The following is a 66,095-nucleotide window of genomic DNA, read 5'->3' as shown; positions in this document are numbered from 1 at the left end:
GAGTATCAAGATTAATTTAATATATATCAGAAAGAGCTGGTTATTCAGATCTTGTTTTCATGAGGATACAAAAATGGTATAAGGAAAATGTATTGACGTTTATGGGGGGCATTCTGAACAAAATTTAGATTTGCCACAGGACAGATGCAAGTGGTGGAGGCTGATCAATGTTAAACGCCTCTGAAACAAAGCACAATTTAGGAAGAAATTAATCAACAAGCAAACCACCAGAGTTCATACCAGAATGAGATGCTCTGAACACTGTTAACAGAACTGCAGGGTAATTAAATGTCCTTTGCCAAAGTTAAAGAAAAGCTTGCATTTACCGGGTCACTCGTGTCTGCTGGGCCTCTTGATGTGTTCAAGTGCTCAGTGATGTCCTTCAGGTCTTGTGCCATGCGCTTCAACTGAGCATCAATGTTTTCAGCCAGTTTGTAGCTGCAGAACACAAGGCAACCAAGATCAGAACATTTTAAGTGACCTTTGAAAATCTGCTCCCAGTCACACCAACTATGGGCAATCACAATTAGCCTCCATGTCTTGCAGCCAAGACATAGGAGCAGCACCCTGAGAGGCTCCACCACATGCATGAAGAGACTCCTAAACCCCTCTCAACAGATACATGGAGACAGACAAGCAATAAATAGTGTGAAGGGCTTCCTGGAAAGCTTTGTCAGAACTGAATTAGCCTGCAGTCTTTATAATTCATTCTCTCCTGAACCAAACACTACCTTTAATTACTCTGCTATGATGCATCGCTTAAGGCTTATGAGGATGCCAGTGCCACACCTAGTGTGTTCTGCTCTCATCACTTCTATCACTACAGAATCAGTAATTTTCAGAAATCATCCAAAAATTAGTAAGCTCTTCCCAGACAGCTGATTAGACCAACATCCAAAGAGCTTTTCATGCTGACTCGAGGGCTTCCACTCACAATTCCCATTTCTAATGAGTAAAATCTAAGTTGTCATGCACAAAACAGGGTTAAATATCTGAGAGCAGCCATTGAAGGTTCAATACTGTCCTGCATCCCAACTCCACTTCCTGCTGACTGGTCATGACCCCAGGAGTCTGCTCACACACATCCCAAGCAGGTTTCTGCCTTACGTCCTCTCCCGCTCTTCATCCGCGTGCTGCAAGTAGATGGTCCCACTCTGCTCCTTCACAGACTCCTCCAGAGGAGTCAACAAGTCCTCAAGCTCCTTCTGCTGTGACAGAATGAAGTCGAGTTCCTGATCCAGTCTGAAAAGAGGAAATGCCAATTTTAATAAACCCTACAGGTTATAAACATTCTAGAGCTGTCATACAACCAGGCACAACAAAAAAACCCCAACAAAATCATCTCAGGTGTTCATAGTTTCTTACCTCTTCTGATCAACCTTCACCTTCTCTACTTCTCTGTGTAATGAAGTTATCTGGAAATAGAAGACACTTCATTAGACCTTGTAAACTCAAAAGACAACTCCCCAAAGAGGAGGAGTGGGAGCGAGAAAGCAGCACCACACAACAGACAGTTACGTACAGATTTACAGACCAAAGATGGACTAAGGGAGGCTCAGCTTGGAATGCTCCCCCTAAAAGAATTTGTCATCAAAGTTCTGTGACTCAGCCAAGCCACAGAACAGATTCCCAAGCTCCAATGCATCAAGAATAGAACACACAGAGATTTGTGAAAAACAGCCAGACAGAATTCACATCTCTTTTTCTCACAAGTCTAAAGTGCCACGCACTGGTTTGTTGCCTCTGTAACACTGAAGGCCTTAGAGGATCTCAGCAAGCAAAATCAGGTTACACTGGACATGTCCTCACCTTCTCTCCATTCTCTATCAGCATCCGATCCCAGGCATTCACTTGTGTCGCTTGATGGAGGAAGTGTTTCTCTTGGTCTTCCAGTTCCAGGCTCCACTTGTTTATCAAACTCTCCAGCTGGGCATAAGTCATCACTGGAGGTGTGCTGAGAGGGAGTGAGGGGCAGGACAGAACACAAGGTCAGAAAAGAGAAGGGAAGCACGACAACACTCCTTTCTCCTTCCTCCATCAGCACTGCAGCAGCTCTCGCCCCGGTCAGGAAATACTGGTAACAAAACACTCACCTGGTTGTGGTGGTTGTGGTTGTGGCAGCTGTGGAGGTCACAGCTCCAATGGCACCAGTTGTAGTTAATGGCTTCAGATTCAAAGGAAAGCCAGAAGCAGAAGTAGTACCTGGGAAGAAGAGATTCAAGTCAAGTAACAGAAGAGGATACATCTGGTAGGTAACAAACTGCAGCAGCTCCAGAAGGCCCCTCTGGAAAAAAAAAAGCAAACCCCACATCTGTCAAAAAGAGAATGAAAACATCACTTGCCCACACCACTCTCAATCTCCTCATGTTCTACTACCAGACCTAATAACTACCAGCACACCCAGTTACACTTCTGCATCTTTGCAGGAGATGAGACTTCTATGTTCCCAAAACAAGATGGAATAGGAGGATCAAAGAAAGGACTGTGTTCTTTTCAGTTACTGGAGGACTTTTCAAGTCAGAACTGCTGTGCTGCTACTCTTTCTTCTTTTCAGCTACTTTCAGCATCTCATTCCTACCAGTGGCAGTGCTTGTTGTGGCAGCTGTTGTTCCAGGAACTTTTAATCCAAACCCAAGTGTCCCCAGACCGGCAGTCCCAGTGGAACCAGTGGAAGTGGCACCAACTGTAAACAGAAAACAACATTAAGAGGTTGGAAAAGATCTGCCCTGCCCGCTCACGCCTCTCACCCCAGCAGCAGCAGCAGAGCCCACAGGTGCCACCAGCCCTGCTGCTCATTTATTCACCCAGTAAATAAAACCTGGATAAAGGCTGTGTGGAGTGACTCACGTGAGAGGCCCGTGGTGGTGGACGACGTCGCGGCCGAAGAACTGGCGACGGACGAGAACAACGTGGGCCCTGTCGGAGCCAGCGCAGGGGTGGTGCTGGTGGAGGCCGTTGTAGCAGCTGTGGATGTTACTGCAAAGAGAAAAAGCTCCACCTTGGACAAGCACAGCACACGGAGCTCCCACCCAATGCAGGACCCTCCCGCTGAGAAGGCGACACAAACTGCCTGACTGCACCAGGTTCTTAGGGATGTCAGGATTTTACCGGCTTTTCCTCTTACTCTGCCTCAACACTCTCTGCTCTTTCCCAGGGAACCCCTTATGCCTGTGGCTCCCTTCCACTATGCTCCCACAAGTACAGAACAGAATGTGGCATGTGGGATGCAATCAAAAACACAGGACACCACATCCAATGGCTCTGTGAGCTGTCACGGATCTCCACTGCCAGAGCAAACCTACAGCAACAAATGCTTCTACAGCCCCTTCCCAGACTCCAGCCTAGAAAAATATCCCCAGAAGGACAGCAGACTCACAAACTCTTAAGGAAATATTTCCTCCTACCTCCCAGCTTGGTTCCAAAGGTCAGGGTGGGTGCCTGGGTGGTACTTGTGGTCAGTGTTGCTGTGGGTGCACTCGTAGCTGCTGTTGAAGTCAATGACCCAAAGGTTAGACCTGGAACAAGTAAAAGCAAAAGGAAAAGATGAACTTTTTCCTACAGGACACTGAGCTTTGGGCAGACTCTGCAGGAGGGGGCAGGTTCCTGCCCTCAGGGAGGTGAACCACCGTCTGGCACTGTCAGCCAGACTCATCCTGCAGCCCCTGCTCCCCTCCACTCCCAGCCCTTTCCCTCTGCACCAGCAAATCACCCAAAATACATTTAAACACTGCTTCCCAGGCAGCTGGCACTTCTACACACACTGCCAGAATTATTCAGCCTCACTCTCCAAACCCAAAGGCTAAAGAGCCATTGTTGCCCACCCCTGCAGACCTTGGACAGGCCTGTCAGACACAGCACTGACTCCAGCCCCTGCTCCAATCCAGAGGCTGCAGAACCTCCTCTCCCTCCCCAGCTGCCGCCCCCATCCCAGCGCTCACTCACCTGTGGGCTGCCCCCCGAGGCTGAAGGTGGTGGCAGCTGCCGGGGTGGCAGCTCCCAGGGGGGCCGTGGTGGTGGCAGCAGCTGCAGGGCTCGTGCCAAAGGTCAGCCCTGTGGACGTAGCCTGTGGGGCTGGGGTGCCAATGTTAAACCCGGCTGTTCCCGCCTGGGTCGTGGTGCCACTGGAGAAGGTGAACCCTCCCGTCGTCCCAGTCTGAGCCGTGCTGGTGCTGCTGGTGCCAGCAGTGCCAAAGGCAAAGCCAGATGGGGCTGCTGCTGCTTGACTGGAGGGCGTGCTGGTTGCCACAGAGCCACCGAATGCAAAGCCCCCCGTGATTCCAGGAGCCTGAGTTGCAGTGCTGGTCCCAAAGTTTACTTTCGGTGTGCTTGCCCTAGAGAGGGAAAGAAAAGAAGCCAACCTGCTTGAGACACACATCCAGTCGAGTACTCAGTCACCTTTCTCACAGACCATTTGCTGACAGCAGAAACCACCTCACAAAGAGATGCACACCTGGCCAGGTTTGTGTTCTGATTCCGACAGGAGACTGTATCCAACTCCTGCCACCTGCCATCCTCCCTTAGGGCTCTTTAGACTGACTCTCCCTTCACTACCTCCACCCACCCGGACACCACAGAACATTTATGGCAGCGAAAGAGAAGTTGCTCCTTCTCGCACTTCTCAGTCACTCCCTCTACACAAGGCTGGGGTTTTTTCTGCTCACTTTTACTGCTCGTCCCCATCTGAGCTCCCTTCCCACTGATCCCATCTGGCAAAGCTTCGACAGCAGCAGTTCTGAAGAGCCACTCCAGAGCTCACAGCCTTTCCTAAGGACAAAACGCTCCCAACTGGCCCAGGAATCATTCTGGGCGCTCCAGATTTGGGTCAGAAAGGACAAGACTTTTTATGCTTGCGGGCAAAGCTTTATCATATCTCTGTCCGGGCGTCTCTACCCCAGTCACAGAGGGAAGCGTGGAGCAGCTCATGCCCAGCGCCCACCCGGAAACATCAGCGGGGACGAGTCACGGGGCTCGCTGAGCACTTTCCCAATAACACCCTACAGGGAGCTGGGAATTCCCGGGCACCAGAGCCAGGGGCTCGCTCCCTCGGGAACCCGTCTCCAAGCCCCCCCGAAGCCCCGAGCAGGACACCCCCGTCGCGCCCCCCCGGTCTCACCCCAGCGGGAACGCGGCGGCGGCGGGGGCGGCGGCGGGGGCGGTGGTGGCCGGGCCGAAGCTGAAGCCGGGGCCGGGCTGCGTGGGCCTGCTGAAGGAGAAGAGCCCGGTGGGCTGGCCGCCGCCCGCCGCCGGGGCCGCGGTGCCGAAGCTGAATCCGCCCGAGGCGGCGGGCGCGGGGGCGGAGAAGGAGAAGCCGCTCGTGGTCGTGGTGGCGGCGGCGGCCGCTTTGGGCGCGCCCAGGCTGAAGGCGCCGCCCGGCGCGGCCGCCCCGAAGTTGAACTGGCTCATGGCGCGGCGGGAGAGGCGGAGAGGGAGAGAGGGAACGAGGGAATGAGGAAAAGAGAGAAAGAAGGAAACAGGGAAAGCGCGACCCGCGGACTCCGGGCGCGCTCCCGCCGCGCGCCGCGATGGCGTCACCGCGCCCGGTGCGCGCCCGCCTCCGCCCGCCCCCGCGCTTTTTCCCGCCCTCATCGGCTATTGGTTCGTCCTGCCGCCACTCGTGATTCCGCGGCTGCGATTGGCTCGCGGGGCGGCGGGGGGGCGGGGCGTTGCTGTGGGGACGGGGACGCGCGTGAGGGGGCTCGTTGCTGTCTGGGCAGGAATCCTTAAAGCAGGGCATTTAAATTAAGAACATGCTTCGCTTGCTTTGCTAGCTTCCTGACCTCTTTTTTTTTTTTTCTTTCCCCTGATGCCTTTAAAATAACAGCCTTTGAATGTCGAGGAAAAGAGCTTTCCTGGAGGGTTGGATGGGTGTAAGTTAAATGTGCTCGATGAATTACAGTCCAATGGCAAAACTGTTAATAAAATACAGTTTCTTGTTGAGGGCTCCTGACCTGTTGGAGAATAAAAAAGCTTTAGTTCCTTACTGAAAATTGTGGCTCAGATGCCAAGTAGAAAGAAAGAACAGGTAGAGCTGGGGCTAAGAACAATTATCTGGATGTTACTGAAGGGAAATTCTTTTCTCCAATCAACGAATTCCAGGGTGCAACGGGTTCATGCAGCTGGATTGTGGTTATGTGTTGAAGCTCAGCATTTCACAAAGATAGATAAGATAGCCTTTATCATAAACTAGAGAGGAAATCAGTTGGCTCTGAAGGCTGATAAGTAAGTTTTTACAGCCTAGAAACTAGATAATAAAGGCACTTTTCAACAGAGGAGGGAACTAATACCGGACTGCCTCTAAAGATCATTTCTCAAGTTTGCAATATTGTCTGAGGGTGGAAACCTAAGAATATGTTGGGCAGTTCAGTGAAAACACCTGCGCGATACTTGTGGCTGCCAGAAAAGTAACAGTTACATTTCTGCTTTAAACCTGTATATGCTGGATTTTTATCTCACTCTTCGGGACATCACTGCAAACGTACAGTGATGCCCAGAGGGAACTTTTCCTGTAGAGTGTTTCCATGTAACTCCTGACTGTGGCAGTTCCTTCCCTTGGAAGCAGCTGTTACGAGTGATCTGTGCTGGCACACACGGGTTACGCGGCATTTCTGTGCTGGAGGTGTCGCCAAGATCAAGTTGGCCTGCACCTCACACCAAAACAACCTCCACTGAGAAAAAAAGACAGGTTATTGTTACAGAGGACTCTTCTGAGGGCAACAGAAGGCCCAACATGCCAACCAGTTTGTAAGGTCCCCAAGGAATCTGCTGTTGAAGGTACTGGGGTCCGTGAATGCTGGTCACTTTTTAAGAGCCACCTCTTCAGACCATGGAGCAGGCAATTCCAAAGCATCAGAAGTCAAGGAAGGCCACCTTGGATAAGCAGGGATCTTCTTCTAGAACTCTGGTGGAAGAGGAAAGTGTGTGGACATTGGAAGCAAGGACAGGTGGCACAGGAAGACCAGAGAGGTGCTGTTCATCATCGTAAGGATAAAATTCCTGTGGACAAAGCTCAATTAGCATTTAAGCTGGCCAGTAAAGGACAGCAAAAAGGACTTTTTAAAACATCTTGACAGCAAAAGGGTGATCAGAGATAACATTGGTCCATACTTGACAAGGTTGGTCACCTCACTAATGGGGGCATAGTCAAAACAGAGATGTTTAATGCCTTCTTTGCCTCTGTCTTCAACACCAGTGATAGGCCCTGGGACCCCCAGAGCTCTGTGCTGGAAAACTGTCGCTGGAGGGATAATAAACTCCCAACCAAACCTGAACTTGTCTGAGACTTTGCTGCTCCAGCTGGATGCACATGAATCAATGGGGCACGATGGGATTCATCCCAGGGTACTGAAAAAGCTGGCTGATGTCATCATGGGACCTCTCTCCATTATTTTTCAAGTCTTGGGAGTCTGGAGTTCCACATGACTGGAGGCTGGAAAATGTCCCAGTTTTCAAGGAGGGTAGGAAGGAAGACCCTGGTAATTACAGGCCTGTCAGTCTCACTTCAGCGCCTGGTAAAATGATGGAGGGTTATTTTTCTGGGCATTATTGAAAAGCACTTGAAAGACAACACAGTCTTTTAGCTTCCAGCAAGGAAGCAGGTTTCTGGCTGAGGGAATTTCTCTGGATAAGTCTCACATTCTCATTAAGTTTGGGGATGGGAAGGGGGAGTTTGAGACACAATTTATTTGTTTCTCTTTTTTATTTGTTCACGTATTTCCAACTGCTCTTTCCCCCTCGAGAAACCCTTGCTGCCCATGTCCTGAGAGAACGAGGTGACCTGCTCCCACACGGTGGCACTGCTGGCCTGGCTGTGTCCCTGCTGCCTGCCAGGGAAGGGTCTGCAGTGAGGCTGCTGGGCTCTCCTGAGAACAGGCCAGTGGACCTTGGCATCTCTCTCTCTGTGCCCTCTGCACCCGATCTGGGTGACCTTCTGCTCCTCCTTGCCAGATCTTGGGGAAGGAGAAGGGCGCTGGGTTACACCAGCGTTGAAAACATTGTGTGATGAGAACAGTCCTGCTCACCCCTCGCTGGCTCAGGGCACTTATTCTCAAAGATGCTTCTCTCATCATGATGGTGGGGCCAAACACCTCCTGTTTTCCCTGCCTTGGCTCAGACCCCTCTTGTTTCTCTTCACTGCTGCCATGCTGAACTACTCTTTCCAAACATAAGCTCTCCACAGCACCTCCAACAAGCTCCATCAACATCTTTACCTTCCAACCCTGTTCATCTCTCCCAGCATCCCTGCTTTTTTCTATGCTTTTCCTTGTGCCCACATTCCTCATCCCGTTTAAGGACTCTGGGAATCCATCCGAGGGCCTGGGCCGTAACACAGACCTGCAGATGGACTGGCCTTTCCCTTCCTGAAGTCAGGCTTTGAATTGTGTTACAAATGGGTCAGGTATCCTCTGCTTTCTTCACCTGTGCTCTTGGTCATCATTCTGGCAGGGCAGGGGGCTCTCCTTACCCTCCTCTGGCCTTACAGGACCAGCATGGCTCTTCTGTGGCCAAACTGGAGTCTTCTTGTGACTGACACAATGCCTGGCTGGGGCTAGAGCGCCGTGGTGCCGAGGTTTGGGATTTGGGCCCCTTCACTCTGTGAGGCAGCCTGGCATCCATTGGTCTGATCAGCCCACGCAGCAGCTAAACTGGGTCCCTGCCTGTGTTTTCCTCTTGAGCGTGTCTGTCTGTTTGTTAAATAATGTAGCGACACGAGGTCCCTTGAACTCAATTTATCTTCCTGTGTAGCTATGGGAACGGCCCGTGGTGTGGTGACGCTGGGGCTTGCAGTGAGATCTGCTGCAAGGCTCTGGGTTAGCCTGGCTGAGCCCAGCTCCTTCCAGCAGGTGCTGTCCTGCCTGGCAGCTCTGCCTTTAGGCTTATTTTCTTAGACTTCTCTTTAGCCAGCAGAGTGACTCTCCTTTTAATCTGGAAAACGCTGAGGACTATGGGGGGGTTTGGAGGAAGACAAGGGCTTTGAGAGCAGCCAGACGTGAAAAGGGGAGCAGTTACACTCAAAGGATGCTGCAACTCCCTGTGCTGCCTGCAGTATGTGGTTCATGGGAAGAAGCTAAGGACAAGTGCAAGTAGTTCAATATTGTTCAAGCCTGGACTTATTTCCAGCTCAGAAGCATCTTGAGTCAAACCTGATTTCTCACAGGTGACTTGCTCAAAGGAGTCGGGGAGAACCTGCCCTTACAGTCACACATTCCCTGTCCTTCCTGACGCACATTCCCTCTTCCAGGTCATGGGCATGGAGGAGAAGGTGTGTGGGTGGCCAGCTCAGCATTGCTCCTTTGGCTCAAACACTTCATTTTACCTGGAAAAGCACAAGATCATGAGACAGAAACTAGTGGCTTAGGTGGTATCACCAAACATGTGTAGAATATGTTGCCTGAGAGTCAGAGTTGAGCAACACAGTGATGTGAACAGAGAGTGCCCCATGCTGCATGGGGAGGACTTTGCCACATCATTTCTGCCACGGCTGCACTTGCACGTGTCACTGCAGAAGTGACTTTCACGGTTGCTGGTGGAGGTAGAAAGGATGTGTCTCTACAACTGTGTTTTTTCTGCAGTCTGTAGGTGCTGTCTCTGTGTCTACCATTTTTGATGTCCTGCCTGGTTGAATCCTGTTTCATTTTCAGCTCATGTTTCTAGATCTCAGAGCTGTTTCTGTGACCTCTCTTGACATTTTCAGATTGTGTGGTTTAGTGTGTTTTCAGGACAGTGCTGCAGGTGTTAGGACTTGAGCTTGAAGGCAGCTCCCTTACCTCCCTCCATTCATGGTTTTCATTCATGTTTGTTTTTTTGCTTTTGACATCTCTCCAGCTGGTCCTCAAACCAGAGGCCTACACCCCCACCTTATTTAGTTTTCAATAGAGCTGTTGAAGAGATTGAATCTGTACCAGGACATCACAGTGAGACGAAGTGTTCCTTAATTCCTATATGTTTGCATTAGTTTTTATGGTTGCATGAAATACGATTTCTGAAGTACAAAATAGCCAGTGATCTCGGGGAGCAGCCATGCTTCTGATCGTTCTAGGAAGTTTCATCCCAAAAGCCAGTCATCCTTTGAAGCATCTACCCTGGGTAGGTGAAGAGACAGACCTTTATTTTCTCCTCCAAAGCTGCTTCTAAAGCAGGAAGTGTCCACACCTCCTTCAGACTTGGCCTCAATGTTTTTCACGGCACATATGTGTTGAGCCAGTAATCTTAGCTGCTGCTCCTCCCCCTCTTTGCACCTTGTTTATTCCCTAATAGCTATTCTAGTTAGCTATTCTAGCTAGTTATAGCTATAATATAGCTATTCTAGCGGTAACTATAATAGCTAGTTATCTATTCTAACTAGGTCTGGTTTCTGAACTTTATCCCTAGTATACTTTACCTTACTTTTCTAGGTTATTCACAGATAACACTAATGTTTTTCATGGCATGTGCAGAGCCCTTGAGCTAGAACCTGTCTCCGTGAGGGAGCTGTGGCACAGCCTGTACAACTCAGAGCTCCTCCTGGTTTATTCCTGCCACCCAGGGAAAGGAGAATATATTTGTGTGATTGTCATGGTTTAACCCCAGCTGGCAACTCAGCCCCACACGGCCCCTCACTCTCTCCCCACCTGAGTGGGATGGAAGAGAGAATTGGAAAAGTAAGAGTGAGAAAACTTGTGGGTAGAGATAAAGACAGTTTAATAAGTAAAGCAAAAGCTGTGCATGCAAGCAAAGCAAACCCAGGAATTCATCCACTGCTTCCCATGGGCAGGCAGGTCCTCTGCCATTCCCAGGAAAGAAGGCCTCCAAGGTGTAGCAGTGACTTGAAGACAAACCCCATCACTCCAAGTGCCTCCCATTCCCTCTCCCCCAGCTCCATGTGCTGAACATGATCCTGTATGTCTTGGGTATCTCTTGGGTCAGTTGGGGTCAGCTGTCCTGGCTGTGCCCCCTCCCAGCTCCTTGTGCCCCAATGGCCCCCTCGCTGGTGAGGTGGGGTGAAGAGCAGAAAAGGGCTTGGCTTTGGGTAAGCCCTGCTCAGTGATAACTAAAACATCCCTGGGTTATCCACCCTGTTTCCAGCACAAAGCCAAAACCCACCCCCACACCAGCCACTGTGAAGAAAATTAACTCTGCCCCAGCCAAACCCAGCACAGTGATGTACAGAAAACAGGCACTCAGACATTGGTGACAGGAAGGGGCTTTGCTGAATAAGGAGGTGTGAGCAAAGGGCAGCTTTGATGCAAGCATCCATCAGCACAGATCCAAGAACCTATGGAAGCATTCAACAGCCTGTGAACAGCTAGCAGCCTTCATATTCTCACCTCTCTGTGTCTGACATCACCAGCAAGACAAAAATATATGCTCCTTACAGCAATACATGGGTCTTTTGGCATTTCTTGTGCTGATTTGTTTTCCTCAGTGTGAGGAAATAACATAAAGCAGTTCCGTGATGGAGCATTTACTAAATGGATGTAGCTTGGCAAACTGCAGCTATTAATTTTCCTTAGATAAGCTGGTATCAGAGTACCTGGTTTCGAAACCTGGCACTCCTCTCCTGCATCTTTCCAAGCTCTCTCAACACTGCCTGTGCCAGAAGGTTGCTGCCAGAGTAGTTTGGGGGGGATTAAGTTGTGTAGTGGAGATAAACACTTATTGCAGGTGAGGAGGTCAGAAAAGCATCTTCAGAGATAAGGCTGTTTGGCAAAGCTTTCTCCTCCCAGAGCTCTCTGTGTCCACCCTGCCAGTACCATGCTGTGCCCCATGAAGTCCTGGGGCTGTAGCCAGCAGCCCTGGCAAGACTCGGTGGGGAACCCAGCCTGTCCTGCCCTTGGTCCCAGCATTGTGTGAAGGGTGTGCAGGACCAGGCAGTGGTGCAAGGAGCCAGGGAAGAGGAACGCTGTGTTTCCCCTCAGCTCATGCTGCCAAAGGCAGTGTGGTTCTCTTCATTCCACTGGTGAGCTGGAAGCTTTAGTCCTGCATTTTGTGGGCAGCCTCTCTCTGCTTTGCAAAGACCTCCCATGGGAAAGGGCAGCTGCACTCAGGGACAGCTGAGGATAAACTTGTCTCTTCACATAAGACTGGGCTGCCTTTACACTGTGTTTTGCTCTGGTTGTTTCCTTTTATTGCCCATGAGGCTTTTACTCAGTACTGAAGTTGGGTGGATTAGCTGCATCTGCCTGTGACCTGTGTGGTAAAACTTACCTATTTTCAGTTGCAGAATTACAAGGCGCAAATCAGCCCACATCAACCTTATGTGGGGCCCTAATCACTCCAGCTCATCTGGGAGATGGGATGTTTCAGCTTTGGGAAGGAGGCCACAACTCACAGCAAGACCCTTGTTGGTGAGCAGGCCCTGGGGTGTCAGCTACAGGGACAGGTCTGCCTGGGGAGGTGGATGTTTAATGTGTGTTAGCAGGCTCCTGGCAGCCCCCTGGGCTGGGCTGGGGGGGCTTTGTGCTGGGACCCACTTTCCCCTTCCAGGGGCTTTGCTTTGCAGCAGGAGGGGTCCTTCCCTCGCCGAGGATGTCCCTGGTCTCGAAGCGCCTGCTCTCCTTGCCTTGAAAACAAGGAGTGGATTGTTTTTGCCCCCGAAGTCTCTTCCCTGCCGCCTCCCCCGGGCAGTCTGTGCCTGCACGGAGGTGGAGCGAGCAGCCTTGCACTGGCCAGCAGCCAGGCCTGGGGTGAAACACCCTGCCAGTTCACAGCCTGGAAACACCACGAAAATAAAGGGTGTTTGGGAAGAGCAGAGGGCTGATAAGAAGGCATTCAGTCATGGTGGGGATCAGGGGCTCCCTGGGCTTTGTGAGATGTGTGCCTGGCTTCTGCGGCAGCTGGGGGAAAGCTAAAGGCAAGGAGCCCAGCCTTCATCCCTGTAAAAGTGTACTGGAGTAGCTCAAATGGCACAGGAGCATGATGGCTGAAGACCCAGCCTGCCCTTAGCTCTGTAATGCCTGCAGACTCCCTGGGCTTTTCTACCCCTTGAGAAATACTAAAGGCTGGGATTGTGTCCACCTCCTCAAAGGAAAGGGCTAAAACTTTGGGTAACGAAAATGCATCTCTTGGAGCAAACTTAGGAGCACCTGCCAGGTAGTGCTGGTGGTGTGGGACTTTGCTCCAGTGACCTGAGAAACCTAGAGAGATAGCTTTTCTTGGAAAATGAGTTCAAGGCAATCACGCTATTTGTGACGTGGGTCTTGTCCTGCTTTCAGCCTTTTTTAGCAGGCTGGACATCCCAGAAATACAGGGTGTTGCAAGTTCTGTGAAAAAAGGCACCTGCCTTGAGAAAAGATTAGTTTGCCTGTGTGGGAAAAGCTTCATCAAAGCACACCCCTAAATCCTGAGCTGAGCTAAGAGGCAACCCCAGAGCTGGTCAAGCCCCCTGGTTTCTCTGCTTAGGGGGTGACTTGTTTCTTCCAGATTCCTTGTTCTCAGCAGAGAGCTTGGAGGAGCTCAGCTGTGTTTGGGGTCTGAGTGTCTTCTAGGTACGACCTTGGGTTAGCATCTGCCAAAATCTTGGTGCCTCCCAGTGTACCTGAAGCATGGAGATGACAGGCTGGCAGATTGGATTTCTTGAGGTGACTCTGTAGACTGGCTGTTGAGGTTGAAGCAACATTTATCCATGTAAAGGTGTTTGAGATCATCTGGTCTTCCTCTGTTCTGTCCAGCGTGGTGCTGTGTAACCCTCAGTTGGCTCTGGAGCTGCCTCAGGTGCAGGACAATTTCTCTGCACTTCTCTAGGCCAGTTCTTCAAGGCAGATCTTAGCTAGAGATGGAGTCCATTTTCACCAATACTTCTGTAAAATCCCTGGAAGAGCTTATGTTTATATAATTATAAAAGTGTGTCTTGCTCATAAAACTTATTTTGCTCCCTGAATTGGTGTAGGTTCTACTACAAAGCCTGCTCTCGCTTCTACATTGCATGTACTTGAGGTTTGCTAAGATCACTAACAGGAAGCTCCTGCAGTAGAGCTTAGATTAAAATTATGGAACAATCTGATTGTGATGTTAATATAATGCCTGGAAGATCAAACCTCTGTGTCCTCTTCATGGCTATCAGGTTTTCTGAGATAAACACCTTTTATAACCCTTCTGATAGATTTCTGAGCTGCTGTTCAAAGAGGAAGTTGCTTTCCAGCAATCCCCTTTGATGCACCCAAAGGCCTCTGTCCCCTGCACTGCCATGGAGTTCATTCTGACCTGTTTCCCTCATATCTTCCTTTAAAGACCAAAAGATCCTTTAACACTTCTTTAAACAGGTGTCTTCCAGGAGGCTGTGAAAAACCATGAGCTTTTCCTCTGACTGAAGGTGTTTTCCGAAGAGGAGCTCGTTCCTCAGCACCCCTTACCTCCATTGCAACATCTCCCATTAAGACCAGAAGAGCCAGGCACTGACAGTCTCATGGCAGTGTGCTGCCTGCTCCGACTCCATACGGGGCCATCCCATGGATTCAGGAGGGCAGGAAGCCTTTGGAGGTAAAATGTGAGTGCAATTGCCAGCCGAGCATCGCAGGTGCCCTGAGGTGAAACTGTGAGGCTGTTTTTCGGGCTAGAGTGTGACCATCGGCAGGGATATCAAGTGGGGCCTGGGGCAGGGCTGGGGCATGGCTAGGGCAGGGAGTGCATCTCCCATTCCCACTGGTGCGTGACTTGAGCCCAGCCTGGGATTCAGGATTTGAAGCAGCCTCTTTCCATAGTGCATCCTCTGCTGCTCCTGAAAAGGCTGCTGTAAGGCCATGGGCAGTTTCCCACACCAGCCCTGGCTTGCTGAAGGAGCAGGAGGCTCTGGCATGGCGTGGGAGGCAGCTGGGAGTGTGCTGCAGCTGGGGACAGGGTGGAGGAATGTGCAGGCCCTTTCCAAGTGCCTTGGCCCATCAGGAACTTGGCCTGAATTTTCTTCCCCCTCCCGCCTCTCCTATCTGAGCAATTCCTGTGGGCTGTGGGCAGAGACAGTCTCTCCCAGCACCTGGTCTGATACTCCTCAGAGGGCTTGCACATATTCTTTGTTGCTGCTTCAGGTCAGCTATGCCAGCCAGAAACAAGAAGCAGGTTAGGGGTGTCAGAGGGAGCTGTGCTCTGCTTGCCTGGAGGGCTCCAGGGAGGCAGGAGATGTGTGATCCTGATGGGTCTGGAACAAACCTGTGCCCTTCCAGCCCTGGGCATCCCTTCCCAGTGCTCTGCATGAGAAGAGGCTCCATTTGCACGGGGCAGTGGCCAGGCTCTGCTGGGCCAGGGGTGCTTGGGGGGAGCACCTGGTGGGCAAGGGATTGGTGATGGGCTGTGTCGTTCCCTCTTCAGGAGTCGTGACTTTTTGCATGTTCCTCGTGACCAGCTGATGAGGTCGTAGGCCCTGACCTAGAATTGGAGTGTGCTGGGCATTTATAATGCCTCCAATTGCTTTTGAAGATAAGGGCACATTAGTATTTTATTGCCCCCTTTCTTCATCCAGGGCATCATCCAGAGCGAGAAGAAGAGAGGGGAAGGACTCGCTTCCTTATGGCAGGGGATTAGTCACTGCAGTCTGGCCTCTGGTGAGGGGCTGCAAGGCTCCCCACTCCACTGCACCATCCTACAAGGGGAGGGCTCCAGCCTGGGGTCTTGGCACAGCCCTTCCCCATCCAGCCCTCTTCCCACCCCAGCTTTCCCCCTGGCTGCCCCTTCCCCTTGCATCCTGCCTGTGTCCTGAGGTGGGCTGTGCTCCTCTGTGGCTTTCCTGCAGGAAATCCTGGAGCACCCTCAGCTTTTCCCACTGAGCTGGTGAGGGGCAAGAGGCAATCTGAGGGGCTGGCTCTGTGCTGTGCTGCCTGGCTCAGAGCTGGTTCCCAGGGCAGCCTGGGCTCCTGTCCTCTCTGGCCCTGGGCTGGGCCACATCCAGTGTGCCCTCGAGGACCTGGTTTATCGATAATGGGGAATGTGGCTATTGCATGAGGCAGAGATAACCACTGCCACTGCATCCCTGCACGCCTCGTCCTCCCCTTCCCTTCCCCATCCTCCGCTCCTGCTGCTTAAAGAAGTGGAAAATCCTTGTCAACCTGCCTTGCCCTGCAGCCAAGGTTCACATCTTTGAGTGCATTCACATTGAAGGCCAGGAAAGCCAGAGGGGAGAGACGTTCCTCTCCCTGAGCCCACCCATGCTTAATGCAGGGGCTCCCCCTCGGTGGGGCCGGCAGCACCGGGACCTGGGGAAAGGCTCATCCCAGTTTCAGTGTGAGGAGCTCTTCAGCTGCTCTCCTGCTGTGCCACAGCTGGAGTTGGCACGCTGCACCCATGGAACAGGGGTCTGGCGTTGCACAGTTGAGGAAGAAGCCTGAGGAGCTGTTGGGGACGTTGGGGCCCATTGCCCCAACCGAACCGTGGGTGTTTCTGTACCTGAGCTCTGAGCTCTGCCTGCCTTTGCCTGTGCCTTTCTCCTTCAGGGAAAGCTGTGCAAGTCCTTTGAAACCAGAAATCTTCCCTTCTGCTGCTTGAATTGAAATGTTAATAAAGCCCACCACCAATCAAACTATGAACTGAGCATTTCAAATGCCCCTTTGTTTAATTAGCGCAGCCTCTCCCTGCAGACACCGCCAGACTGGGGTGGGAGGCGAGGGCCAAGGACACAGTGCCCAGGAATTCCTCCTCCTCAAAGTGTGACCCCTCATATCAAATATTTTCTTGCCTCCTCCCTGCATGAGCTGCCCAGAAACAAAACATTTATGGATGAAGGACCCTTAGAACTTGCAGCATCTCCTGGGGGGGCTGCAGCTGGCAGGTTAAGCCCCTTGCATGCCCCAGAGCTCTCTTTTCCTCAGGGCAGCAATAAATAACCCTTCGTAATGGAAATGGGGTGACTGGCCTTTGCCTTGAGATCCAGCCTGGTCTCTTCTAGTGAGCATCACTGGGTCCCTGTGTGGCTCCTTGCTCACTGAGGAGGGGAGAAAGCGTGACCCCTTGTTATCAGGAGTGTGCTAACCCCACAGCAAACATGATTTCACTGGTGCAAGGGTAACGGTGGTGACGTTTCCGTGGGGAACATGGTCCCTTCCTCTCTGGGACCTAATCTAAATTGCTTTATGAGAGGTCAGTAGGTAGAGTAAAACTTGTCCCTGGAGGACAGGGAGCCAGGGCAAAGGGGTCCCTTCTGTGGCATGGCAGAGCAGGGGGTTCTCTTGCATCTGGTAGGGGTACATCAGATGTGTTAAAATGTACTTGGTCCTTGGTGGGCTGTGGGGCTGGGCTTCCTGCACCTCCTCTCTCCTGCCATGCCCTGGCACGTGCCCAGCATCCCCCAGTGCCACTGGCAGCCTGTGTGACCTGTTATGCTGCTGCTCCTGTGTGGGGCTGCAGCTACACAGTGTTGTCCCACCACTGCCAAAGGGTTGTGTGGAGCAGCCTTGGCTCCTGCCTGCCCACCCTTTGCGGCTTTCTGATGTCTCACTGGTGGCATTTTCCCTCCAAAAACAGCCCCCGGAAGGACCTCAGGGCTCAGGACCTGCCTGTGAGACCCCTCTGCAGCTGTGTTGGGGTGTTCAGCCTCCACCATGGCCAGCAGCTGCTTCTGGTGCTTGGGACCATGACTGCCTGGGTGCCAGTGCTCATCTCCATCCTGGGATGGAGATGTGGGAATGCCAGGGCTCTCCCCACCTCCTGTGGACTTCGATGTGCCACATGTTTCCAGGAGCAGGGAATCCCCCTGTGGGCACCCCAGTCGCAGTGACATCTGCACCCTTAGGAGCAAGAAGGGGTGGGGGGAAGGTGTTGCCTGCCATTAGCCCTTATGGAGCTCTGCTTGCCCCTGCTGGCACCCTCACAGCAGTGGCACATGGCAACCTGTCAGCACGGTGCCCAGGGACAAACTGTGCAGGGGAGTGACCCTCCTCCCTCCCCACAGTGCTCCCACCTGCCCGGCTTCCTGGGGGGCAAATCCATGAGGTGTGGGGTGGGGGGAGGCAGCCAGAGCAAGGGCCAGAAGCTCCAGGTGGGCAAGCATAGCCCCCACAGTCCACCCTGCCAGGGGAGCTGCCAGAGGAAAGCTCAGATACAGTCTGGCTAGAAAGACAAATTTATTGCGACATCGGTTTGCAACCAGCACTCAACCCCCCCAGCAGTGACTCCATGATGCCCTTGACCCTGCTGTGATGCCTCCATGGCCAGGGGGCTGGTCCCTGGGGCCACAAGCCCACCCCTCCCATACAGATAGGTTCATTGGGGCTGCAGGCTGGGGTCCTGCTGTGCCAGGGGCTGCCTGTGGGCTGGCAGCATGGAGCAGGAAACAGAAGCTGGATTCAGGGTCCTTCAAAAACATAAGCCACCAGCTGGGATCTCTAAGCAGTCACAAGGCTCTCAGGATCCCCAGGGAGAGAGTAGGGTCGACCCCCCCCAGCACGTGAGAGGGCTGAGCACGGGTGATGCCGCCGTGTCCTCTCCTCTTACCGCGCTCCCTCGGTGCCAACCCAGGGGAGAGGTGCCAGCCTGGTTCCCATCTGCAGCCACTACACATATCCCGTCAGGTTGTAGGAGTTGACCTCACTCTTGGGCTTCTGCACCTGGTTGACAGAGGGTTGGGGGCTCTTGCTCACCAGCAGCTGAGGCTGGTAGGTGTAGGTGGCTGCTGGGTCCCGGGCAGGGCAGGAGGTGCAGAGGATGAAGCCACCGACGAGGGAGAGGAGGGAGGAGATGATGCCCAGGTAAAGAGCCTCCCCGAGTTCGAACTTCATGCTGTCGGGGAGCACGGGGTTGCGGAAATCCCGCAGCACCACGTGGATGTTCCACACCAGCGGGATGAAGCAGAGCAGCCCCCCGAGGATGAAGACCACGCCACCCGCCACAGCCACCCGGTCCTTGCCCGGTGAGCCCTGGTTGAAGACAGTGCACCTCATGCCCACGATGGTGAGGAGGCAGGCGAGGGAGGACACGGCGCAGGAGCTCACCATCAGGGCTTGGGCTGCCTGGATGTCGGCCGGCAGGTTGAGCAGGGAGCTGTAGATGTCACACTGGGTGATGCCCGTGCTGTACGTGGCGCACTCCATCCACAGCCCCTTGGTGAAGCTCACGGCTGTCACAATGCTGGAGCCGATGTAGGAGCTGGTCTTCCAGCTGGGCAGCAGCGTGGCTGTCAGCGTGCCGATGTAGCCCAGGAAGGCCACAGTGTAGCCCAGCAGCTGCAGCCCCATGGACACCATGGTGGGGGCCAGCTGTCACCTACCCAGGGCTCGCGGCTTCTCGCCCAGTTCCCTCCTGTGTGCTCACGTTCCCATGGCCCTGCGAGGAGCTCCGCTCGCAGCGCTGCAGCTCCACCCCGCTCCTGGGGCTGCTGGTTTTGTGCAGGGTGGGAGCTGCGGGGAGTTACCTGCAGGAGTGGAGAGCAATCCCTCACAGATTAACGATTGACCCAAGCCCGTGGAGGAGCGCCAAGCGCCCTTTCACCTCCGCTATCTCCTCAGCCAGGCTTCAGAGGCAGAGCAGCGCTGCCCAGGAAGGACGCCAAAGCCCTCCCCTGCGCTGACGCCACGGGCAGGGATGGAGAGCCAGCTGCTGGTGGGGGGAAAGTGCCCACACTCTTCCTGGAGGTCCCTTGTCTCCTGTGATGTCCCAAGCCGAGGAAGCCAAACACTATTATTTGGGACTTCAGGTGGTGGCCCTGAGGCTTTCCCAGCAGAGGAAGAGGGATGGCACCTCCTCCCCATCTGCAGGGGCTCACCCAAGGCATCTGCAGTCACCCACAACCCACCCCAAGCTGCTGAGGCTCCACTGGGACAATGGGATGTGCCCATCTGAGGTTGAACCATGGATATCAGCCTTTCCATGCTGCTGGGGACAATGATGGAGAGGGATGCATATGACAGTGACACCTGCATCCCTGGGATAGCCTGGAGGTCCGCGGAGGGCAGAATCACATCACGGCAAAGCAGGCTGCCATTGCCTCGGGGATGCTTCCAGGAAGCACCCCAGCTGAGCAGAGTGACCTGTCCCATGGAGGGGTGAGCACAACGGGGTGCAGCTCCCGCTGGGTTTTTTCTGCCTGTGCCACCTCCTGCCCACCGCCCTGCATGCGGGTGTGGGGGTTGGCGGAGGTGGTGGAGCGAGTTGGTTTGTTTTCCCTCTGCTTTGTTTCAAAATTCCTCCTCCTGTGGTGCCTTGCGAAACCGGACTGAGCCCACACTGCCCTGGCACCACCGCGGCCAGTGGCCTCCCTGTCACCCCGGGAACGCTCCTGGCTGAGCGTGCTGCCACCCCCCAGGGCCTCCGCTCTGCTCCCCGTCCCCCCGCTGCCACTTCAAATGCTTGGCACCAAAGTCTCCCAACTTTCTACCCCCTCTCCTGTGCACTAACCAAGCCCTCCTGTGCCGTCCCAGGGGTGTTGCTGGAAAAGAAATGCCTGGGGTGCCCAGGGTGCTGGCAGAAAGGCCCGGGAGGGCTGTGCCGGGGCTCTGCGGTACTTACGGAGGAGCTGGAGGAGCAGTGCGGGACCAAGGGCGGCTGCAGCCGGGGGTCACCCGGGACTGGAGGCGGCTGGTCGGGGCAGGGTGAGCAGCCGGGGGGGATCAGGGGCTGCGAGTTGTTTAGCTACAGCTTTGCAAAATCCACCTGCAAATCTCCGCCTGGATCAGAGGCTTATTGCAGATCGGAATTAAACCCTTTTGGCGTCGGGAAGGATTGGGGAGCTGGGATGCCTTGTTTTGCTTGTTGTTTGTGAATTATCAGGGTAGGTTTTGAGTAATTGGCTCGGGACTGACGCTTGCTGTCACGCTTCTGGCCAGCCTTAGTGGCTGGCAGGTGACTGTGTGCCACCATCTGTGTGCCCGCTCTGGGCTGGGCTGCCTGTGTGGGGTTGGAGGGGCAGTGAAACACCAGCAGGTTCAACTCCCTGTGCCTCAGAGTAAGCCTGGGCTGTTGGTTCACTCTGCCTGGCCCTGCTTGTCCTCCGCGGGGTTTGTTGTTGTAAGACTACTGGCCCAAATGAGGAGCAAATGGAGAAGGTAATGAGGGCTGTGCTGGCCCCGTGCCCCCTCCTGCTCACCGGCTGCCACAGATGGAGAGAGGCAGGGAGGGCCCCTGGTGACAAATTGTGCTCAGAGCCAAGCAGGGTCCGGCCGGCGTTTGGACAGGGGTGTTTGGATGCTGATAGCAGAGCTACAGCGGGGACCATTTGCTATTTTCTTTCCTTGACCCAAACTGAAACACTCCCGGGAGCAGGAGGTGACCTGTCTGTCAGTGGCACTTTGCCTCGACCGCTTGGGCAGGAGCAGTGGGCAGGGAGGGGATGGGGGGCAGTGCTGGGGGGCATCAGACTTGCACCCTCGTATCAAGAAGTTTTTCTGTGCCTCCCAGTGTTGTCTCAAAATGCCAAAGGAGAGGGCAGGAAGAACAGGCAAGTGTGTGCCTTCCCCAGCATGGGGAAATGGGACCTGGCAGCTCCTTGGGACAATGGGCCATGGATGCCTGAGCAAGACCACTGCCCTGCCTCTGCCTGGGGTCCAGCCCTGCCACCTGTCTTCCCTCCCTGTCCTCCTTTGATTATCCCATCACAGAGCCTCCTGGTTGCTCTGTGCTTGCCTCCGGTGCAGCCCATCCAACTGTCCTCATCATGCCCATTTTACTGTCCCCATCACAAGCCCCCCACACTGTCCCCATGGCAGGCCCACCATGCAGTCCCATCCCATGCCCATTGCACTGTCCCCATCTCATGCCCATCATGCTGCCCCAACGCTCTCCATCCCTTCCCCCTCCGTTGTGTAAATGGCTACAAAGAACACTTAATCATCCTTGTTAATTGTCTCTGCCCTCCCCTGTTCCCCCCCTGGGGATTTTCTCACAAACGGTGTCTAACTTTTCCCTTGTGTGTTTTGCTTTTCCACCAGAGATCGCAGCCCCTCCGCCCCCAGCTCCCCCCCAGCCCTCTGTTTACACAACTGGGACAAATTTCACACCGCAGGGACTGCTGTCCCCACACCCCCAAGTCCTTTGCTCCCCTGCCCCAAAGAATTTGTGAGTCACCGCCAAGGCAGGGCTATAAATGTGTCCCCACCGAGGGTCTGCAGCGTCAGAAGGGACAGTGTCGCCTGTCACCATGCAAGCTGCTGCCTGTTGCCTGCCTCCCCACGGGCTCCGGGTGCCTGTGGCCACTGCTTGCCCAGCTCTGGGGCTGGAGCAAGGGGGAAGGTACTGCGCTGCCCGGGGGGAGGGAGGGATGGGGAAGGCTCCAGCTGGGTTCGGGCGAAGGCTGCGCTGGTGGGGACCCCTCTGATCGCGGCGGGCACGGGTGGGACAGAGGGTGCTGGCACCCGGGCAGGGGCTGATCGGGTGGGTGGGAGACTCTGGGGTGGTGGTGGGAAGGGCAAGGCAAAGGGGAGCGGGCCAGGGTGGGCGGCTGTCGCGCTGAACCTGCTGTCTCACCCAGACCCCTTCCTCTCTGGAGACCGTGGCTGCCCCGAGCCCAGGAGGGACCCGGGAGGCGGCGGGAGCAGACGGACCATGTGAGTTTGACACTTCCCTACTGTGTCTGTCCCCGTGTCCCACAGGTTGGGGTCCCTGTTGGGCAGAAAACCAGCCTCTCTCCCCGGAGTCCTTTCCCCCAGAGTCCCTCGCCGCCGGCATTGTTGCACTGTGGTGGTACCGTGCCCACCTCTCCTGGTGCATCACCCCGGTGCCCCACGCCGGGGCAGGGACAGGCTGATCCCCGGGGGGGGGGGCACGGCCAGCACAACCCCCCCAGCAGCCTGAAAGGGCCGGCTGTTTCCAGCCCGGGCGGGCATTCCTCAGGGGGTTAGCGGGATGCCTGGGCACGAGCTTCTGAGCACGGGGGGGAGATTACCCTGGCACAAAGCCTGCCTCGGGGCGGGGGGAGGGAGATGCCAGCTTCCTTTGCGGGAATGTGAGCGCCCCAACTCAGGGGGGATCTGCCGGGTCTGCTGGAGGGGAGAGCGCAGCCCCTGGTGCCAGCTGGGTAGGGGGGGAGCAGGAGCCCCCGGACAGGGACCACCCGGCTGTGTCTCCTCAGGCTCAGACTCGGGACGCAGTGAGGGACGACGGCCCCGACAAAGCGCTGTCTTTCTTCCGGCACCCGGTCAGGTATGAGCCCCGACACGGTGCCCCGGGGGGCGTGGGGCCGGCGGCGGGCGAGGGGCTCACCCCGGCTCTTCCCGCACAGGCTCCTCTGGCCCAAGTCCAAGGCCTTTGACCACCTGTACGGCGTCGGGGAGAAGCTGCTGGAGAACTTCCCGGTGCAGGCCACCCTCTGCTTTTATGAGGACTCGGGCAGCGAGGAGGAGGAGGAGGAAGAAGAAGAGGAGGAGGAGGAAGAAGAAGAGGAGGAGGAGGCAGGGGATGTGACAGCGGGTCTCTTGCCGCAGGCTGGCAGCGCCGGCCCCGGCAAGCCGTTGTGAGACCGCAGGCAGGGGCAGGCGGACCCTGCTGCGAGCGGAGCGGGCACAGACCCCGCCCGGGGTTCTCCGCCCGCCCCCGGGGCCGCGCCTGGGCTGTGCGGGGACCGCACCACGGCGCGGGACTACAACTCCCAGCGGCCACCGCGGCACCACCCGGCAGCCGCAGCGCGCCCTCATTGGCTGTCGGTACGAGCCGGGCCGGGGCAAGAGCGCGTGGCCCCGCCCACTGCCCACCTCGCACTCCTATCGCAGGAGGGAGGCGGGGCGCGCGCTCCGCGGAGCGGTGCGATTGGTCGAGGGGCGGTGAGGGGCGTGTTGGGGGCGTGGTCTCCTCTCCCCTCCCTGCCCGCCGGCGGGAGGGAGCGGCTGCGGCGCGCGCGGGGCCGCCATGAGGTACCGGCGGGTCTGGGGGGCGGCGGCGGGCACCGGGCACCGGGCACCGGGCAGGGCCACCGGGGATGGGGCGGCAGGGAACGGGCTGAGGCTGGCCGGGGGTCTCTGGGCGCTCGGGGAAGAGCAGAGCGGCGGAGCCGCGGGGAGATGTGTCGGTGGGGCGGGGGGTGTGTGGTGGGGCAGGGGCTCGGCCGGGGCTGGAAAGCCCCCGAGCAGGTGAGCTGGGGGTCCCTGTTGTGGGGTGACAGGTGAGCTGGGGGTACCCGCCGTGGGGCGGCCCTGGAAGCCGAGGGCGGTGGGAGTGATTTGGAGCTGGGTTTGGGCACGGAGGGGCCGGGGCGGAGGCTGCCGGGGCAGCCGGCGCGGGGAGCGCGGTGGGGTCTGGAGGCTGTTTTGGGAGGACGAGGCTTCCCGTGGGGATCCCACGGTCCCTGTCTGGTGTAGCCTCTTCTCACGGTGGATCCTGGCACGGAAAAACCCCCAGTGCTGGATCCAGCTGAGCCGCTGGCACCGCGGCTACGTGATGCCGGCAGAGTCAGCATCCTCCCTGCGCGGCGCGGCACGGGGGGCTGTGGGTCCCCCTGCCCTGGACCTGTGCCCCCCCAGCCTGTCGAGGAGATGCCATCCCCCAGCGTGGACCCCCCAGGCCCGCTCGGGGGTCGGCACCACGCGTTGCACCGTGTTTTCCCGGCACGATTTCCTCCTCTGGCGTCGGTGACGGGAGCGGGGGCGGAGATGGGGGAGCCTGGGGGAGACACAAATGTGCGACTGCAGCATCCTCACTCCCATGGCTGCATCCCTCGCGCCTCCTCACGGTTGCCTTGGCAACCTCCTATCGATGGGGTATTTATAGAGGATGGGAAGCCGGAGGGGGGGACCGGGAATGGGTGGGCGTCTGCTGGGTCAGCCTCCAGCTTCAGGCTTCTCTCAGCCTGCGTGGCTGTGTGGGGGCGGGAGGGATGCTGCTCCCCTTGGCGTCAGCGCGTGTGGTGCTCCAGCTTTTCCTGCTCGCAGGAGCCGGGGGAGGTGGTTGAGGAATTTGCACGTGGAAATAAAAATAAGTGTCTGGGATGTGTGCCCTTCTCACCGGCATCGCTCGTGCTTCTGGGCTTGTGTGGACCTGCCTTATTGTTTGCACTTGGAATAAAGCACCCCTGTGCTCTGACACTGGGAGCATTGACACAGATGCTTGGAAAAAAACGGAAAGACTGTAAATTAAATGAAACGACGTTAAATTTGTTGCCTGATGAATGATGTGGGTTATGTAGCTGGGGATCCTGACAGATCCGGTCTTGAATATCCTCATTTCTGTGTCTCTGTTCTCCTGCCCATCAAAGAGGGGGAATGCCCATAACAACGAGTGCTTGTGTGGGAACTGTGGCAAGTTCTCTGTGCTGTCCCTTCTTTTATCCTGGGGGTTTGGGTCTCTTTTTAAAAACTGATGACAATAAAAGCGGGTCAGGTGGTCCCTGCTCAGAGCTGACACATCCTGCCAGGGAATGCATGGATCCAGGGGTCTGTGGGGGGATCCATGGATCTGGAGGGCAGTGGGAGAATGCATGGATCTGGAGGCCTCTCACATCCTCCAGGAGGGCTCAGAGAAGCAGAGCTGGGCTGGGGGGCATAGGAGGCAGCAGACCCCTCCTGTGTAGTTCTGATGCTCTCCTGCTTTCCCTCATTCTTGCTTCAACTCCAGACTGAGGTTTGCAATCTGAGCTTTGCAAACTGTTGGGAGGAAGCTGCTTTCTCCCTCTGGAGACAGGTCCAGGCTTGCCTGCCCTCTTGCCACTTATGGTGTAGGAACCTTGGAAACCACGGGAAACCTGATGTTGGCAGAGAGAGGTGCTCCCTTTACTGGAAGGTGGCTGTTGTGACGTGTGGTGCTGCCTGCTGTGATGGTGTGTGGCACCAGCCCTTCTGTGTGTCTGGGTGCCTGATTTTTATGTGGGAGGAGAGCTGTGTTTCCAGCCCTGCTGACCCCGTGGATGGCTCTGTGCTGTCCCTGGCCTCACTCCAGCTGAGCTAACCCAAGGGCTTTTGGAATAACTGAGTATCTGAAGTCCTGGACCTGAGACCAGCATGTGGTTTAGTTCCTGCTGTTTCTAACAGTGTTAGATCACTGTAGGAGCTGGGAGTCCTGTCCCTCTGTCTCCTGACAGAGTGGTGGCTTTGCCACAGCAAGATGTCACACGAAGTGAGAGTTAGCCCAGGGTTGTCTGATCCATGGGGAATTGAGCACAGGGAGAAGGCAAAGCACGAAAAACAAGTAGATGACACTCCTCCTGCAGGCAGAGAGGAGTATCCTCTCCTTCTGCAGGGCTTTGCTTCACTCTTGCGGGGTTTTGTTTACTATAGTTTTGCTCTTTAAGCACAAAAGGTGCTTTTCCAGCTGGAGAGCTGCTGTCCTGGGTGTGCAGGGAGCTCTGTCACTCTTGCTGCTGCCCTTACAGAGGCCCAGCAACCTTCAGGAGATGCATGTCCTTTTCTTTCCTGCTGTGTAGTCAGCTTTATGGCAGTGGAGCAAACTGTGTGGCCCCATTTATTGCAGATTGTGGGTAGGAGTTGCAGAAGTGAGAACTGGCATGGCTGTGACATTGCTGTAAAACAGGATGACTGCTTTACCTGTATCCATCAATCTCTTGTGGAAGGGAAGAGCACCAGGCTGTTCCCAACAGCTTCTGACACGGCAGGTCATCGTGTCTGCTGATGAGAAATGTGGTCTCTCCTTCACCCAGTTCTTCCCTTCCTACTTTGCACTGGGCTGCTTGGGCAGGGCCAGTGGGCTGGGCCCTGGTCCTCCCTGGGCTCCCAGCACTCCAGGGGCTGAGGGTCCCTGAGCCCCTCCAGCCATGCAGTGAGTGGGGAGGCAGCTGGAGTCCTTGGCTCTCTGCAGGGGCACTGCTTAGCTGGGATCTGTCCTGGGTCCACCGGTCAGCACCCTGCTTTCTGCATGAATCTGACTCTGGGTGATGGAGGTCTTGGGCTCTAGGGGGTGATTTAATCTGTCCTGTTTTCTTCTCTGCAGGTAGGCAGGAGCCCCCCGTGGCCGAGTGAGGCAGCATGGCAAGTAAGTGCTCCCCAGGCAAGATGGAGAGGTGGCAGTGGTGCTGGAGAGGAGAAGGGGGATGTTTGGCAGCCATCTCTCACGGGAGGGGGTGCCTGTGCTTTTTTTTGGGGTGTTATCCTCTATGGGGAGCTGATGCCATCAGCTGTTACCCCTGGATGAGGTCCGAGGTCCGGCCTGACTTGTGCTTCTCTCTCCCCTCTGCAAGGTGGGAGTCGAGAGGAGGTGCTGAAGGTCTGACCTCTCTGGGACTGCCCAGAGGCCACAGCATTTCTTTCTGTGTGTGGTGCTTGCTGTGCGGGACGGGCCTCCCCGAGGCTCTGTGGGCTGAGTGGCCCCTGTGCAGGGGCTGCTGGCCTGCTCTGGCACCTCCCAACAACAGAGCTCCTCGTGGCCACAGCTGCCACCCCACCAGGGCCCACCCAGGGGGCCACACTGCCCTGGGGCCTGCGTGCTGGTGCCACTGGGGCTCTGTGTTCCCGTGGACGTGGCACCTCCAGAGGAGTGCCTGGACGGCGGGGCTGAGGCTGGCGAGGGTGCAGGGTGGAGGATGGCGTGTGGGCTGTTCAGAGCCGGGCTCAACCCTCCCTCCTCGCTCTCCTGGGCAGCCTGTGCAGAGGCTGCGTGCAGCAGTGTGCTGGGAGCTCAAGGAGCATGGCAGTAGTGAGTGGAGAGACGCAGAGATCTGTCTGGGATCTCAGGATTTGCTCGGAGCGTCGCCGGAGCCAGCGGTGAAGGTGGAGGCAGTGTCCACGCTGGGGAGGAGGAGGAGGACCCTAGGGATGACAGGTATGCCTTCTTTCATTATGTGTGCTGTGCTGGGTGGGGGGGAGCAGAGATCTTCAGGCAGTGTTTTTAAAAGGCTGCCTTAATCTCCAGTTAATGAGGAGGGTGCCCAGCTGGGTCCCTGCCTTCCTGCACTGCTGCCTTTTCTCCCTCCCAGAGCTCAGGGGCTGGGTCACCAACATTTCCTGGTTGTGGAAGGTGTCCCCTGTGGTGGCAGTGTCCCCTGCCAAGTCACCCCTTCATGGTGACCGTGACGTGCAGGAGGGGGATGTGGTGATGAGCCTGTTCCCCGTCACACACTGTGCAGCAGCGAGCAGCCCCGTCTGTCCCTCTGCAGGCACAGCTGCGTGTCCTTCTCCAGAGAAACAGCCCTGGGGGGTCCCCCAAGCTGGGCAGCCAAGATGTGGGCTAGTGTCCACCAGGGGCCATCAGCAGCCCAGGAAAGCCAGCAGGGATGAGGTGAACCCAGCCCTCAGTCCTGCTTCCCCCGCCTAAAACTCTGATCTTTCCCGAGCACTGGTTCTCCAGCTGGTGTGGGAGACTTGGAGAGGCACAGGGGGTCAGTGCTGAGGCTGCTGGGCTTTGGGAAGTCCCCATAACTCTGGGGCTTGGGGACAGGACTTGCTCTGCTGTCTGCTCTTCATGTCAGTTGGGGATCCAGGTTGGGGATGAGAGGCTCTTGTTTGCTGAAGGCCTGTGTGGTTTTCCTGCTCTGGTCCCCAGGCACATGGGAGCTCTTTGCACTTTCCACGTAGCAGAGGGGAGGGAGCAGCGACTTAGTTTCTGCTCTCCTGCCATTTGCATGTGGGGAGAGACACACCCCTCTGTCACAGCATGCTTAGAGTTGGGACACTGTTTGTGATACCTGCCTGCCTGTGTGTCTGTTTTTATTTCCCACCATAGTGGCCAGCAAAGCAGGGAAGGGGTCAAGTGACCGGTGTCTGCAGGGATGGAAAGCCCTGACAGTGAGATCTGCAGCCAAGCTTGTTGCTCCAACATGTGCTGAGGAAGTTGGAAAGAGTCTCAGGCTCGAGTGCTGAGGAGGGGAGAGTTTACACCGCAGCCTGATCAAGGTGGGAGGCAAAGGAGGTGAGGCCAGACTTCTCCAGCAAAGGATGGGACATTTGCAGAATGGGTGCTGTCTCTGTAAAATTTCATCTTCTTCTGGAAAGGCTCAAGAGGAGGTCGGCCTGACAGCCTGCTCTCTCTCCAGCCAGGATAACCCTCCTCAACTGTGAAAGCCAAGGCAAGCTGATCCCTGCCTGCCCTTCTGTGAGATGCCTTCTGTGCCTCTTGAAAATGCTTTTTCGGTTATCCTTGTAAAAAAAACAAAAACAAAAAAAAAGGTTTGCATAATAAAGTCGATTCTGAGGGAAGATCTGTGACTCACATCATTCATGCTGCTCTTCATTCACACCTCAGTGGTTCAGCCTTCTGCAAACTCTCTCACTGAAGCAAGGCATTAATAAATCACGAGGGGAAAATGCACCTACACAGCACAAAAGGAGCACAGTGCCTCCAAGCCCAGGATGGTGTAGCACAGCAGTAGTTGCCTCTCACACCATGATCTCATCCCTGTTGATATTTACAAATACTCTCACAAACACCTTGCTGTATTGTTTTAGGAGCAGGATATGTGGAAGGTAAAGCAGAAGGAAACCTGCCTTTCTCCCTGGCAAAAGGCTCCTAAGGAAAGAAGTTGGTAGCTTTCCACTGACTGTTGTGTTTGATCTTCACTGAGATCTTTGTTAAAGGAGTATTTCTGTGTTAGCACCAAGCTGGTCACATGGGAGACTCCGTGTGTCCCCCTGCCTCCTTTTCCTGCATCTTTGGTGCTGCTGCTCTGTGAATTGGTTCACCTTGTTGATCCAGTGGAAGACTAAGCCCGAGGGTGAAGGAGGTAAATATGTTCCCGTGGATCAGCCAGCTGAACCGATTCATCTTCCTCAAGGGAAGCAGCATGATTTTGTGGCGTGGTGGGAAGAGATGGAGTCAGCCCACAGCCGAGTGTGTTGAGCTGCATTGTGGAAACACTCACTCCTGAAATGTGTGCATGGGATGTTTGGATCCTGGGAGGATCATGTTTTGTGTGAAGTTTCTGCTTTCTGGGCAACAGGTTGTTTGCCTCCTGTGCTGCTGCAGGTCCTGGTAGGTGCCTGCCTCCTGTGCCCCATTGGAGTCTCCTTCCTGCAGAATATGTGGGGAGAGGCTTTGATGTCTCTCTTGCAGGCGGGAAGGTGCTCTTCCTGCTCACTCTGCCTTCCTGACTGCATGCTCTGTGGGAACACCTGAGGAGTCTCCCAGGCTTTGGGAGCAGAGGAAGGTTTGTGAGGCCTCTGCACCAAAACACAGCAGGGATGAGAATGTGATGAGAGGAGAGGTTGTTCAGGCCCTCCTCAGTACCTGAGTCATGACCCCCTGTGCTGTCCCTGTATGTTGGGGATGTTTGCTCTTGTTGGCCTGGGAGAAGACACAGTGGTTTCTCTAGGACCTGAGCAGAGTCCTTGAAGCCACCTGAGCCTGCATGACCCCTCAGCAGCTGGCAGCAGGGCCAGCAGCTCCCAGCAGGCTGTCGTGCAGTGAACTGTGTGCTGTGAGTCCCTCTCGTGCCAGAGCCCTGGCTCTCCATCCCAGCCCTGCAGGGTCTCCCTCGCCTGGTGGGATCTCCCTTGCAGCAAAGAGGCAGAAAGGTGAAGTTCGTCACGGGCAGGAGGTTGAAAACAAGTATTTTTGGAACCTTCTGTCGCTTCTTCAGTTGCCCTGTGTGGCTGCAGCTGCTGCTTGCAGTGTCTCCAGCACCTCAGCCCTGATGGAAGGGCTCCTGGTGCCATACATCTCTGGGCAGACCCCAAGAGCCCTGTGCCCCTCTGGGTGTGCTCTCCCACAGTGGGCACTCTGCTGTGCCACCTCATTTGTAGCCCTGGGCTTTTGGTGTTGGGAATGCCTGTAGCACCAGGAAGCCAGGTGGGAAAGCTGGGCTGGGCAGAGGCCAGGTATGGGGTTGTCCCTGCTCAGCATGTCTCTGCCTTGTGTGTTGCAGTGTTCTTGGGGGCCAGGAATGCCCACTCGGTCCTGAAACGCTTTCCCAGAGCCAATGGCTTCCTGGAGGAGATCCGTCAGGGCACCATCGAGCGGGAGTGCATCGAGGAGGTCTGCAGCTATGAGGAGGTCAAGGAGGTGTTTGAGAACAAGGAGAAGACGGTGAGTTTGTCCTGCCCTGCTCCCCAGTGGATGTGTGAGGGCTCACACTTCAGCAAGCTGGAGACGGAGAGGGAAAGCACAGGGGGAACAGCCTCTCCTGTTCCCTTTGTCCTCTTCTGTCTGCAGGCAGCGTGGTGTGGCCTCACTTTCCAGCATGGCTTTCCCTTCCTGGGCCACTGCCTTGGTTGTGCCAGGACACCCTGTCCACAGCTGCAGGTCAAGCTGGCACTCCTGTGGCACCTGGGAAATCTGTGCTGTTGTCCCTGACTCTCCAGGCTGGGGTTGATGTGAGCTAAATTTCTCCCTGCTTGGTGGGGGGGCTGTTGGCCACTGTTGAAGGATGTTCCCACGACCACCTTTGTTGGTTCCTACAGCACCTCAGGTGAAAGTGGTGGGGGACATCTGAAAAGCTGCCTCTTTTGTGGCCCTGGGGAAGGCAGTGATTATTGCTGGTGGTGGTCAGGGGGTGCTTCTCCCACCTGCAGCACATGATGGTTGTTTCTCTTCTCCCGCCACAGATGGAGTTTTGGAAGGGCTACACCAACTCTGTCTACTCTGTCAAGGACCCTGGGCACAGCACGGAGCGCTCTGATGCCATGTATGTGGTGGTGCCCCTGCTGGGAGTGGCCCTTCTGATAGTCATCGCCCTCTTCATCATCTGGAGGTGCCAGCTCCAAAAGGCCACCCGCCACCGCCCTTCCTACGCCCAGAACCGTTACCTGGCCAGCCGGACGGGACGCAGCCTGCCCAGGGTCATGGTGTACCGGGAGCGCTCCCAGAGCCAGGGGGAAACCCCGTACCAGCGGGAAGCCAGCACCCGGGGGGCTGGAGACGGCAGAGCTGGGGGCACCCCCCCCCAGCAAGACAACACCCTCTGCCCGCCAGAGCACTCGGTCTCCATCCTCTCCAGACTGTCCAGTGCCACCCCTCCGCCTTCCTACGAGGAGGTGACGGGCCACCCCGAGAGCAGCAGTGGGGAGGAGACCAGCGTCTCCTACAATGACCCGCCGCCCAAGTATGAAGAGATCGTGGCCACTGCCCCTGCCACGGGCAAATAGCGGGTCTGCCTCCCTCCTGCCTCCTCACACACTCACACCCACCCACCCTCCCTTCGCCGTGCCTGGGACCCCCTCCCGGTGTCCGTCGGGCCCCCGCCTCACCTGTACAAGCTGGTGCCATCACACAATAGCCTTACCCTCCTAACCAAAAATAGCTGTCCCCAGGTGGGGTGAGGCCGGGCTGTGGGGGTGGCTCTGGAGCCAGCCAGCCATCTCCTGCCCCTCACTCCCCACTCACGTAAGTGCTGTAGCAGCCAGAGCCGAGCAGCAGCTTGTTCCTGGCTCAACGCGGGGGTCTCCCCATGGTGCATTTGATTCCCTCACTTCCCCCTCGAGTAGACATAACATTTCCCATGATTAGAACAGCCTCGCTGCCTCCCTGGGCTGCTGCCCAGCCTCGCCCCATGTCCCCACTGGGCCCTGTTCTGCTTGGGGCTCTGATTAGGGATCCTGGGGATGCAGGATTGGTGTGGCAAACTTCTGTCCATCCTCACAGTTGGTGTCCACGCTCTCTGTTTGGGGAGATGGTTCTTCCCCTGTGTGGATTTGTTGCCAAGTGGGAGTGAGGAGCCCGGTCCATACTCTGGTGCCTGTAGCAATATTTGCTGTCTGGAGATCAAGGAGGAGCAGTAAGGAAGGTGTTCTCCTAGATCCCTTTGAAAAGGGGGAAGGGCTCACGGTGGTCTTGTACCTGAGGTAAGTGGCATTGGAGCAGCAGAGTCTTTTCCTGATGCTCTCTGCTTTCCCCCTCTGGGTTGCTGGGCAGCTGGAGGTTTGGCTGTGGCAGAGCTGGCCAAGAGGGTCATCTTTGATCCCAAGCCAGACATGGTCCCATGGCTTTAAGTGGTGAGGATGCTTCTCTCTCCTGGAGTGTGGCCTGCCTGGTGTCTGCCCCAGAGGTGGGATTCTGGCACAGAGAGCCTGTGGACAGGCCAAACCTCCCCTCTCCCTACCCCAATCCGCCCTGCCTGACCCCTCTTTTTGGGGTTCTTTCTCCTCCAGACCAGGTAAAGGGGAATGTGAGGCCCCACTCTCCTGGCTCCTCTGGTGGGCAGAGTGCTCGGTGGGCAGGGCTGTGGATGGGGGGCTTGCTGACAGGGGTGGGAGCCATGAGACCATGGCTCAACCTGGCCATGCCAGGCGGGAGCAGGGAGGTTGTGGAGCCAGGGCAAGGCAGAGCTGGGTGCTTTGCTGTGACACCAGAGTATCCCTTTTTCCTGGGCAGCTGCCTTTGGGGTCCAAACAACGGGGCTGTCCTTTCTCCTTTCCCAGTCATGTCTGATGGATTAAAATGGGGGTTGTGCTCACCAGCCCCCCAGAAACTTCCAGCACTGCCACCACTCGGTGTTCACCCCAGCACCAGTCTCTCCACCAGCACCTAAAGGCTATTGTCCATCCATAGGTGGCCTGCATCCTGCTCGGTCCCAGTGATGCTCTCGCAGCAGGTGCCCTCAGCCCAGAGCTGAGACTTGCCCAGCGTGGCTTTCCCGGGGCAGGACATGCTGGCACCTTGTCTGTCCCCTCCCCAGCCTTAGCAAATCAAGGTTATGGGGAGACCAGAGCCTGGAAAAGACCGGAGGGAGACAGCAGGGCTCTCTGCATCCTCTATCTTTGATGCTCAGTCATTATCCCTGCAGTTTGTACTCTGTAAAACTTGGTATATTTCTGTGCAAAAAAAAAAAAAAAGGTATTTATTAAAAAACCCTCACTGTCTTAGCGGCACAGGGTGGATTTTTCCCACAGAGGGTGTCGTGGTTTAAACCCAACCGCCAACTCAGCCCCACACATCCACACAGTCCCCCCTCGGTGGGATGGGGGAGAGAATCAGAACAGTAAAAGTGAGAAAACTCGTGGGTTGGGATAAAGACGGTTTCATGAGTAAAGCTCTGCATGCAGGGAAGGCAGAAGAAGGAATTCATTCACCACTTCCCATGGGCAGGCGGGTGCTCGGCCATTCCAGGACATCAGGGCTCTGTCACACATAGTGGTGACTTGGGAAGACAAAATGCCATCACTCCAAACATCCCCCCTTCCTTCTCCCCCAGCACAGGGGGAATGTCTCACTGGGCGCAGCTGGATTTCCATCCTGGGGGGTGCTGGGGCTCAGCTCTGTAAGGCAGCCGTGGGACTATGGATGACACCAATACCCTCCACTACGGCACAGGACAGTCCCCAGGGAGGATGGGAGGGTCTCTGGAGAAGGAATGTGTGTTGCTGTGGGGCTGGGAATGAATCCCACACATCCAGCCAGAGCCTTGGACTTCCCTGGGCATGTGTGCACTTCTGAGTGAGAGCTGGAGGGTGTCCTATGAGCCCCGGCCAGTGGGCAGGTGAGGTGCAGAGGGTTTTCCTAAGGTCTTTGAGGGGACTGAGGTGCACAGGTTGTCCTGCTGTTCCTCTGTGTGCTCCTAAACCCCTTAGATAATCCCCTTTAAATAGCAAGACTAGGGCAACGGGGGATTTATTTTAAGTCCTTTCAAACCCAGATTTTACGGTCAGGTCTCGGACCCTGTCCCCATTCAGAAGTGTTTAAAACTGTCTTTAATCCCAAACGGATCATTTTATCGCCGCGGAGAGGCCGAGATTAGCTCCGGCACAGCTCGGCACAGCCCGGGCTCCGGGCCGGGTGCTGCGGGGGCTGCGGGCTGGGCACGGGTTTGCGGGGGTTTGCCCGCAAACGTCGCGGGGGTCGCGCGTGGGTGAGGACGGGGACGTGGTGAAGGTCCTGGGTTTGCTTCTGCCCCCGGCAAGAGCAATCCCACCCCTCCAGCACACGGCTGAGCTGTGCTGGGGACAGGGGGGCACAGGGGGTGAAAGACACATCAGGATGAGGCGCAGCCCGTTAATTATCGGCTGCGGCTTTAAGCGCGGAGGGGCGGGAGGGCTGTCAGGGGGCGGGCTGGTTACCGGGGAGGGCTGGTCTATTTACCGGGGGGGCCGGGCTGCCTCTGCCGGCACCGCCCCGTCCCGGCAGCGGGCGCGGCTGTTTACAGGTCCGACAAGTTGCGTTGGTCTGCGAAAAAAAGTAAGTTCCCCCCCCTGCACCGCACTGCCCCCCTTGTCCCCCCGCAAAGCCGGTGGGTGCCGCAGCCCGGGCCGGGGCTCTGCGGGCCGCTGGAGCGTCCCCCGCGGCCGGGATGTCCCCCTCGGGAGGACGTGGTACCCACCCCGCGCCCGCCCCGGCCGGGTCCCCTCCCGCGTGTCCCGTGTCCCGAGCTCCTTGCCCCGCGCGGGGGTCAGAGCCCCCCATGCCAGGGGGGCAGCGGGCTCACCCCGGGCCGGGTGCCGAACCCCTTCCCCTCCCGCTGAGCCCCTCTCTGCCCCAGTGAGCCTCTCCCCGAGCCTAAGGGCAGAGCTGAGAACAAGCCCACTGCTCCCTCCAGCACCCCATCCCGAGAGGTGGTACCCTGGTTGGTACCCCGCCTGCCTTGTTTGGGGTGTCCTGGGCTGGGGAGGGACAGAGAGAGGGAGGTTGTAGAGTTTCCTTCCCCGAGGCAGGTTTTCCTGGCTTTCAGGACTTAAACCTACTCGGGCTTAGTGAGCCGGAAATCCCTGTCACTGCAAATCCAAGGAGAAGTGCCAAAGCAGAGGCTGAGCCTGTGCCGGTGAGCGGGGGGTGTGCTTGGCATGAGCTAGAAAAAGCCCTGAAGAAAGTTAAAGGAGGAAATCCAGCCACTTAAGCATTTTGTTCTTATGGGTTTTGACAGCTATTTTTTTTCCTTTTCTTAATAGCTTAGTCTCTCAGAGCCTGCTTCTCACCTCTTCCCATCCCTTTGCTCCTTGGGAGCTGCAGTGGTTTCACAGGTGATTAGAAAATGAACCCATCTGCCCTCTCCAGATTTACTGTTATTAATATATGCTGGTTTCCCGGAGAACAGGCTGAGAGAGCAACACAGGGTGTTCACCAAAAATGTGAAGGAGAAGCTCACAGAAGGAAGGCTGTGGACCATGGGCTGGGTGTCTGATGCAGGTTTCCCTTATGGGACTGACACCCCTTTGGGACCAGCCCAGGAACTGCTGTCCTGTTCTCAAGCGGGCGGTTCCTGCAAAAATCTACTTTCTTTAAGGTTTTGGGGAGAAGCGGGGGGGGTGTGTGTCACCCACCCATGGCAGTGTTGGTGCTGGGGAAGGTGTGGGACAGCCAGGGGCTGCTGGGCCCCCCCCCCACCGTGTCTCCAGCAGTGCCTCTGGAGCAGACCTGATGCAGGGACAGGGATGTAGTAGTGTCACCGTGGCTGGAAGCAGGAAATCATCACTGCTGATGCTGGGCAAATGCCTGTTTGCAATTAAAAGGTTTTTAATGACATAGGAGGGGAGAGCAGCACAAGGCAGGTGATCACTGGAAGTGCTGGTTATTGCAGGTGTGGAGCTGGTTCTGCCACCCTCCTGTACCTCGCTCTCATCCAGCTTCACCCCGTTTGGCTTTGGAGAGGGAAACCTCTCCTTCCTCCAGCTATTTGGGCTGTGTTGGAGCAGGCACAGGATGGAGATTTTGACCTAGAAGCAAAGGGGGACCCTTTGGGGCTTGGTGAGCTCAAAGGGTGATAGCAAGGAGGTGCAGGGGTGCTGTGCATGCATGTGGCACCTCTGGAACACCAGGGCAGCACTGGGGTCAGGCTGGAGTCTTCCAGCCTCACCAACCCTCGCTTGGGGTTTTCTCCTTGGCTGCAGCTTTTTGGGAAAGAATGAGGAGTGCCTATACTGGGAGCCAGGAAGGTGTTTTTTGGGGCTCCTCTCCCAAAAGTGTATGTTGATTGCCCTCACTTGCATCAGTCAGTGAAAGTGTTGGGATGTGGCCCCAGAGCACTTCCCAAAGACTTGGCAAAGGGGAAACTGAGGCATTTGTGCTGCAAAGCCCCGTGTTCTGGTCCTGCTATCAGCTGCTCCCAGGAGCTGTGAGAACTGGGGACTGTGTCCCTCCTCCCTGCTGGTCCCCTTCTGGAAGGGAGCTGAGCAGGGGGACTCTGCTCCAGACTGGGGAAGGTGATGTGTGCTTTCCCTTCCCCTCTTGGGAGGATGGTTCAGCATTTGGCAGCTGAGCTCAGAGTAAATTCCATCCTGTTCAGCTGGTTGGGGCACCTGAGGAGATGGGTGCTGGACTGTGGGGGGAATGGGGATGCTGCAGTGAAAGTGTGTGCAGAGAGTTTAGTGCTCAGTTTTTCCTATGGTAACCTGGAAGCTCATCACCAAAATGTGTTTTGCTTTTAGAAAACCTCATTTTTCCTCAAAGGTATGTGAACATGAATATGTGATCCCAGCCCTCCAAAAAATCTTTACTTCTGGATTGAAAATATTTTTTTCACTGTTTTTGAGGGTGTACTGAGCTGCTTTTCTTGCACACGTGTGCAAAGCACTTTCCTTGCTGAGAGCAGTAAGTGCTAAGTTCATACTTGGCTCCCAGGACACGTGCAGTGGCCCTGCAGCCTTGTCCCCACCAGCTGGGCTTTTTGGGACACCCCCTTTTCCCTGACAGCTCCTACAGTGCCTGTCTTCTGGGTCGTTTCTACCTGTATTTTGGCTGTCTTATAGCACATGTGTTGTCCCTGTGCAGGTGCCAGTTTGGAAGAGCTGCCACTGTTGACACTTTCACTCAGCTTTCTTTCCCTCTGTGTGAAACCCCAGGGTGCTGGAGGCATCAGAGGAGATCAGCAAAGATGTGGCCACTGTGGGGACTGGACCTGAACCGAGTCCGCTGTGACCTGCACTTCACAGAAGCCATCAATCAAAGGATGCAGGTTCCCAACAGGCTGAAGGTAGCAGAGAGCTGCAGCCCTGTGGAAAAGGAGCGAGTGACAGAGGATGTCCCTCCCTCCTTTCGGATGCACATCCCCGATAGGATTTCTCTTGCAGGTAAAGTCCTGGGCTGTCTGGTTTTGGGGTGGCTGAAGATTGGGTGGGGCACTACAACATCCTAGGGAGTAGGATCCCTTTATAAAGACCCCAGTTATTTGCTTTGCAAGAGATGAGGACAGGGGCACAAAATGCAGTCAGCTTTCTTCTGGAAGGTAGGACAGGGTGGTGGAGAGGTGCTTGGGAAGAGGTGGGCAAAGATGACCAACAGAAGGCAGGAGGGGTCTTAGTTCCAAAAGGTGAGGAGCAATATGTGGAGGCATCTCCCTGTATGTCTCTTAGAGTTCCCTCTTGGCCTCTGGTAGGCTCCCTGCTTTGGGGTGCAGGACATTTGACCCTGTCTTTGAAAACCAGCACTGTCCTTTGAAAACCCACTTGCTGTCCTGAAGCAGGGGATGTGCCTCCCTGGGCTGTGCTGCAGCTCACAGCTGCAGGATGAGGTTTTTGTATGTCTGATACTGTGCATAGGCTTGGCTCTCCTACGCGGGTGGATCTCTCTTCTCTCCTCTCCTGAGGCCATTCAGGTTGGCTTAACTCTTCTCTCTCTCCTTTCTGTAGAAATATCAGATGCCAGTTTGAGGCCGGTCCCGCTGAGCCAGCAGAGGAGGGTCCCCTCTGTTGTGGTGCACATGTCCCCGGACCCCTGTGGGCAGCCCACCCCCCTGGGGGAGCTCCCTTTCCTGCACACACCCAGCAGGTCGAGCGCCCAGAGACGCAAACGATCGGTACTGTACTGGCAGGGCCCGGGGCTGCCTCTGGTGGGGAATGGGAGCAATCCCAGCTTGGGGTTTTTCCAGAGCTCTGTTATCACCCCGAGCCAGAATTCATCTTGCAGAGTGCTGCCTCCTCCCAGGAGGTCCCAGGAGCGAGGGTGTAGGGATGGTGGGATCCCTCTCTGTCCCAGAACCAGTACACACCTGTGTGCTGGGATGTTGATTCAGTCGGATCTCCTGCTGCATTTTGTGAGCAGGAGGTAGGCTGAGATAGGTGCAGTTCCCCCACAACCTTCTTCTGCTACTCTTGAAGTCCCTTTCCAATCTCTTTTTCTCCTCAATGAAGTACAAGGCGGAGCTGGTTTATCATTGCAGTGTAAAGGGTTCTGGGGTCAGAGCTGAAAGCAGATTTTACCCTTGGGGGAAACTAATTCAAAGAGAGGTCCCTGGCATGGGCAGGCAAAAGCTTGGTTTGGCTTCTGGAGCTGTTGCTCTGCCTTTCACCTCCCTGAAATTCAGGAGCTGTTCCTGGATGTGTTATGTGCAGGATTTTTGATCTGGTGGGAGTTCAGATCAGCAGGCTCCTTGCTGGTGAGCCTCTCTCTGCTCCGAGCATGTCTCCTCACCTGCACCACCATCAGTTCACCAGGCTGGGGCACATGTAGTGCTCCCAGCACTGAGTACCCTCCCTGTGCAGCCAGGCAGGGCACAGGGGACTGCCCTGTGCAGGTCTCTGTGCTCACATGGTTGTGTTTGATTCCAACAGGGCCACCACAGCAGCAGGTCCCGGCGGGACAGGATCCCAGGTGACTGTGCCCAGCTGGCCTTGCACAGCCCAGGACAGCACCATGAGTTGTGAGTATGAGCCCAGAGCCATCCAGGGTGGGTGGGGATCATCATCTCCTGCCACTGTGCTGCTTTGGAGCTCTCTGGTGTTGGTGTCCTGAGGGGAGGGAGGATCCAGATCAGAGCAAGGCAATGCCTGGCAAGTCCTACTCTTGCATGAGAGGAACGTGGCCTCTGGTGTCAGAGGTTTGTGCCAGGCAGCGTTGGTCCCCAGGGTGATGAACTGGCTGCTGAGATGCACATGGGACAGCATGTCTCCTCTCACAGCAGGCTGGCAGTGCTGTTGGTCCTGGCCATGGGGCCAAGAGGACCTTGCTGCCCATTCTGCCTTGTCCTGGTCTCTCTGGCTCTGCCCGTCTTCCTCTGAGTGCCTTGCAACATGCTCTCTTGCTCCAGCACCAGCATGGCATTGTGCTGGGGGCAGGAGACCACTGGAAATGGGGCACCAGGGCTTAACCAGGTTTCTTCAGGGGTTGATGAAACTTGCAGTGCCCTGAAGACAGGGTGGGCTAGGAGCAAACTTGCTTGTGAGTAGTAACATAGTGATAGTGATCCTCTGCTCGTGGCCTTGGGCTCTGGAGTCTCTCCAGTGGAGAAATTATCTTTAAGCTAATCCCAGAGCAGAGCCTCCTTTCCCCCAGAAGCCCAGGGTTGTCCTGGATGGCACGAGAGCTGCCTTCTGCAACCCCTGTGAGAGCAGCATGGCACACAGCCGTGGCTGGCTTTGGAGGAATCAGGTGGCTGCAGGAAAAGGTTCTCCCATCTGGTGACATCGGGGTCTGGGTGCCCACGGCATTGCCCAGAGGTGCCTGGAGCTGCTGAAGGGATGAAGGGCAGTGCCTAATGCCAGGCTGTGCCCTGTTGCACGAGGCCAGGGAGTAACAGGAGTGATTCTGTGTGCACCCCAGGCCGGACACGGGCCCCCTGCCCGCTCGCAGTGCCCCGCTCCCCCTCCTCGCAGGGGCGGGCAGGATCTACTCCATGCAGAACATCTTCCAGACCATGTACCTCCTGGGCCAGGTGCTCTTCCACCGTGTCCAGGACTCTCTGCAAGGCCCAGTGCCATCCAGGTGACTTTGGTGTGTCCTGAGCCAGCTCCCTGTCCTTCTGCAAGGCCTGGCCTTTGCCTTGCTGAGACGTGAGCCAGGCACAAGCTCTGTGAGCTGTGGGCTGCATGGGGCAGGATGGTCCTGCATGGCTGCCTTGGACTCTGCTTCTTGCCTGTCCTGTCTGCCAGCTCTGGGTGCACCCCACTAACCCAGCCAGGCTCGTGTCTCCTGCTGAGCTCAACACCAGTGCCCCGGGTGCCCTGAGTGATCTAACACCGCCTGTGACATTGCTGGGAGTTCTCTTCACTGCTAAGCAAGTACTAATTTTTCTGTGTGCCTTCATAGCTTGATGGAGAGAAATGTGTGGAGGGAATCCAAATCCAGAACAGCCTGACCCAGACTTTGTCCCTGAGAGATCCTCTCCTGCAGGGTCCCAGCACCCTTGGTTGCATCTTGGTCACTCTTAATTAGCTTTTCCATGAACTGGCAGCACTAAGTTACTCATCCCACAGCCAGTGCCCCCTGGCCAGGGGGTGCTGTGCCTTTGTGCTCACTGGAACAGGTGTGCAGTGACCTCAATCCCTCCAGATGTGCTGGAGTAACAATCTCCACCACCCTTATCCGTGCCAGTGCAGTAAATTTAACATGTTTGAAGACATCCTTGCAACCTTAAGGTGTCCCCACTGCTCTAAGACTGCTGAGCACCTGGGAAAACATCTAAGTACTTCTAATTCTCCTTGAGTAAAGCCTCCAGGCAGAAAGGGAGGAGAGTGAGCATCCATCATTGCATCCATCATCAGTGGCACATCCTGCCTTCCCTCCCCAGCTGGCCTCTGCTTGCCAGTGGTACAAAGTGATGTCTCTGCTTTTAAACACAGTAGGCTGAATCTGCCTTCAAAGTCTGTTTAATTTCTTAATGAAGTCTGGGCACGCCAGCAGATCTGCTTAGTGGCTGCATAAAGCCTTCTCCCTCCTCCCATCAGCAGTGGAGGACATTTATGGTAGCCTGGGTGACTCCCAGGCCTCTCCCCAGGTCTCGGTCTCCCTTTGAAACCAGCCACCTTCAAACACCTCTTCTTGGTACTTTGCATCCCTTCAGATACAGGCAAGATCCCTCTGATGCATCAACTTTGTGCCTCTGTGCAAAAATAAAAATTAAGAAAAAAAAGACTGTGCTGACTTGTTTGTCCTCAAATTTTAGTAAAGAAAAGTCTGGTCTCAAAGAGAGACTGGAATATTTGCCTGCCAGTGACCTCTTGAAGGGTATGAGTCATCAGAAGGTAATTTCTAGTTTCTATTCTAAAGGTTGTTCACCTGTATCAACTGGGATTTTGAGTCAAAAGCTGCAGGATGTGTCCTTTTTCCACGGTTCTGTGCTGGGGGAAATTGTATTTGCTTTCTGTTGTGACTGGCATTTTACACTGCAGCTGCATTATATGGAGGTATTATCTCACAAATGTATTTTCAGTCAGAGATTCACTGAATCTCCACACGCTCATCTGCCTTGTCTTCAGTGAGATCAACATGTTTCAAACAGGAATAAACACCCTCTCCTCCCCAGGGTCTCCAAGGAGCAGGGTTAGATGCTTGTTAAGCCCTGTGGGATCAGTGAGTGCCTGTGTGTTGCTGGTGCACGGGGGAGTTTTGGTTATAGATCAGCTGATTTTGGGCTAGCCTGTGGTGACAGGGATGACAGACTGAACGTGGCAATTTTGATTTTTCTCACTATTGGATCTACTTTGGTTTGTGGCTCGGTGCTGTAGACTCTGCAGTGAGGCTGTATCCCCAGGGAATCCCAGTACAGCAGCTAATCTCAGAGGCAGCCCCTGTGTTTTCAGGAGTGGAAGAAAGTGGTGAATGTTTGGGTTGCTTGTTTATGTTTCAAGTTGCAGGTGAAGTTTGCTATAAGAGCAAGAAGTGATAGTTCCCTTCACGTGTGGGATCCTCACCTGCTGCTGTAAATGAGATCATCCCTCCATTTTGGCCCTGTCACACGTATTTACCTGCCTGGCTCTAAAGATGGCTCTAAGATCCAACCCTCAGTGAATTCCTGGGATTGTAGAGAATGGATGCTTGGTAGATAAGTTTTCTCTCTGTTGGATTTCTAAAGAAGTACAAGCATGTGTTTTCCCTGTTACCTGTCATGGCATGTACCGTGTGTTTTGTTGTGATCCCTTTGGGTGCATGCTGGAAGGGTGTAAATATGCATGGTGGGGGTTGAGAAGACATGAGCAGATGCTGTGCAGGTGTTTCCTTTCTCCTGGTGCTGCATCCAGGCACCAGGCACTGCTTGTGGGGGGACAGCTGCACCCCTCGAGCAGTGCTGATCCACCTCCATCTCTGTTTTCCTTTCCCAGCTCCCAAGAGGCTGGTCCAGCCACAGAGAGCACCTTGGAGGAGGTCGGAGTGACTGAGGTGGCAGTGATGAGAAAGCAGGTGAGACTGGGAGGGGAAGGGCTGCAGATGTTTCCTGGGAAAGCCATGGGAGGGAGGGTGGGTGAGGAGTCTCCAGGGGTCTGTTGCTCAGTCCTGATGGGCTGGTGCTGTCATGCTGGTCCTGCCTAATGGAGAAGCAGGAGAGGACTTACACGTGTGTTGACCCATTGAGCTCCTACCCCCAGGGGCTGTAGGGCTGCAGGAGACAGACAGACCCCTCTGTCTGCAGGTAGGGAGGGGGGCTCAGATACTCTTCTGATGGGAAAGACCTTTTCCCGAAGCATCTGCTGCAGACCTGAGGCACTGCTGCCAATTCTCCCCCACAAAGATAGCTCTCTCTTTAGAAAAGGAGGACCTGAAGAAGTCAGCAGCTCCCATCCCTCCATCCTGTGCTGTCTCGTGCCTCTGGGGTGTGCTTTGCTGCAGGGCTGACTCTGGCCCCACTGCTTCCCTTGCAGCTGGCGAGGATCTCGGGGAGGCTCCGTGTGCTGGAGGAGCAGTGCCACGCCTGGCAACAGAAGGAGGCCCTGGTCTACTCTGTGATGATCTCTGCCTGCCTCATCAACACGTGGCTCTGGCTGAGAAGATGACTGCCCATGCCTGACCTCCCTGCTCGCCCTGGCAGGGGGGGTGCGGGCAGGGAGAGGATCCTTTCTCGTGTACTTGCCAGCAGTAAAACTACGTGTTTGTCCTTAACTTGACCTGCTTTTTGCACTGTGGGCCCTTGAGGATCCGTGTCCTTTAGGCTTTGATGACAGTGAAGGTGCCATCCCTCTCTAGCACCAGAGGTGGGTGAGGGAGATGCTGGAGCTGGACCTCATGCTCCAGCAAGTGGAGGTGGTTCTGGGGCCGTGGGGTCCAGGGATTATGGTCCAGCAGGTGCAGTCCCAGGCTCTGTGTACATTAGCAGCCACCCTGTGTGTTCAGTGGGGTCAGTGCCTGTGTAGGAAGCTGCTGTGAAAAGCTGAGGCCTTCTAAAGAAATCGGTGGATGACACAGGAGGTGTCTGTTCTGTGCAAAGCAAGGGGAGACCCTCTGGCCCTTGGGCTGCCTGCCAGGGAAGTCACAAACCCAAGGTGTTGGTGTTGTGGACATGGGGTCCTGTTACAGTTGTAGCATGTGGTGCTACAGCCCAATCCCCTCACCACACCCCATCTTGGATAACTCAGCTCTGACCCCATAAATGTTCTCAGCCAACTGCTGTGGTCTGCTCCTCATCTTCTGTAGAGTGATTGAGTGTTTCTAAACTGCTTTTGGGGTTTCTTTTCCTCGCAAAACTGCTGTTTGGTGGCGGCAGCACTGCCAGGTCTCCTGTGCCACAGCCCCTGCTCTGGGAGGGATGGAGGTGGAGGAGCCAGGAGCTCCCATCCCTGCAGCTGCTGCTGTGCCACCACCCCTGTCAGCTCCCATCTTGCTGGAGGCAGTTCAGCTGTAGGTTTGCAGATGTTCAGATCCAGGGTGACTGTGAGAGCATTGCTGACATCTGGGCTTACCCAGGAACTTGGCTCTTTCCCAAAGAGATTTACATGGGAAAATCCCCATGGTGACTCTATGGATTATAAGACCTCGTACCAGCAGTGATAGCCCCAGACAGGTCATGGAAAATCACCCATTAGCAGCAGGAGGTATTTTTTGGGTTTCCAGTGCTGAGGGGAGGAGGATCTCTCCCGGGTCTGCTGCCAAGCTTTAACTTCAGTGATGGTACAAGAACACAGGTGAAGGAAACTCCTGACCCAGATGCTCTTTAGCTATAAACAAGCCCAGTTCAACAGCTTTGCTGTTTCTTTCCTTCTGTGGAGTTCAGTAACACTTGGATCTGAGGTGACTTTGAGGCGCTTCTGGTCACTCATCCAGCACATCTGCTGGAGTTGTGCCTGCAGGCTCTGGGGACAGGTTTTAGCAAGGCTTAACAGGACCTGTCTGTGCCACCTATAAGTAATTATAGCTGGATCCACAGGTCATCCAGATGTCCCAATAGCGTATTTATAGACACGGATGCTTGGCTGTTTTCTGCTTGAAGCTGCATCAAGCATCTGTGACTGTAAATCTGGCAGCTGGACACTGACTAATAAATAACTGTCCCACAAGTAATTGCAGGTCTGAACCTGTGGTCGATTGCTGAGCTGAGGAGAGTGCTGGGATTTATTGCAGAGGAGAGCCAGGATGGTGTGGTGGGCTTGGCATGTGGGGGTATGTGAGAGACAGGTGCACTGGTGGCTCAGGGATGTGGTCAGGGTCACCAGAGGACCTTATACAACAGGTATATTATATAAGAGGGCTACTTCTGTGTGAAGGTACTTCATGTCAGGAAATGAGGTAATTTTTTGGTCTGGTTTCTCTTCTTTGAGAGGTGCAAACATGTTTGGAGGAAGCTTGAGTTTGGGGTGTTTTTAAAGCTGAATTTTAGGGTGAGAAGGACTGACCCTTTGTGAAGGCACACCTTCAAAGGATGGCTTGAAGATGTTTGGAGGAGAGGTGGTCAAACTATATGTGTTCTCACAGGCTAATTACTGGCAGGTTGTGGAGAGATACAATATGACTTTTATGTAAGGCGTAAATTCTACTGTAAATCTGGAAACACTGACCACAAAATGCATGTTTTAATAAACTCTGTGTGTTCTGGATGTGTTTCTTTTACCAGCCATGGAGTCTGATTCTGGTGGTATTCCCTTGGCAGCAGGATTGTGACCTGGTACTGGATGTCTCAGCCCCAGCTGCCCTGACTAAGGGGAGGGATCTGGAGAAGAGCCTCTGGTTAACGCTGTCCCTGTTGGGATGTGATGGTTTTGTTTCCTTTCTTTCTTCCTTGCCTTCTCCTCCTGGCTGTGTCCCAGGGCAGCACACGTGGCAGGGCTGGGTGTCTCCAAGGGTCAGAGCCACAACGACGTGCACAGCAAATAAAGTGTCTTGTGCAAGATGATGCTCGAGGGAGCAGCTCCTGTAGTTCCCACGTTCCTTTCAAAGGCAGCTGCAGGTGGGGAGCAAAAGGAGAGTTGGAAGGTGGGCATGTGTTGCTGCCAGTGCTCCTGGTGAGCGCTGTCTCCAGTGCTGGGGTCTGTGACATGGGGACAAGAGCAGGGGGTCATGGCCCTTGCTGCTGGGTGCTCACCCAGGAACCTCCCAGCACTGCCAGCAGCCCCGGCCAAGGCTGAGAAGTTGCTTCTGCCTTTGGACTCCCTGCTGTCTGGGTGTTCAGTGAGATCAGAACCAGTGGAATTTAAGGCTTTGAAGGGAAAAGGAAAGGTAAAGCTTTGATAGCAAAGGGAGAAGTGACTCCCGGTGCTGGTGCTTTCAGATCAGCCCTGCACAAGATGCAGGACTCCATATGCACGTCAGGGACGGATCCAGCCTTGGCCACTGCAAGGGGTTAGATCCTGGAGGAAGGGGGTAAAAATTAACCCCTTCCTTATTGCCTTGGGGATGCAAAGTTTTTGCTAACTGGTTATTAGAATGGCTTTTTGAGCAAAATAATAGGGCAGAAATTGGTGAAAGACGTGTTTCATGATCACCTTCAAACTCTGCAGCTCCTTTAGACGGGACTCCAGAGCAGCACTTTTGGTCTCCTGCTCCCTGAGCACGAGAAGAGGTAGGTGCATGTGAGGGTGTTAAAATGTGGCTACTTCTGCCCATTTTCCATTAAAGCAGTAGCTGTGGCACAGCCTCCAAAGCAGGGAAATAGCCACCGTCTTTGTTTTTCCCTGGGGCAGAGGGCTGGGAGGGGAACAGGAGCAGACACAGGCTGCCTGGGAAGCATTCCAGGTGCCATCCCCTCCTGTGGCAGGACCTGAGCCCGTCTGGGGTCTGCCGGCTGTGCCTGTCCCGGGGCGGGCAGTGACCCTTCACCAAGGTTTGCTGGGGACTCGAGGGTCACTGGGCTGCTCAGGATGGCTGCGACCTCCAGCCGGGCTCTGCCCTGGGAGTTGTCTGGGGTCCCTCCGGCCGCCGAGGAGGTGACGGGTGCGGGGAGAGGGGAACACGCAGGTAGGCGAACGGAGCATCTCCGAGCAGCACATTCCCCTCCTCCCCCTTCGTCCCCAGACACAAAGCTGCTGTTCACTCCCCTGAAGCGCTCAGGGCGCCCGGGATGCTCGGGGGGCGGGTGTGCTGGAGCGATGGGAGCCGCGCCCGTGCGTGTGCGCACCTTCCCCGTGCACAGCCGGGGCCGCGCTGCCACCGCCGGGGTCCTGCCCAGCCACCTCTCCTGCCTCTCTGTCCGAGTTCTGCCTACCCTGGCTTGGCTTTGCAGGACAACGCGTGTTTTAAAAGCCTGATCGCTGCCGAGGCAGCCCGGGACGCTCCCGGGGAGGGATGCACCCCTGCCACCCCTGCTAGCCCGGCTGAGGCAGCAGCGCAGCGTTGAGGGCGTCGGAGGACGCCAGGACAGTAAGTAGAGAGTGGTGGCCTCGCGGCAGTGGCACTGCTGCCCCAGGGAGGTGAGGAACGGGAGGGGTAGGGAAGGAGAGACAAAGAAAGGGAGGGGTAGTCAAAGAAGGGAAGGGAAGGAAAGGCAGGGGAATGGTGGGGTAGGCAAAAGAGAGAGGGGAAGGCAGGGAAAGGCAAGGGAAGGGAGGAGGAGGCAGGGAAAACGAGGCAAGGAAAGGGATGGATAGGTAAGGCAAGGGAAGGGGTAATAAAGGTAAGGCAAGTAAAGGAAAGACATGGGGAGGGGTAGGCAAGGCAAGGGAGGGGAAGGAAGGATAAGGAAAGCAAGACAAGGGAGGGGTAGGTAGGGCAAGGGAAGGAAAAAGAGGGGTACATGTGGCTGGCGAAGCAAGGAATGGGAAGGGAAGGGGGAGACAAGGCAAGGGAGGGGAGGGAATGCAAGGCAAGGGCAGACTAGGGAATGCAAGGGACTGGAGGGGTGGGAAAGGCAAGGCAATGGAAGGGGAGGCAAGGCAATGGAAGGGGAGGCAAGGCAATGGAAGGGGAGGCAAGGCAATGGAAGGGGAGGCAAGGCAATGAAAGGGGAGGCAAGGCAATGAAAGGGGAGGCAAGTCACGGCAAGGCAAGTGTGGAACGAAAGGGATGGCAAGGCACGGGACAAGAGGTGTTTCTCTGGCAATGGATGAGGAGCCTGAACGATGAGGAGAGCGTCTTTCATGGGCCACAGGCACATGTGGAATCTCAGGGAGAGCAAAATGCCCTGCAGGACTCACTGCAGCATCAGCCATGGCTGGTGGGAGGAAACGTGGTGTGGGCACGTTCCATGGCATTTGACCCTCTCTTCCCGTGCTGTGCTGTACCTCTGGGCTCAGACCACATGATGTGTCCTGCATGTCTTGTGCCTGTTTTCTGCTTTTTGCAGGTCCTTGTGGTGTCCCCACAGTGGTGATGACAGCAAAGAGTAATGGCCTGCAGAGCTCAGCAGCCAACCACCACCCTGGCCCACCCACCCAAACCCGAGTGGAGGGGGGCATGGAGGGGACAGGGCCCAGCACCAGGAGGTCAGGCTGGTCCCTGCTGTGGTGGAGGGAGGCAGTGGTGGGACAGGGGAGGGGAAGACCAGCTCGGGGTGTCTGCTGAGCTCTGGCACGGGCAGGGCTGCGATGCCCAACCCCTGCTGCCAGCTCCCTCCAGTTCACCTGGCACAGTGTGGTTGTGACACCCCTTTTCCCTACTGCAGGACCTGCTCAACCCAGGATGACACCTCCCCAGAGCTGTGGAGAGGAGCTCCCCTGGATGGGGAGGAGCAGACAGCTGCCTCTGCTTTCCGAGGCCGGGGAGCCTTGGCCAGGTACCTGTGTGTGCCACTGGCCCGGGGTGAGCCTGAGCCTTTTGTGCCTGGCTTTCCCACTGGGACCTTGCAGGAGGTCGGGATCCCCTCCTGCTGTATGGCATTCATGGGATGCAGGGACCAGTGTCTGTGAATGCTGCTCCTTGTGCCCCACTGGCCATGGAGAGGGTTGTGGCACGGGATGGCTTCACCCCCACTGGGGCCCCGGGAGGGCTCAGGGGCTCCTTTCCCTTGCAGACAGTTCCCCTCTCCCCCAGTCACCCAGAGATTCCTCAAATTCTTGTGGAAATGGCATCAGGATTGGGGGAGAAGCTGTGGAACTCTACAGGGGTGGTCCCTCTTGCTTGTATATTTATGGTCCCACATCATCACTACAAGGGGGAAAAACAAGATTTTGGGCTTGAGAGGGAGCTGTGAGAGTTTTGTTCTCAGCTGTAGCCCCCCCCCCCCAATGGTTCTCAAGCTTTTGCTTTCTCCTTGCTCCTTAGACAGCTCCTGACTCTGCCTCTCTCCCCTGCCCAGGATAGCCCGGCTGGTGCTGGTGCTGAGGGACTGGGCCAACAAGAGCTTGCACGAGGAGCAGCAGAGGCCAGACCCCTTCCTGGAGCGCTTCCAAGGCCCCGAGCTCCTGACAGTGGCTGCAGGCGCTGGTGATGAACCAGAGGATGAGGAGGCTGATAAGTCAAACCACAAGTAGGGTCCCTTTCCTGTGCTCCCAGCTCTCCTTGACTGGAGCAGCTGTCCATGGTGCTCAGGGGCTCCCAGTGGTGGTGGCTGATGGAGGTGGATGGGGATGGGAAAGGGGGAGGTGGGAGGCAGGGGTGGGAAGGGTCCTTCCTGCCCTTTCCAGCCCCTGTCTTGGCAGCCAGCCTGGCTTTGCTGGGCTGTTTTGCTGGTACACAGGACCCGGTGGTCTGTCCCTGTGGGAAAGACCTGGCATGTGGGGTCTTCTGTCCTCTGGTCCATGCCCTGGTAGGAAACACACCTGGCATGGCTTGTGACAGGTAGCAGACCTCCCCAGTTGCAGAGCAGTTCCACACTAGGGTAGTGTTTGGACATTTGTGCCCATGAGGAGCTGGACACCAGCCCAGAGGTGCGGGGTCTCCACTCTGCAACCACAGCAATCCCACCCAGCAGCCACAGACACGTGGGATTTGCCAGTCTCATCCATCATCTGCAGGATGAAAGCAGATGAAGGGAATGTGTTTGCTGCCCGGGCCTTCCCCCCCAAAGAACAGCTTTGTGAAAAGGCTCTTTCAAATCCAGCCCTTTCATCTCCTCAGCTCACACTCCTGGTGAAAAGCAATAACCTGGCTTTTCTTCTGCTGACTAATTAGAGGGCAAAGCTCACGGACTACTCTGGACCCTACCATTATACATGGTAATTAAACCACCAAGAAATAATTGTTTTCTGCAGGAGAAAAATATCTGAGCCTTGTATCTGGGTCTTTACTAGTAATGGGAGGAAAAAACCATTCTGCCCTGTGAGGTTAAGGGGAGTTTGTTAATAACCAGGAGGAGCTGAAGTGTGAAAGGGCTGCTCAATGCCAGTGAGTCCTGGGGATAAGATGGGAACTTCTGCAGTTTTCTAGGTCTTCAGCTCCAGAAGTAAGAAAAGCCCCAGATCTGGTAACCCCAAATGTGAGCTGCTGTTCATGGCTGTCACAGGCTCCACGGCTGCAGGCCTGAGTGCAAAGCCTTTGGGAAGAGGCAGATGATTATTCCCTCTTCCTGGGCTAACCCTGAGTCCTGGTTTTCCAGCCCTGGCTCCGCTGTCAGCATCATCTCAGTGACTCTGGCCACCTCTCGTGGGCAGCACTGGTGATTTAAAGCTGAGATTGCATCAGCACTGTTATTGAGGTTATTAGTGCTTGTGGGTGCTACAACTGGCCAGGCTGGCTGCAGGTGAGTCTGTGCTTCCCCTGTGGCACTGCAGTATGTCCTAGGGAGCTGAGTCCCTTTCTCGATACCCCAAATATTTAAGTCACGCTTTCTTGGCAAAAAAAAAAAGCACTTTTAATGGGGAGGCTGGACCACCTGCTTGTCTGTGGCTGTATGGAGGCTGAATGTGAAGGACCACTGCTGGTCCCTGTGCTCCAGGCATCGTGGGTGCTGCTGCCTGTGCTGCTGGGGAAGGAGACTTCAAGGCAGAGGTTTTGCCTTTGAAGCTGTCAGAAGCCACGGGGTGGGCATGGGGAATCTGTTGGCAAGTGGGCTGTTTCTTTCCTATCACTGGAGGGAGTTTTGCGTGTTCAAAAGCTGGAAGGAAGGGAAGGAGGGAGGGGGACAGGGTGTTTTGCCCTGCCAGGCTGCAGCAGCTAAGCCTATCAGCCCAGCCACAGAGTTTCTCTTCCCGGGCTTCTCCAGTGAGATCTGGCGACTGGAGCACACACATCTTATCTCCAAGTCCCAAGACGAGCAGGATCAAACACTTGGGAGCAGTTCAAAGGCTGGAGCCAGGGCTGTGCAGACTGCAGGCATGGTGGTGGCAGCCTCACCATGCCAGCTGCCCCCAGGGCTGCTGCTCTGGGCCTTGGGCATCCCCTCCTGGTGCTGCCACTGATCTGCAGCACACTTTCCTTCCTGCTCTAATTAATCTTCTTTTAAGATCTGTCTGGCACCAGTTCATACCTCATCTGGGAGAGGCAATGTCATGTCACAAGAAATTTTCTGATCACCCTCTCCCGTACATCTGTTCCTGGCTCTGCCACTGGGGTGCTGTGTCATGTAGGATGCCTGTTTTGCCTTACAGTTTCCTCTTCTGGTACATTATTGAGTCCAGATTTAGGGATAAAGGAGCTTAAACAGTGCTGGACATTTTTGTTCAGCACTGCTGGGATCAGTTTTAGCTCATAGACTGGCATTCAAGCTGCAGCAATGTTTGAGCCAGTGCAGTGCAAAGGATGAAGGATGTGGCTCAGATGGTTCCTTCCAACCCTGTTTTCTATCTTTAGCCTTTTATTCACACATTGCCAGCTCTGGCCTCTCTCTGCTTGCAGAAGGAAATGGCAGTTCTTTGTGGTGGACCCTGCTGGGGACTGGTATTACCGTTGGCTGGCTGTGATTGCAGTTCCTGTCCTCTATAACTGGTGCTTGCTCGTAGCCAGGTGAGCTGGGGGTCCCTGTCTTCCCTAAGCCTGTTCCACCTGGTTGTAGTGGCTCAACCAGGATCAGACAACTGACACTGGTGGTGCTGGGGCTGGTGGGAACCTAAAGGAAAGGGACCTTCCACTATCACTGCGAATTCTGCGGTGCAAAGGCAGAGCCTCCATCCTCTGGCCCTGGTTGGAAAGGACCATGATTTCAGGGTAAAGCTACAACTTGCATTTGGAAGGTGGTTTCAAGACGTTGCTTTACCTACATCATGGGAGTGCAGATTTTTCAGAGAAGGGAGTTTTAATTTCTAGAAGAGGAGTGGCCAGCGGCCAAGCTCTGCTGCGGAGTTGGGCGCCTCAGAATCAGCCTGTATTCAGCTGTAATAATTAGAGATAACATGGAGATTTTTTGGTCTGGCACCCTGTTTTATGACCTTCCTCCAGGGCTTGCTTCACTGACCTGCAAGAGACCTACGTTGTCCTCTGGCTGGTGTTAGATTACATCTCAGATGCTCTCTACATTGGGGACACAGTGATCCGCCTGCGCACAGGTAAGCACAGGTAACTCACGGTGTCCTGGCTTGTGAGGGCTTTGCTTTAATCCCATAAAAGTGGAGATGGGCTGCAAGGGAGAGGCCTAACCTACAATTCCGTGGGAGGAAGGGTTTTGCCTACCTTGGCACTCACTAGTACGAAGCAGTCTCCAGAGAAAGAATCTAATTAAAAGATCTGAGAAATGGAGTAAGTTTCAGAATGAAGGATTAATCATCCCAGCTTTCAGCTTCACCTTTGAATAATTGTACAAAATTACCTGCATTACTATTAGTATTCAGGCATAGTTGGAAGGTCTGTATCTCTGATTTTGCATCAGTTCAGCTAATGAATTATCTACGTGGAAAAATGGTAGAATTTAATGTTCTCGGAATGCGGCTGTTGGCTGTATGTTTTCTGTCGGAACTGCGATAATTCATGATCTGGAGGATGGAAATCTGCGTCCCCATTTCTTCACAGCAACAGACTGAATCCCTGAGTGATATCTTTAGGTGGCTTTTGACAGATGAAGGGCTTTGGTGATAACAAAAGCTTGTAAACTGAGTAGAGCAGGTGGAACTGGTAATATTTGGATGACCCTGTGTATTCATGCACACAAGTGCATGACATAACCATAAGCTGTTGCTCAAGTGCTTACAAAACATGCAGCAGAGTCAAACATAAGCCAAGATAATCATATCATTTGCTTCTCTTTAGGGTTTTTGGAACAGGGCCTCCTGGTTAAGGACCTGAAGAAGCTACGGGATAACTACATCCACACCCTACAGTTCAAGCTGGATGTTGTCTCTGTCCTGCCCACAGACCTGGCATACTTTGCAGTGGGATTGCACTGCCCTGAATTACGTTTCAACAGGTTGCTGCACTTCTCCCGTATGTTTGAGTTCTTTGATAGGACTGAGACCAGAACCAGCCACCCCAACATCTTCCGCATCAGCAACTTGGTTCTTTACATCCTGGTCATCATCCACTGGAACGCATGCATTTATTATGCCATCTCCAAGGCCATAGGCTTTGGAGAGGACACCTGGGTCTATCCCAATGTCACAGACCCCGAATATGGGCATCTGACCCGGGCGTATGTCTACTGTCTTTACTGGTCTACGTTGACTTTGACCACCATTGGAGAGACCCCTCCCCCTGTGCAGGATGAAGAGTATCTCTTTGTGATCTTCGACTTCCTCATTGGGGTCCTCATCTTTGCCACCATTGTGGGGAATGTGGGATCCATGATATCCAACATGAATGCCACCAGGGCAGAGTTCCAGGCAAAAATTGACTCCATCAAGCACTACATGCAGTTCCGCAGGGTGAGCAAAGACTTGGAAACCAAAGTCATCAAGTGGTTTGACTACCTGTGGACCAACCAGAAGGCAGTAGACGAACGGGAGGTCCTCAAGAACCTCCCTGATAAGTTAAGGGCAGAGATTGCCATCAACGTTCACCTGGAGACACTGAAGAAGGTGAGGATTTTCCAGGACTGTGAGGCAGGACTACTGGTGGAGCTGGTGCTGAAGCTTCACCCTCAGGTGTTCAGCCCAGGGGATTACGTTTGCCGGAAAGGGGACATTGGGAAAGAGATGTACATCATCAAGGAGGGGAAGCTGGCTGTGGTGGCAGATGATGGAACCACACAGTATGCTCTGCTCACTGCAGGAGGCTGCTTTGGTGAGATCAGCATCCTCAACATCAAAGGGAGCAAAATGGGCAACAGGCGCACGGCCAACATCCGTAGCTTGGGCTACTCTGATCTCTTCTGCCTGTCAAAGGAAGATCTTATGGAAGCAGTCACAGAGTATCCTGATGCCAGAAAGATTTTGGAGGAGCGTGGCCGGGAGATACTGATCAAGGAAGGGCTGCTGGATGAGTCAGCTGCAGAGGAAAGCACAGAAGGGAAGAGCATGGAGGAGAAGCTGGACAGGGTGGCCTCGAACCTGGACACGCTGCACACCCGCTTTGGCCGGCTCCTGACAGAGTACAGTGATGCCCAGATGAAGCTCAAGCAGCGCATCACTGCCCTGGAGTCTAAGATGAGGCAGCAGGAACTGGAGGACTTCTTCTCTGATAGCTCAGACAGTCTGCTTGAGGACGAGGAGAAAGCTTCACCTAGTGGGATGCACTGAGGGGGAGCAGAGGTGAGATGGATGCTGTCTGCCTTGCACTGAGACAGTTTTTGCTGTTTCACAAGGCAGATCCTGTGGCTGCCTTGCCAAGGGCTTCTCTCAGGTCCTTAGTATTGATTGCTACTGCCACTGCCTTGATGGCAGCACCTGACATGGCTCCAAATCAGGGGGTTGTCCTGGCTCCTCCTCTGTCCTGTCCCTTTTCTCATTGCCTTGATCTGAGACCTTGGACTTGGGTCACTAAAAAGAGGAGAATGGTTAATGCCTCAGATGACATTTCCTTCCAGCTCCTGCAAAAGGTCTGTGCCCCACCAACCCTCCTTCCTTGTGTTTGCCTTAATAGAAGGTGGGACATAAACCTGGCATGGAGGGGTACCTGGATGAGAGAGACCAAAACACAAGCCAGATATTTACAAATGCTTTTTGTGTTCAGCCTTTATAACTCACTTTTGGTAATTAGTCCCCATGGAGTGTCTGTGAACGCCCAGTCTGCACCAAGAGACTCCTTACCTTCAAGATACCAAAACTCAGCTGAGACAGGCCAAACTGTACCTCCTATGTCTGCAAAAGGAGAGGATTTCTGGGTCACTGTCACTGCCCAGATCATCACCACCCATGCTGAGGCTGGACACTGAGCTGGCAGGGCCTGCAGCTGCTGCCTCCTGATGCCTCTCTTTTCCCTTCTCTGTTTGGTGCAGGTGGTTTGGTACCCAGAGGACTGCACTTTCCTGAGGATGCTGTTGCCAAGCCCTCCCACTGCAGAGGCAGTGGGATTCCCATTTGGGCTGTGGATGACAAGTGTAATACAGAGGTACAGTGCTGGTTGTGCCACGTGCAGGAGGAAGACACAGACTGTCTTTCTCCTCTGTCTGATGACAGCCAGATGTGCCAGGAAGGGTTTGACTGAAATGACATGTTTTTAAGGAACAGAGCCGTGGTGGGAGCCAACTGTGCCCATATTTGCTTTGCTGTGGGTAGCTCAGAGAGAGCGCAGAACACATTTATTTTCTTAGGCAGGAGGTTTTCTTGTACTCAGTGGGAGTTTTGGGGCTTTGCACGCCAGTTGCCTCCTGGAGGAGAAATGAGTGGCAGAGCCACGTGTGAGGGTGGAAACGTGGCACCAACTGTGTGTGCCAGCAAAGCTCTGCTGCAGCCCTGTGGGCTCCACGGTGTGAGCAGCTTGATGGTGAGGGGTGCAGGGCAGGAACAGCCCCAAAAACCTGCAAGCAGCAGCAACTGCAGCACAAGCAGCAGTGCCACCCATGCCTCAGGGTACGGGGCCGGTGCTGGGACTGGAGGATGCAACCTCTTTTCTTGCTTCTGACCCGTGTGTTGGCATGTGGGGCACCCATGTGGCATCTGTGGGGTGGGCTAGGCCTGGTTTCCAACAGGAGAACATTTGGTAGAGAAGAAGATTCATGTGCTGGGTCAAATCGAGCTGAGAGTTTGGCTAGAATAATGGGATGACACACAGGGAAGCATCAACTCAGAAAGGCTGATAGTGGAAAACAGGTTATTTCCCTTGTCCTTTCTTTTGCCTCCAATGTGAGACTGCCTCTCTTCATTTCATATGAACATTTTCCTTTTAAAAACAATGGCTTTGCTTTTTGGGATTGTTGGGGTAGGAACGGTTACGTTATCAAAATCAGAATTTGGGGTACGATAAGAAGATATTTTTTGTCATCTGTAAATTAAATTGTAGATTTTCTTTTTTTTCTTTTTTTTTCTTTACATTTATTACCAAGACGCTTTTCATTGAACTCGAGGTGGTTTCAGTCCTGCTTTTCCGTACAACGGCACGAGCCTGGCTCCGAGCTTCCCCCTCTCCTGTGAGTTATCGCCCCCGAGTTTGCCGCTGGCTCTTTGCGGAGCCCCCCAGGACCCCCCGCTCCTCCCGCACCCCCGGCCCAGCGCTGCGGGGCGCAGGGGCGGCAGCGGCCGGCAGAGAGCGCTGCGGGCCGCGGAACCGCCGCGTTCGTGCGGGGTCCTCAGGATGTGCGGGATCCTCGGGGTGTGCGGGGTCCTCCGGGGGTGCGGGATCCTCCGCGTGGAATGCCCTGTGCGGGATCCTTGGGGTGTGCGGGACCCTCCGGGTGGGATCCCCTGTGCGGGGCCTTCGGGGTTTGCGTGGGGACGTTCTGTGCAGGACCCTTGGGGTATGCGGGGTCCTCGGGGTGTGCGGGCTCCGCCCGGACAAGACCCCCTGTGCAGAATCCTCCCTGTGGGTGGGGGGACCCTCTGTGCGGTACCCTCTGGCTGTGCGGGATTCTCTGGGCGTGCGGGACCCAGCGTGCGAGGGACCCTCTGTGTGGGACCCTCCGGGCAGGCGAAGGACCCTCTGTGCAGGACCCTCTGAGTGGGCAGCGGGATCCTCTGTGCAGGACCCTCTGGGTGGGCAGCGGGACCCTCTGTGCGGGACCCTCTGGGCGGGCAGGGGGACCTCTCAGAGTGCGGGCGGCGGGGTCGCAGCCTTCGGCAACACGACCTCAAGTATTTCCCGAAGCTTCTTCCACCCGGACCCGCGCCCCGCTCCGTGGGCTTTGCCTCATTTGCAGGGTGGAGCGGGGCTGGCCGGGGGACAGCGGATCCTCGACTCCTTCCCCGGGTCGGGAGCTGCCGGCAGCCTAGGGCTGTCTGGCTTATTCCCGCGGACGGGGAGAAAAAGGAATCAAACCCCCTCCCTCCCCCTCGGTTTTAATCCGAGATAATAATGCACTCGGGAAATTTTAAGCCTTCAGACAAATGACCCCAGGGGATGGCTTTGTGAATTCAGAGCAGATCCCGCTTGTTTCCTCAAGGCGGCAAGCCAGGAAATCATGGATTGATGAACCGCTTGACGGGCCTGCTAATGAAATTAGCAGCAGCTCCATGATTTTTTCAGTGAGCGGGACAGGCAGATGTTGGAGGGAAGCACACAATGGCACAGCTGCACTTGCAGGCTGCCTGAATTCCCGGCAGAGCGGACACGGGGCTCGGCAGACACAGCTTTGGCTGCTGCCCATTTCACAGGTGGTTTTACCTTTCCCTGCTAAGGGTCTCCTGGAGATGGGGAGCAGAGGGTTGCCAAAGGCTGCTCCTCAGGGCTGGCATCCAGAAGGAAAACCCAAGGGTACCCACTGTAAGGGTCTGCTCAGTGCCCTGCAGTGACTTGCCCACGCACCACAATGCACTGAGCTGTTTGGCCATATATTATTAATTGTTTCCTTCTTTTAGATCTCTCCCATTGCCAAAAATAATCCCCTGGACAACAGAAGCTTTCTCAGCTGTGGGTTGTGGACGGGAGAGGTCAAATATGGAGCAAATATATTGAAATTCAGAGAGGTCATACCGGGGGAAATGTGTGTGCTTCACCAGGCAGCCCCCCACGCGGTGCCATTGAAGCAGGGAAGCCCCCTGACTTCTGCAGAGATGTTTTCTGCTACCAAAGGGGGCATCTTCAGACCTCACCTGCTTCTACCAGAGCTGCGGGAAAGGAGCTGGGATGCTCAGGTGAATCAACCAGAAATGTGTCGTGTGACGCTGGGTTTCTCTCCCCTCTGAGCGTCATTTCTAGGAATGAAATAGTCATCCCTGGATGATACCCAGAAAAAGCTCTCTCATCGACCTCTGGGAAGTGCAAGTACCCATTTCACAGCTGGGGAAAATGGAGACAACTCGGCAGGACACAAGAGTGATGACTCCTGCCTCCCAGAAGCCTGCTTTTTGGTTCTCTTAAGATGTTCATGAACAGGCCATTTGGAGCAAGCCCCAAAATAACCTCTTCTTAGGCTGTGGGCAGCAGGGCTGGACACTGCAGCACGGGAGACCACCTGGCTTTGCCCATTCTCCAGAGGGAAGTTAGGTCAGCAGGCTGCAAGCAAGGTTTGACCAGAGGATTTTGGGGTTTCAGAGTGGCTTTGAGTCCATGGTCTGGCGTGAAGCCTGAAGTCCTGCAGCACAGCAGGCTCAGCCAGGTGAGATCTGCTGTGGGGTGTGCAGCGCTAGGGAAAAGGTGTGAAGCTCAGGGGCTGTGGGGATGGTTGGCTCATGGCTCACCAGGAGCCCAGATGCCTGTGGTTCTGGCATGTGCCGTGGCAGGATCAGCAGCACAGCTGCTCTTGGTGCTGCTGGACTTGGTGCTGCTGCTCTTCCCCACAGTGCTGTGCCTCTCTGACAGTTGTGCTGCACTGCTGAGGTGGGGTCTGGCTGTCCAGTCCTGCTCTGTCTTGTGTCTCTCCTATGCACTAGCTGGACCAGAGTCTCTTGAAAATCAGGGAAGTTTGGAGGCAACTCCAAGCTCTCTAGCATGGGCCTCTTTGAGAACTCCCTAGATGGCTTTTCCTCCCCCAGCTCCTGCCTCCTCTGCACCCAGGGGAGCCAAGGACTGCGAGTGGTGCTGGTGCTGCCGTCCCAGGAGTGAGGCACTGCATGCAGAGGGCTGCTGCAAGCGAGATTCCACCCGTTCTCCAGGGGCTGGGATGTGGAGGTGGTGTAGAAGGTCACCAGCCTCCCATGCAGCTGTTTCCTGGAGGGGGAATGGCTTGCTCATGCTCATTTGGATTCAATAGCTCTGAAATCAAAGCACTGCCTGCTTCTCCTGCAGGTATGAGCAGGGTTCCAAAGCACAGGTTCTGTGCTCAGCTTGTTCCCATGGTCCATGGGTGATGCTGGATGTGCCGTGTCCTGGGGCTGCTCCTGGGAAGCGGCTGGAGAGGGCAGCCCCTGCCCACCCACACAGGAGCTGCTGCCAAAGGGGGTGTGGTGGTGCTGGGCAATGTGTGTTTTCTTTCCAGCCCCTGACAAGCATCTGAGGACCTTTCCGAGGTGCGGTCTGCCCTTTGGAGGGGAAGGTTGGTGCTGAGCACCCAGCACACCACACAGACTGGTGGGTGTTGGGTCCCAGTTTTTTCTTGTGGAGCCAAAGTCCTCTGTCTCTCTGTCTTCATGTGGGGTCTCAGTGTGGTGTGGGGGCTGTATCACCATCCCCATGAGCACGTTTCCCAGCCGTGAGGAGCAGAGCCTAAGTGGATGAATGCACCCCTCGTAGGTGGCAGGAGGCTGCAGACCTGCACACCATGCAGGGCCAGGCCAGCCTGTCTGTGAGCTCCCATGGTGTCTGACTCGCTCCCCTTCTTTCCTGGTGCTGCCTCCTCTTTGGTTAAACAGGCAGAAGCACCCAATCCAAAGTACTTGGATTCCTGAATCCAAGTGTATGTTGCCATGACAGCAGCTCAGGGTGATGGCGAGCAGGAGGTGAAGCCATCTCAACCATCTCCCTTGGAGGGCTGGATGGAAGATGCTGGGTGCCTTCCCAACACCCTTTCTCCCCCTGACCCACTGGTTTGGGGCTTCTGAGGGTGAAGGCTTCCTTGTCCCATCGTGGGGCTCTCCCTGGTGCCCTCCTCAGCCCAGAACTGCAGGTGGTCTCCCAAGAGAAATTCCCCAGGCTGGTGGTCCACGGGGGAAAGGCTCAAGCTGAGATGGTGTTCAGTAACTCAGATGGAGCAAGGTGGGGTTTGGGAGAGCCCAGCAGACCCTTCCCATTGCTGGGAGAGCACGGTTCAGACAAGCTGTGCCTGGGCAGTGCAGGGTGTGGGAGCCAGGCAGCTTTGGGAGGGTTGCAGGTCTTGGAGCAAGGATCCAGGCTTGGGGTAGGTGACAGGACTGGTTGCCTGTGAGCTTGCCACCTCCCATGGGGGCACCCACCTTGGCTGGTTCCTCCATGCAGTCGGTTTAGGGTGAGAACCTGCAGAGCCAGGGTCTGCAAGGAGGGATGTTTGTAGACTGCAGGTCTTCTTCCCTCTCCTTCCTCTGCGACTTCAGTCATCCTTGCACCCTCCCTGCCCCAAGTGACATGTTTCTGCTGGAACTGTTCCTAAACATTGCCTTTTGGTCTTGGCCACATGTCACATTACATCTTCTGGACTAGAGAGTGGAGGGGAAATACAGTAGAGGATTTAGGTTTATCCCTCTTGGAGCCAGATAAAGTCTGTTACAGAGAGTGAATCCCTCTGCCTGCCTGCCTGAATGGATTACCTGCAGTTGTAGTAGGACCTTTGATACCCTCCAGGACCTGTGATCCCCGTGTGTGGTGTGGGATGGTGGCAGGGGGGTGCTGGTGAAGTGGCCACTGGCCCTCTCCGTGCCTGGCTGTGCTTTAGGAAGAACTGCTCGCTTGGCAAGGCAGTATGGCCTGAAGAGCTTGGGCAGAGCAGGCTTCTCTCTGGGGAAAACAGGATAGGCTGGAAGAAGTGAGAAAAAGGAGCCCAAGTGTGTGCCTGAATTCCCCCCTGGAGCTCAGGGGAAGCTGGGATAACACACCAGGCAGTGTGGGAAGATCTCCTCATGAGGTGGGTGCAAAGCTTGCTGAGGAAGCTGACAGGGCAGTTTTGAAGGTAAGAAATTTCGAAGGTACTCTGGCACTTCTCTGTGAAGGTTTTGAGACATATTCAGAGGGAAAGGAATTTCCTGCAGGTTCCTCCTTGCTTCTGAGTCCTCAGAAGGGGATGCTGCACTTGGGTACCCTGTTCCCTTCATACTCTGGGTCGTGGTGTTGTTTGCTTGGTATGTGAGGTCAGAGGGATGGGGAGCAAGCTTTCAGGCACAGTTTCTGGCCCTTTTCTGATCCCTTGAGGGCAGCTGTTGGTAGCTATACAAGACAGAGGGGTGGGGAGATGGTGGCATGGGGAGTGCAGAGCAAGAGAGTGGCGGTTTCTCCCCTCACGGGTGGCTGTGGGTGCTCCTGAGTCTATTCACAGCTCTGTCTCTGACAGAGCACTCTCTACATGCTCTTCACTTGGCTCGTCTCTTGAGACACAAAGTTTTTTTTTACCCTTGTTGAGAAGCGAGGATACAGCTGTCACCTTCCCCTCCAGACAGACCCACACTGGTCAGGTAGAGGCAACTCCAGCTCCTTTCTTGTCATGAGCATCTTCCTCACCTACATAGAATCACAGAATAGCCTGGGTTGGAAGCGACCTTAAAGATTATTTAGTTCTAACCCCCTGCCATGTACAGGGATGTCTTTGACTAGACCAGGTTGCTCAGAGCTCCATCCTGCCTGGCCTTGAACTTTTCCAGGGATAGGGCATCCACAGCTCCTCTGGTGCCAGTGCCTCACCACCCTCGCAGGAAGAATTTCTTCCTCATATCAAATCTAAACCTGCTCTCTTTCAGTTTGAGTACATTCCCATGAAATGTGTGTTTCTGCTGAGAGAAACCTGGCCACGGCAGAGACCTGAGACCCTGCTGTTGTCCTCCATCTCCCCTGCTCCCATCCCCATGGACAGGCAGTGACAGGCGCCGACTTTGGTTTTAAAACCTGTCTGGTAGCAGGGAGGCTCCAGCGGTGTGTGCAGAGCGGATGAGCTGGAAGTTGTCTGGATTTGCTGGCCCCGGGCACCCTCTGAGTCCTGTGTGTACCTGAGTCACAAAGACAACATCTTCTGTATGTGGCTTCGTGGACGTGAAGGTCAGAGGGCTCTGCGAGCGGTGACCTTTGAGCGCGCTGTGCCATCGCTGCACAAACACATCCCCACCGTGCTTTTCCCCCTTTTCAGGAGTTTTGTCTGCCTACCACCAGCTAGTCTTAGAAATAAAAGGGGCATGTCAAACGAGGGTTCACATGGAGCTGATGTAATGGGAATCTTGGAGATTCTTCTGGTAAAGAAAAGAACCGGTGTCTTACAGACAGTGTGTTGTACAAGCAGGGTTGTCAGAGCAGCTGTTATTTGCTGCAGACACCTGTCTGCAGCACTGCAGTCTCACTGTCCCCTGTTCTTCTCCCAGGCTCCTCATCCCTCTTTCCCCCTGTGACTCGGTCCGGACAGTCTTGAATGCCACAGGAATCAATACTTTTAATTAGCTGCCATTTCTCATTTCTGCTTTATTGCTTGGGTAAGCAGATTAAAAGCGAGCCTGTTGTGAGGAAATGTTACCCTGGGTGGGCTGTAAGGACAGGCTGTTTCTTGCCCCTGGGAGGACTGAGATGCTGCCAGGCACAGGGATAGGGGCTGAGAGGAGTTGCAGGGGGAGCATGCAAAGGAGACGGAGAACAGCTTGGTTTATTTCGGGTGCTGGGAGAAGCTGAGCAAAGTGTCCCTGCTTAAGATGAGGGATCTGGGGCTATCCAGCTCTCTGCTAGGTGGCCAAACTTCCACCTGGTTTTCACGGTGGGCAAAACCTCTCTTTGCTGCCTCTGACCTGGGCTGCTCTTGGGGATGTGGCTCAGCTACCTGATGTGAGCCAGTCCCTGCTGTCCCCTCAGCTGCCTCTGCAGTGGTATCAGCAGAGAGCAGAGCTCTGTGGTTTTCCACTCCGCCTTGGCGTGCCAAGGCCTTGGATGCAAGGCAGAGATGGGCTGCTGGAGGGGCTTTCAGAGCTAACACAGCCATGGTGGGCAGCTGTGCGAGGTGGAGGAGGTGAGTTAGTCTGTGCCCTGACCCACAAATGTTGCTTGGCAGGGGAAAGAGTTGAGAGGTGTTAGCTCTGACCAGGTCTCTGTGAAAGGGGTGGTGTTGAGCTATCAGGGCATGGCAGTTCCCTGTATCCCATCCACTCTAGGAGGCAGGGCAGGACAGAGATGTGTCAGCTGAGCTGGAGGGTGTTATCTGCCAAAAGCCAACTACACCTTTCTCATGCCAAGCCTCAAAATGTACTGTTTGCCTAGTTAAAAATTTTAACAATATAACCAAAAATGCAATGAACAGTTGTTTTTATTACCAGTCCAGTTAAAACGCTGCTAACCCTGACAGCCTATCGATTGTGCAATCAATACCTAACAAATGCCATCAGCACCTAACAAATGCCATCAGCACTGCTGCAGTTAAAGCTGCTCTGCAAGTCAGAGCCCATATTCCCCCTGGTGTTGGGCTCCCCTGGCTTCCTCGGGGTGTAGGCAGTGGGGGCAAGGAGCCATCACCCTCCTCAGCTCTTTGCCAGGAGCACTGAGCCCCTCACCATGGGGGATTCCTCCTCTTGGAGTCCACTTGGGGCTGTTTCCATGTGTTTTCCAACAGGCTCTTTCTTCACTCGTCTGTGAGGTCACATTGCATCTGACTTGACTAAACCTGTTAACCTTGCACATCCGTGACAGCTCCTTGTCTGATGCTTCTGTTACCCCTGAGGGGGGTTTTGCTCAGCTCCCAAGTTTGCATTGCCACCCATGAGATGTGTGTGTGGGGGGGTCCCACATCACCTGTGCCCACAGCTTCATGGTTCAGGCTCATAGTGCTGCCCTGCAGCTTATTCTGGGGCCTCTGGTGGTTCACCCTACTACAGCTTTTAAATCATTTATCTGTACCACAACTACGAACAACTACGTGGTGCTATACTGCACAGTGAGCCTTCTTTGCTCCCTGGCACTCCCTTCTCCCTCCTACCTGGTCTTTAATCCATAGGTGGGGTTCCCAGGTGGTGTCCTGAGCAGGTCTCCCTGCATCCTTAATGAACTCGTGACTCTGGCAGATGTGGCTCGTGCCTGCCTTCCAGCCCCCTCCATGGAAGGGAAGTATAAATGATTATTTTTAATATCGTGTGCTGATACAAGCTCTTCTTAAAAGACTCTTCCAGGGAGTCTTATTCCCATTCAACCCCCGTGATCCCTGCATATCTCACCATTATCTGGACGCTCCTGAATTTGGGACTGTGTTCTGCTACCTGGATAATGTCTGCTTTGAGATTTCCTGCACCTCCCCGGCAGTAACATGGATTGATAAGTCCTCTCCTATGCCAAGTTCTACCTTGTGCTGGTGCTCCCTGGTTTCTGATGGTGTGCTGGCCTTGGAGGGAAAACTCCGTCAGGAAAGTAGAAAATGTTGAAAGTAAAACCTTGAGGCAAAATGTGGTCTGACAGGTCCCTTGGCTTGTCAGAGCCTCTGACTGATGGGCGCCAGTGGGCTGCTGTCTTTAAGAATGACCTTTAGTGAAAGACAAACTGAGAGAAAATGTCTCATGAAAAAAAACAACAACCAAACCAGCAGTTTATGGAAATCTTTCTACTGCAGAGCAATGGCAAAGGTTCCCTGTAAGTTGGCCTTGGCTTGATTGCTTTCTGTCAGACACGACGGGCGTAGCTTGTGCTTTCTGGGAGTACTCAGACTGATGGACCTGTTTGCAGGAGGCAGTTGCTGTTATGCCTTTTCCATTCTCCAGCCTCAGTCACAGCTGGAATGCAGGGCAGGGGGGTGTCGTGTCAGCTGGAGGGCCCTGAGCTAATCTCAGCATCTCTGAAGGTCCTGATGGAGCAAATCTCAATGCCTGAGGCCTCCCATCCCCACAGTACTTCACTGCCTGCTTAAACCCATGCCCTTCCCAGCTTGTTCTCTCTTTTTTGGAGTGGCTCGGCTTCATGCTGCAGATCTTCAAAGAGCCAATGAATTGTATTGATGTTGCTAATGTTCTCTGTAAATTCAGAGAAATTACCAGATGAATATTTGATGAGCCTAATTAAGGCTGATTAACTTCCCTCCCTTCCCCTCCCCTCTCCTCCCTTCCCTTCCCCTCTTCTTCCTTCTGCAATGTGGATGAGCATTTGGGTCCCTAAAAACATCCTGTCCCCAAAGGATGTCCCCATGTCTTCTGGTGGTCATGAACCAGTCATGGCCCAGGTTGGAACATCTTTTCAACCAAACAAGCCAGCCTGAGAAGACTCTGAAACCACAGCTTGGTGGAGGCTGGGAGCATGGGGCGAGTGTCTCTGCCTCCTTCCTCTGTTCCTATTCTCATCCCATTTTTCTCCCGGGGCCTGTTATAAATCCACAGATTTCCATGCTCCTGGTTCTGCACTGGTGAGATTTAAGGTTGCTGCAGCAGTTGGGTCAGACAAGCACTGGCACTTTTGGGGAGTCCTGGAAGGATTTCCCCACCCTGTGGGAGCTGTGCCTGCACAGTAAAGCCAGAGGTTACTTGTGACAACGTCGGCATTTAGCACTGTCTGAGCTCGGAGAGCAGGAGAGGGAAGAGCTGCTGGGACCATTCCAGTGAAGGTGAGATGTGTTTGGGAAAGTGAGACTCATGTCCTGAGGCTGTAGAGCTTTTCCACTCCAGCACACAGCAGCACTGGAGGTGCCAACAAGCTTACAGTGGGAAGTGTGCAATAATGAGCTGCTGGATGGCTGATGAGGGAGGAGGAGAGCCTGCATTGAATGTGGCAGGATCTGGCTCCTCTTGCCCAGCTCTGCTGATGGAGATGGAGCAAGGAGATATGAGAAGAGAAAATCTGGTGAAAGCCTGGCTCCTGGAAGTGCTCCTTGCTGTGTAGCCTGCTGAAGCCAGGATGGAGCATCCTTCTGGGACAGGGATTGAGTCCAGTCACTGTTACCCATCCTGACCTCAGTTTTCCTGCCCAGGAGCTTGTTGGAAAGCACCAAGCAGGGCTGTGGGGAAACTCTTGCATGGGAAGTGCAAGCATGCACATTCAAAATCCACCAGCTTGCAAAGAGCATGGGAGCCACTTGAACCACTGATTTTGAAGGCCTGGACTGTGGTCTTACACCAGAGTACCCAGAGCCAGAGCGTAAGCATCCTACTTCTTTTTCCTGATCTTCCCAAGAATCCAGCAGGACTTCCTAAATAATGACGTGCCCTTGCAGTCTCCCTGTTATTGTCCTTTTTCTGTGAAAACAATTTCCAGCTGAATTGCTGGGACTAAAATGAGGAGATAGTTTTTACTGAGGGCATGAATCTTCTTCAGGCTCTGTCTGCCACTGGTGGTTTTTTCCTCATCTCTCTCATTCGTGACAGAAGGGCAAAACATGGTCTTTGCATCAGTGTCTCGCTTGTTGCTTGCCCAAGCAAGGGCAATGTGGTAGTTCAGGCAGAGAAATGGAGAATTTCTGTCCCTGAGCTGCTGTGGGCCATGAGGTTTAGCCTCAAGAT

At 55.0% G+C, this 66,095-nt stretch overlaps 6 protein-coding genes across 9 annotated transcripts in view; 4 read left to right on the top strand and 2 right to left on the bottom strand.

Annotated features, from left to right (window-relative positions):
- The window catches only part of NUP62CL (nucleoporin 62 C-terminal like), a 6,491-nt gene extending 969 nt beyond the window's left edge, over window positions 1–5,522 (bottom strand). Inside the window, exons 1-10 of the mRNA XM_027690522.1 lie at window positions 5,114–5,522; window positions 3,943–4,331; window positions 3,405–3,515; window positions 2,848–2,976; window positions 2,579–2,683; window positions 2,094–2,202; window positions 1,810–1,954; window positions 1,366–1,415; window positions 1,108–1,242; window positions 327–438 (exon numbers count right to left, since the gene is read on the bottom strand). Coding sequence (XP_027546323.1) covers window positions 327–438; window positions 1,108–1,242; window positions 1,366–1,415; window positions 1,810–1,954; window positions 2,094–2,202; window positions 2,579–2,683; window positions 2,848–2,976; window positions 3,405–3,515; window positions 3,943–4,331; window positions 5,114–5,403 — 1,575 coding nt within the window. The 5' untranslated portion in view covers window positions 5,404–5,522. The remainder of the gene's footprint in view (window positions 1–326; window positions 439–1,107; window positions 1,243–1,365; window positions 1,416–1,809; window positions 1,955–2,093; window positions 2,203–2,578; window positions 2,684–2,847; window positions 2,977–3,404; window positions 3,516–3,942; window positions 4,332–5,113) is intronic.
- Window positions 5,523–18,003: 12,481 nt separating this feature from the next.
- Window positions 18,004–19,395, bottom strand: CLDN2 (claudin 2). Its single transcript, XM_027690635.1, has one exon. It carries the CDS (start codon window positions 19,137–19,139, stop codon window positions 18,450–18,452), a length of 690 nt encoding a protein of 229 aa, XP_027546436.1. The 5' UTR covers window positions 19,140–19,395; the 3' UTR covers window positions 18,004–18,449.
- Window positions 19,396–19,978: 583 nt separating this feature from the next.
- On the top strand, window positions 19,979–23,389 carry RIPPLY1 (ripply transcriptional repressor 1). Its single transcript, XM_027690637.1, has 5 exons — window positions 19,979–20,483; window positions 21,819–22,119; window positions 22,358–22,433; window positions 22,958–23,028; window positions 23,108–23,389. The coding sequence occupies exons 2-5, from the start codon at window positions 21,974–21,976 to the stop codon at window positions 23,340–23,342; spliced, it is 528 nt and encodes a 175-aa protein (XP_027546438.1). The 5' UTR covers window positions 19,979–20,483; window positions 21,819–21,973; the 3' UTR covers window positions 23,343–23,389.
- A 281-nt stretch (window positions 23,390–23,670) lies between these two features.
- PRRG3 (proline rich and Gla domain 3) lies at window positions 23,671–33,571 on the top strand. Of its 3 annotated transcripts, none has more exons than XM_027690549.1 (4): window positions 23,671–23,735; window positions 26,761–26,802; window positions 30,626–30,786; window positions 31,305–33,571. In XM_027690549.1, the coding sequence occupies exons 2-4, from the start codon at window positions 26,796–26,798 to the stop codon at window positions 31,842–31,844; spliced, it is 708 nt and encodes a 235-aa protein (XP_027546350.1). In that variant the 5' UTR covers window positions 23,671–23,735; window positions 26,761–26,795; the 3' UTR covers window positions 31,845–33,571. The 3 variants fall into 3 exon arrangements, with proteins under 3 accessions (XP_027546350.1, XP_027546352.1, XP_027546351.1); XM_027690551.1 differs by lacking the exon at window positions 23,671–23,735 and adding an exon at window positions 25,126–25,785; XM_027690550.1 differs by lacking the exon at window positions 23,671–23,735 and having other exon boundaries at window positions 25,797–26,802.
- A 1,193-nt stretch (window positions 33,572–34,764) lies between these two features.
- On the top strand, window positions 34,765–45,362 carry FATE1 (fetal and adult testis expressed 1). 2 transcript variants are annotated; one of them, XM_027690546.1, is made up of 7 exons: window positions 34,765–34,869; window positions 37,467–37,694; window positions 38,253–38,419; window positions 39,174–39,262; window positions 40,162–40,323; window positions 42,660–42,738; window positions 43,197–45,362. In XM_027690546.1, exons 2-7 carry the CDS (start codon window positions 37,499–37,501, stop codon window positions 43,326–43,328), a joined length of 825 nt encoding a protein of 274 aa, XP_027546347.1. In that variant the 5' UTR covers window positions 34,765–34,869; window positions 37,467–37,498; the 3' UTR covers window positions 43,329–45,362. The 2 variants fall into 2 exon arrangements, with proteins under 2 accessions (XP_027546347.1, XP_027546348.1); XM_027690547.1 differs by lacking the exon at window positions 40,162–40,323.
- Window positions 45,363–46,622: 1,260 nt separating this feature from the next.
- CNGA2 (cyclic nucleotide gated channel alpha 2) lies at window positions 46,623–55,875 on the top strand. Its single transcript, XM_027690425.1, has 7 exons — window positions 46,623–46,719; window positions 48,044–48,182; window positions 48,362–48,472; window positions 48,995–49,165; window positions 51,472–51,579; window positions 52,012–52,118; window positions 52,816–55,875. The coding sequence occupies exons 1-7, from the start codon at window positions 46,623–46,625 to the stop codon at window positions 54,237–54,239; spliced, it is 2,157 nt and encodes a 718-aa protein (XP_027546226.1). The 3' UTR covers window positions 54,240–55,875.
- The last annotated feature ends 10,220 nt before the right edge of the window (window positions 55,876–66,095 follow it).

Source organism: Neopelma chrysocephalum, unplaced genomic scaffold, assembly GCF_003984885.1.
Source record: "Neopelma chrysocephalum unplaced genomic scaffold, ASM398488v2 Primary Assembly neopelma1_81, whole genome shotgun sequence".
Lineage (NCBI taxonomy): Eukaryota > Metazoa > Chordata > Aves > Passeriformes > Pipridae > Neopelma > Neopelma chrysocephalum.
The sequence above is the reverse complement of the archived record's forward strand: the minus strand, read 5'-3'. Positions and strand labels throughout refer to the sequence as shown.

Bases quoted from the DNA above. Each gene is read 5' to 3' on its own strand.
- CLDN2 (XM_027690635.1), bottom strand. From the start codon at position 19,139: ATGGTGTCCATGGGGCTGCAGCTGCTGGGCTACACTGTGGCCTTCCTG.
- RIPPLY1 (XM_027690637.1), top strand. From the start codon at position 21,974: ATGTGTCCCCACCGAGGGTCTGCAGCGTCAGAAGGGACAGTGTCGCCT. The intron at 22,434-22,957 runs GTGAGTTTGACA...GTGTCTCCTCAG, and splicing joins GGCGGGAGCAGACGGACCAT to GCTCAGACTCGGGACGCAGT. The intron at 23,029-23,107 runs GTATGAGCCCCG...CTTCCCGCACAG, and splicing joins TTCTTCCGGCACCCGGTCAG to GCTCCTCTGGCCCAAGTCCA.
- PRRG3 (XM_027690549.1), top strand. The intron at 30,787-31,304 runs GTGAGTTTGTCC...CTCCCGCCACAG, and splicing joins TTGAGAACAAGGAGAAGACG to ATGGAGTTTTGGAAGGGCTA.
- FATE1 (XM_027690546.1), top strand. From the start codon at position 37,499: ATGTGGCCACTGTGGGGACTGGACCTGAACCGAGTCCGCTGTGACCTG. The intron at 37,695-38,252 runs GTAAAGTCCTGG...TCCTTTCTGTAG, and splicing joins CGATAGGATTTCTCTTGCAG to AAATATCAGATGCCAGTTTG. The intron at 38,420-39,173 runs GTACTGTACTGG...TGATTCCAACAG, and splicing joins CCCAGAGACGCAAACGATCG to GGCCACCACAGCAGCAGGTC.
- CNGA2 (XM_027690425.1), top strand. From the start codon at position 46,623: ATGGCTGCGACCTCCAGCCGGGCTCTGCCCTGGGAGTTGTCTGGGGTC. The intron at 48,473-48,994 runs GTACCTGTGTGT...TCCCCTGCCCAG, and splicing joins GGCCGGGGAGCCTTGGCCAG to GATAGCCCGGCTGGTGCTGG. The intron at 51,580-52,011 runs GTGAGCTGGGGG...ACCTTCCTCCAG, and splicing joins TGGTGCTTGCTCGTAGCCAG to GGCTTGCTTCACTGACCTGC.